Here is a 72089-nt window from a genome sequence, read left to right as displayed (position 1 = left end):
TAAATCGTGGTTGAAAAAATTGGTCCGACCTGCCAGATCTCTAGTCGGAAAGAAAACGGCAACCACGAAATTTTAGTGTCAAAAGATGTTGCTGCAATTTCAGATGTTGAGCTGGAAAAACGACTCACTGCTGCTGGGAAAACTCTATCCCAACCACCATCTTCACTTCATGAACTTCTTCGCCTACTTGATCAAATTGAGAATCTTCTATCGAAGGTGGAGCAGTCTCCTGCAAATTCAATGCTAACTGTTCTTTGACCATTAAGGGATGCGTTGATAGTAGAAAAATTTCTCAATCATTCAAATGATGATGTGTCTGCCTCAGTGAGATCACCGGAATGACTGCACCAGATGCTCCATATAATGATTACAAGATGAAGGTCTTCAAACTGATCATTTCATCCTTTGAGAAGTTGTCGGACGTCTGTAGTAAATCTTATCGGAAGAGAGTTTCCCTTATCGAGAGCATGGCTAAGCTCCGGTCATGTGTTATCATGTTGGATCTGGAATGCAATCAGTTTTTTTTTTAGATGTATCAACACTTCCTTAGATCTATGACTTGTGCTCACTTAGAGCGTGTTGTTGAATCCATGGAGGTAGTGATGTCTTGGTTCTGGAAGAAAGAGCGAAACCCATCACTTAATGATTCAGAAGATCGTTTGTTCAGAAGATCGTTTGTGCTCACAAATTCTATGACTTGTGCTCAACTCCATATTGGGTATCCTGAAAAGAGGAGGAGGTGCTGCCAATTTTAGGGAAATTGGTTCAGAAGATCGTTTGTTGTAGTGCCGAGCGAAACCCATCACTTAATGATATGAATCTAGAAGGCGCTCAAAGATTCATATTGTTCCAAGATTTGCTTCATGATTTACACTCAAGAATTGAAGGGTTTGGAATTCATGGCAATCAAGTTGGAGTACTTAAAGATCACTTTGAAGGATGCTACAATGTTATTGAAGTCCAAAGAAGTCAAGGAAGTGGAGAAAATGTCAAGAAGAACACAAAAATAGGTGACACATCCCGAGACGTATGCGCGCCCGCGCGCTGTCTAGCAATTTTGCAGTTTGACGGACAGAACTTCATGCGCGCCCGCGCCTCCCTGACGTGCGCCCGCGCCTGACGAACAGAACTTCATGCGCGCCCGCGCCTGCTCATGCGTGCCCGCGCCTTCGAATTTTACACACAGTTCGGCGTGTTGTGTGTGTGCGAGTCTTTTTGATATTTTTGGCATTATTTTCTTATTTTTGAGAGTTTTATTTCTATTAGGAAACTTTTAGGAGATATCTTTGATATCCTTAAATATATTTTGAATTATATCGCGATATCTTTTATTATTTTGTAGTTGTAATATAAATACAACAAACATTCATTATTTTAATGAGAATTAAGAATTCAGATTTTTGATATTGTTCAATTAAAATTCTCTCTAGAATTTTATCAAGCTTTTGCTTACCCAAAAATCAAACTTATCAAAGTTTTCAACTTTGTGGCGTTTGTCGATTGATTATCCTCGTGGGTTGTCAGAAACAGGTTTTCTGAAGGTCCCATTGTGATCAATTGTTTTTTTCTTCGTGATTGTTTGTTGCTAGTTTCAAGTAAACTAGAGGTGAATAATCCAAAATCTTTACTTGTTTCAAAGTCGGGACAAAACCTTTGAATTCTTTTGTTATTGGATTGAGGGTACGATTTTAATATAGTCGTGTTTGCCTTCCATACATTAAGAATTCATATCATTTGGTATCAAAGCTTAAGGTTTTGATTCAAGTAAGTCGTATCCTTCTTTAATCTATATTCTTTCTTCGTTCTTCGTTCATCTTTCCTTGTTCTTCGTTCTTCATCTCTCTCATCTCAAATTTCTGTGTCATTCTTTCAAACTTGTTATCCAAGTCTCGTGTCTTGTGCTACAAGTTATAAATTAAAAAAAAATGAAAAAAATTGAAAAAAAAAAAGTTCAAAAAAAAAAAAAGAGATTTGAAATCGGTCAAATAAAAAAAAAAGGAGAGACCGAAAAAGCTTAAAAAAAGGGAGAAGCAAAATAACTTGTGGCAAAGTCTTGTTTCTTGTGAGTATTTGGGTAAAAAAAATTATTTCAATCTTCATAAGTCTCTTGACTTGTTTTTGTGCAATCTACGTGGGTCGATTGGCAAGTGTTTACAAGTTTTGAACTTGTGAGTTTGATATTTAAAATCACAAAGCATAAGTTATTCCATATATTTTGAGTGAAAAAAAAAAGGAGTGATTGAGTGATTTTTTTTGGAGTGACTAGTGAGAATTTGGGTGAGGATATTTTATTACTAACCTTTTTTTTTTGCAGGTACAATGTTTCAAAGAAACTTTGATGAGTATAGGAAGAGTGAAAAAAGATTATATGGGTATGATAGTAGTAGGAGAGAGAGAAGAGATGATGATGGTTGTCGTGGAGAAAAATATTTTGAATATTATTTGGATAGGATTAAGAAAAATAAAATTCCATCGTTTGATGGTTATTCAGATTCGGAGTCGTATTTGAAGTGGGAGAAAAGGGTAGAGTTTTTATTTGAAGGTCGTGATTTTTCTGAAGCTAGGAAGTTTAAACTTGTTTTACAAGAGTTTACCGACTATGCTTGCACTTGGTGGGATAAAGTTGTGGTGAACAGGAAAAGACATGGAATGAATCCTATTTCTACATGGGATGAGATGAAGAGAGCTATGCGAAAACGTTTTGCTCCTAATCACTGTGAATATCCCAAACGTGAACATCAAGGTACATCTAAACTTTCAAATTCTAGTACCTTTGATATTGCATGCTTATGGTGTCGTAGAAAAGATATGCATGATATGAGCCAATGTTTTAAGGAGGCTATGATGAAAGTGTCGGATTCTTGTGTAGAGGTTGAATCTAAATGTGAAGTGGAAGTAGTTGAGAAAATTGAGGTTGATGATAATTCAACTATTGATGATATGAGTGTTGAAATATGTGCGGAGGAAGGTGAATGGCTTGATGAAAAATCTTCTATTGTACATGGTGCGGTTGATAGTGGTGTTAATGTTGGCAAATGTGAAGTGGTAGGTGAGTTTTTATGTGTTCAAGAGTCGTCTAATGTTCTTGTAGTAGATGAGAGTCTTTTTGATGTTCATAGTGAGGCTAGTAATTTGTTGTTGGACGAGTCTTGTAATTTTACTATTCCATTGAGTCCAAAAGAATTCCTTGAGAATCAATTGGAAATTGAAAATTTGAGTGATATGGCTGAAAAAAAGAGTGATGAAAAAAGTGAGATAGCCATAGAAAAAGAAAAAGAAAAAGAAAAAGAAAAAGAAAATTTAAAGGCCGAAAGAAAGAGAGTTCAAAAGAGTGAGATGGCCTTTGAGGTAAGAAAAGAGAGGAAAGAGACCAATAAAAAAAGAAAATATTATGGTCCAAAATAGTGAGGTTGAAAATTTTGTTCAAATGAATAAAATCCCTAAAGTACTTTTGTACAAAGAGGTTTTATCTCATTGTCATGATTTAGCCGGTTCAATCCCGAGCATTGTTTGTTCTTCTTTGCAGGATTTTGGTGATGCATTGATGAAGAAGCAAAGGAGAAGTCATACTAAAAGTCTTCACATGTTGGTTCCATATGAGGTTGGTCACGTCCTTAGAGAGGTTAGGGATTTGAGAGTTGTTCCATTCGAGAGGTATGATTTAACTTTAAATGTTGAATACCAATCAAATGTCTACTTTCAAAGGTATGATCTCAATTCTCAATTGTTGGGATTTAATGATTTTGTAGAGAGATTTGTGACTATGATATCTATGAAATATGCTTTAATTTCAAATTGTGATTTTAAGTCTCTTGAAATTTTGCATACTACAAGAGTGATTGATTTGGATCATATTGATGTGTTGAAGTCACTTTTTGATCTCAAGGTGTTTGAATCGTTGTATGTTATGAAATTGAGTGATTTGGCTTATGTTGTTGTGTGCGAGTGTTGCATAAATAGCATAGGTGGAAAGTCCTATTTGCTTGAGTGGCTAGTGTTAACTTTTGGGCTAGCTAATGTGCGTAATACTTTCATGGGATTGATGAGTTGTGTTTTTCATGCATCTATGGGTAACTTTGTTGTGATATACTTTGATTTTATCTTAGTATATAGCAAAATTTTTAGTGAAGCGTTGATCACGTACCAACGAGGTAAGGAAAATGTGGTAGTTACTACACTATTACCAAGGTATGAGTTCTTATCTCTTTTGGTTACATGGTTCTTATGGTTTGAAAAATACTTGTGCAATGTTCATGATAAATTTTATGTGAGCAAGTATTTGTTTAAAGAAAATAAGTTTTTTTCTATATGTTCATCATTGTATGATTTGCTTGATGAAAGGATATGTGTCTTGAGGTTAAAGTGTAATTTTGAGAGATCCAAAAGAATGAGTCTAATGGATGAATATTTGTTATGGTTACTTATGAAGAGATATATCGAATGGAATTGTGAGTGGCATATTACATGCAAATTGTTTCTTATTCCTAGAAAGCAATGGTTGTACTTAACTATGAACTTTGTGTTGGGGTTAACTAGGTCTAAAAAAGGGAGGAATTTGATCTTTATTTTGCTAAATAAAACTTTAATCATGTTTAAGCATGTGAGTGGTTATAAGGTATTTAGTTTAAGTGTAAGAAATTTAATGAGTCTTGATATAGTTTTGAGTGAGCAACGTATACTAGTAAATGTGGAAATTAGTCTTAAAGTTTCTAAATCTTGTTTGAATTTTGTAGGTAAGGGGCAAGATTTGAGGACAAATCTTTTTGAAGAAGGGGAGTCTGATATGAATCTAGAAGGCGCTCAAAGATTCATATTGTTCCAAGATTTGCTCCATGATTTACATTCAAGAGTTGAAGGGTTTGGAATTCATGGCAATCAAGTTGGAGTACTTGAAGATCACTTTGAAGGATGCTACAATGTTATTGAAGTCCAAAGAAGTCAAGGGAGTGGAGAAAATGTCAAGAAGAACACAAAAATAGGTGACGCATCCCGAGACGTATGCGCGCCCGCGCCTAGTCCACGCGCGCCCGCGCGCTGTCTAGCAATTTTGCAGTTTGACGGACAGAACTTCACGTGCGCCCGCGCCTGACGAACAGAACTTCATGCGCGCCCGCGCCTTCGAATTTTACACACAGTTCGGCGTGTTGTGTGTGTGCGAGTCTTTTTGATATTTTTGGCATTATTTTCTTATTTTTGAGAGTTTTATTTCTAGTAGGAAACTTTTAGGAGATATCTTTGATATCCTTAGATATATTTTGAATTATATCGCGATATCTTTTATTATTTTGTAGTTGTAATATAAATACAACAAACATTCATTATTTTAATGAGAATTAAGAATTCAGATTTTTGATATTGTTCAATTAAAATTCTCTCTAGAATTTTATCAAGCTTTTGCTTACCCAAAAATCAAACTTATCAAAGTTTTCAACTTTGTGGCGTTTGTCGATTGATTATCCTCGTGGGTTGTCAGAAACAGGTTTTCTGAAGGTCCCGTTGTGATCAATTGTTTTTCTCTTCGTGATTGTTTGTTGCTAGTTTCAAGTAAACTAGAGGTGAATAATCCAAAATCTTTACTTGTTTCAAAGTCGGGACAAAACCTTTGAATTCTTTTGTTATTGGATTGAGGGTACGATTTTAATATAGTCGTGTTTGCCTTCCATACATTAAGAATTCATATCACTTAACAAAGAAAAGAGAAGCGTGACAAACAAAATGCTGAAAAAGAGAAGACATTGTGGTGTGGTCCTGATCGTGGGGCAGTCGCTGCAGAGTGGGCCTTGAATTCGGCCTTTCCGATTCGGGACATAGGGAATCGGGTCGAAACTAATCCAAAAGAGGACCGAGAATTATCGAGATGTATATAGGCTAGTGATCATAGACAAACTTGGGCACAATGAAACGCTAAAGCCCATCAATTCGATGGGTAAAGCAACTTGCATCAATTTCCTTAGGCAAACAATGGAATACAACAACAGCATGATGAGGAGATGTCTCAGACCGAATGAGGATCAACCATGTTGAGGCCAGCAAAATTAATAGTGTTCGATGGAAGAGAGTCAATTGGATGGATCATGGAGGTTGCGCAACAACTAGAGATCAACGTCGCTGTTCTATCTGTAGTGGAGACAAAGACGGATTGTGTGGCCGCAAATTGTGTCTTCTAAGATTTGGGCAGCCCATGAAAGGACTTTGGGTGAAGAAACTTACATAGCTTTTCTATGTACTAGGCTCAGAGATGATAATGGGAGAATTATCAGAAACCATGACTCAACTACAATTCTCAGAGCTTGGAAGTTAGGCTTATACAAGTGCTAGAAATGCAACACAAGAGGAAAGTGGGGAACGACATCTTCCCATCTAGCTTCACAGTTGAGTTCTATCTTTACGGGTCGGGCTGATGGTTGGACAAGAAATTGGGTATCCTTATTCCTTTGGCAAAGCACCGTACTGCTCAACATTATCATTTAATGTTGTTTCACCTATAATTTATACAAAATTTCTGAAATCATAGCATTAATTGCTATGATTGCTGGAACCCCTACGTTGGTTTTAAAGGACGTGGTAAGTTCATATTATATTCATAAATTTGTATTGGACGAATAGGGGTTGCATATTGATGAAACGGACATGGATGGGGTATGGGATAGGTGATCTGAAAAATGGTTATGGTCTTGCTGTGGTATTCAATTTTGAGGCTGATGATCAAGCAACTGAGGAAATCTCGAGTCATATCATTCACAATTAAGTTTTAAGCACAACAGTTGAGGCTCAACAATTATGTTTGGTGGGGGGAAATGGGAAGGTTTTTTCGCTTTTGTCATTGCGAGTGAGGTCCTTGAAGCTAACATGAGATGGGAACTGCAACGTGACGGAATGGGGAAGAGCACAGAAAAGACTGCATATGGCAAATTTAAATTACTAGAGTGATGGTCTTGCAAAGGATCTAATTTGTGTTGGAGAAGAATTCATAACCATGGAAGATACGACGAACATGGAGTTGCAGGATTTCTGTAGAACCTTTATTGTCTTGAAAGCACGTTCGGGGAAGAATATGACTGTTTATTTGGACTTGATACCGCAAGAATTTAACTAAGCGGTCGACATGTCTGTGATAATTACATCATGCGCTGACAAATATGCTTTTAATTTTCTGCACTTTGGTGCGAATTATTCAACCATGGTTTTGTGTTAATTGTCACTGTTGGCTGGAAGGAAGCAAAATTCAGAAAAGATCAGGTTTCAAGACTCAAACTTGAGGACAAGGGTGATTTGAAGAGAGCGGTATTGTTATGGACTCAAATAAGATATTGGGCCTAACCAAATCATGCCCAAGAGTTATAAGATATAGAAAAGTCTAGATGCGGTGGAGGTAATAAGACATGGGAAAGAGGGTTGTGAGAATCATTCCGTACGGTACTTGTTTGGGTGTTAACTAGCTTGTGCTAGGGACAGGCTTTGGCTAGGGACAGAGATTATCTCTGGGTTCTTTTTGGTGTACTTTTGCCTTACTTTCACTCTGGTCTGGTTCATCTCCTTCTACTATATATAAATCGTGGTTGCAACAATTTGCTTACTACTATGGACTGCCATATATTTAAAACCTTAGTACAACAATAACTTTCCATAGCCTATGGCTGAGAGAATCTTGTAAATGGGCTTAAAGAAAAAAGAACTCATCCCGGTAACTAGATCCAATAAGAAATAAAGAATAACGTGTTTGATCACAAGACAAGAAATAAACACTGATTTCATGCATTCCAAAATATATGAGCAACCTAGTTCTCGTTAATAAGTAAAAGTAAATATAAGAGCATATCTTTAACCACCAACATATCCAAGTAATAATATTAACGATAGCGCAGATAGGGGGACAAGGGTTTACCATCTTTGTGAGCAATCCCCCAAGCTTTTCCATGCCGTCCGTCCTGTGAAACACCCAAAATCATTAAACAACGTTTAATACAAAAATAATCCATAATGAACCGATTACACAAAAGCCCGAACAAAGGTGAGAATTGATGAAAATAACTTGCATTTGAAATTTGAGTAACAAAAGAAGAAAAGGAAGAATCTTTACTTTGTAAAGATTGATCTTAGTGATCTCGTAAGAGACGCTCGTCCAATGGGTCTTGGCCATATGATACCCAACACCCCAGTTGGGCAAGAACTGAGCCACCTCGAAGAAGTTTTTCTTCTTCTTGCGCTTCGGTTTCTTGGAAGCGGCGCCAGCCGATTCCGCCGCCGCCGCGGCGTTTCCTGCCGGAGTGGTGGTGCTCCAATTTCTGAAGAAGCTAGACGAGAATTTGCAAAGGGCCGACGCCTTCTCTAGCGCAGAGTACCCTCTGAGAGCAATCGCCATTAGAGTCTACTCTCCAAATTTTCAGCTCTGCTTGTTTTCTCTCTTTGTTTTCTTTTTCTAACCCCATTTTCGTTTACTTTAAGATTTTTATTTTTAGGTTAACTTTTTCGTTGTTGCATAATTGAATTTAAAGACGATTTTAAACGTAAAAAATAATTGAAAATTATGGGGCAAATCTCTTATTGGTTCCTATAGTTTTAAACAAATTTCATTTTGATCCCTAATCTTTTAAAGCTCTCAAAATAATCAATCTCTTAAAAACTTTCCCAATTTAGTCCTACAAGCTAAAATATTTTCAAAAATTCCAAAATTTATCATGAAATATAAATAATTGATAAATATTGATAAATGCCATGAAAATGGTATCAGAGCCTAGATTTTTCTTTCAGATACTGCTATGTAACTTACTTTGTAGAGAAGGAGATTTCTCCTCAAATAATGGATCCGAACATATATTCGAAATTTTTTATTTTGAGGATTTATTCTAATATTTTATAAATTTTAAATAAGGAGATTTAACTAAAGTTAGATACTAGAAAGAATCGAAAGTTAATCAAGATACTAAGGTAAATTATTATTCAAATTCATAATTTCTTAGGGATTTCCAGTATCATGTTTCTGTTGAGAATATTTTCAGTACTATTTTTCGATGGGATTGTATGAACTATGATCCACCGTTGGTTTTAGGGCCGGTTGTATTCCGCCAGTTGGTTTGTTGCCTGGAGGTAGCGGTCACTGAGGTTGCAACAGTTCCGTGGGTTGTGTTGTTTCCAGTATCAAGTTTCTCTTGAGAATATTTTTAGTACTATTTTTCGATGGGGTTGTATAAACTATAATTCACTGTTGGTTTCAGGGCTGGTTGTATTCCGTCGGTTGGTTTGTTGTAAGACTTTATTTCTGTTGTGCTATTGATTATTGTGTTTTAAACTTATCCGCATGCTTAAGAATATTTAGTAGGTGATCTCGGAGCGGGTCATTACAACAGATGTCTATCCCAAGACTCGGATATTGGATCTGTTAGCCAATGAGGATAGTACATCAAGATCCACTATCATTCTGATGGTTTTCTGTGCTTATCAGTGTGACGTCCCATATTTTTAAACATTTACAAGAATGCAGATGCAAAAAAGTGTGGGGAATTTTTTTTCAAATATCAAAGTGCAGGGAATGCATCACTTTTGCAAGTTCAACGACTCGAGAATGAAATTAAAATCTAATGACTCTAACGTGCATAAAAATATTTGAACAAATGATGCAACCCTACAGTCGATCATCAGTTCCCATACGAACACGCCTAAAGTACTACTTACAAATAAAACCCGAAGCGACAATTAAAGTCTTTAGAAAAAACAGATGAAACATGAGTTTTGATAAAATAAACATTGTGCGGAAAAATACTTTAAATAAACATTCGTGAAACCAAACATAAACTTTCAAATGAAATAATCAACGTAAAAGGTTACAACTTAAAATCATTAAAATCTATCGACACAAGACCGTCTTTGAAAATCCTAATCTATAATTTTCTTAAAACTGATTTTTAAGAGATCATGCATAAATAATTTAATAATGACAGAACAATAAACATAAGAAAAATTCTTTCTTTAAAATGTCAGAGCTTCGAAAACTGTCGTGTCATGCAATATCTTCGCCTCTTGGACTCTTCAGTCTTTCCACCAAGCGTTTTAATTCATTATATATCAAATCTAACTGCACCAATCAAGTATAGTGAGTCTAAAGACTCAACAAGCATATACATACATATATCATATATGAAACATAAAACTTAATGCAATGGCATAACATAAAACTTGTCATTTAGGGGAGATGAGATATGTGTAATTGTGGCAACTATCATAAGAGCAAATCATTGGTTCTCATGATCATGGTCGTTGTACAACAAGCATATAGATTCCGCCCTTAAACTTTCATTCTTTGAAAAGGCCCCTCCGAAGCTCATCCCAGAGTACCAGTCCCGTATAATTCCATCCCTTGAGCCATAGTTTGAAAAGGCCCCTCCGGAGCCCATCTCGAAGTACCAGTCCCGTATTGCCACCACAAAAACACATACAACATCAAATTATCTTTCATGCATCATCATAAACTTCTTCATACTTTTTCATCGTAAACATCATCGTCATAAACTTCATGATTCTCTTCATAAAACATCTTAAAATTCATAAACTTTCATCATGAAACTTCTTATCGTTCATGAAACATACTTAAAAACCTCTTAAAATCATCATGAACCTTGAACATAAATTTAAAATCATCATATCATCATGAACTTTGAAAATAACTTGAAACTTAACATGTTATTCTCTTAAAAATCCTTTCACGCTTGAAAATCATGCGTGCTAATTAAAATAAATATGAATACGTCCATAAATCTTTCATAAAATTTCATGATTTCATAGAAAAATAGCTTTCATGAGAACATACTAGCATATAATACATTACATAACTAAACCGATCCACGTGAGTCGTTCTTTCCGTTCTTGACATCAATTCTTGAAACTTTTTGCATAGGACATCTTAAAAATACTTAATGTTGGAGAACGGCGATCAGATCAATCAGAATTGATACCCGTGCAGCGGAAGTTTAAAAATTTTATATGGAACGATTCCATAATGGGTATCAAAACTTTACGATTAAATTGTGTGTGTAAAAATTAAATAACAATTATAAATTTTTACCTCCAATCTCGAAGCGAGATTATGGACACCAACAGAATTTAGTCTGCTCTTGTTGTATATCCCAGGAACTGATGGACGAACTGTTCTTCAATCAGGTCCACGAACAGAGATTTAATCCCTCTGATAGATTGCACTAGAAAATCTATCAGAAGTTTCTACGAAGAGAATTAACGAATTTGATCCGTTAAACCAGACTGCAAATTCAGAATTCACAGACTGGATTTTCCCGAGCAGAGGGGAGGGGGGCGGCCACTTTTAGAGAGAAAAACTAGGGTTTTCGAAAATTGTGACCTCTCTTATGTGTAATTTCTGTACTGCAATAACTTATTTATAATGTGGGCTGCTAACAGCTTAGGGCCCATTAGTCATAAGTTCAAGCCTGACAAGCAAAGCCCGCATGTTCAGAAATTAATATAAAATTCATCGTGACTCAGATTGATAAACCAATTTCACCAATGTGCACAGAAACCATTTCTGCATCTTTTAAAGTCAAGATAAATTTTCTGAATCCGAATTCAGTGGTTTCCAAAAATGCCCATCCCTATGTCATTTTAGGAAATCTTACTCATCTACTCTTAAATAAGAAGTCTCACTTCTTTGTTCATTAAATTTAACTCTTTAAATTTAACTATCTCAACAGGGATTAAAAATCCATTACTCTGTGTGACCCTCAATGGTTCAGGGATACAGCTAGCCGTGGGCTCACAACTCCTTGTGACTCGGAATAACAATTTCCGACTTGCCCATCGAATCATGGTAAGAGCGCCTAGCAACATCGCCCCATGATTCCCTAGGTATCACTGATAGTGCCTGCAAGAACCAATAGATTTTGGTTAGCGTACAGTACGGTCCCTTCATCCATATATCCCGATCGAATCAACAACCATTGGTAAATCGAGAGTCGTTCGAGATTCGATAACTATGCAATGCATCTTGAAGATCAAATAGTGACATCGCATGTGCTACTAAGAAACCATTTCTTAAAACACATCATGTACTCTGGCCAGAGATTCGTCACACTAATATCTCCTCAGATTGCATAGGATATCCACACTAGCAAGTATGTGGTGAATCCTTGACAACAAAGCATCGACTCCTATATGTGTCGTAACTGTACCCAATCCCGACACCTGATGACCCCAATAGAGTCGGTAAATGAGTCAAAGTACAGTACTAGCATATAGAGTCTCAATGATGTTTCAAGTAGTAAGGACTAATGGTGTACAACCAAAACCACGGACTTTATCCACTCGATAAGTGATAACCACTTGGAAAGTCCGGATAGGGTAGTTCGATCATTCATCGTATGAATATCCATTTGCATGCTTTGAACATCTCTATGTTCCATACCAATGAAACATGGTACTCGGCATCGCAAATGCTAGTCTCAATCTCGAGCGATCCTTATCCTTATTAACGGACGGCTCAATCGACTAGGAACTGTTTAGAATATACAGTGCCTATAAGATGTGTTTCATGATAGTCATCCCCATGCACTACCACATCTTACATACACTATAGTATATTCAAGGTCTTTATCAAAACAACAATAGTATATCACAATATAACAATATGAAGAAAGATAAAGTCATTGCCATTAATAAAAGTGTATATTATATTAAACAAAAGATTGTTTATACAAAGAGTCATCAAAGCCCTTAGCCACAAGTTGGCTCACCGGGCACCCACTCTTTCAATCTCCCACTTGCCCTATAGCCAACTAGTCATACTACGCAGTCCCATTGCATCGCGATGTTTGTCAAATAATGGTCCTGGCAAGGGCTTAGTAAGTGGATCAGCGATATTGTCTGCAGAGGCCACTCTCTCGACAGTGATGTCTCCTCTTTCCACGATCTCCCGGATGATGTGGTATTTCCTCAGTACGTGTTTGGATCTTTGATGAGACCTTGGTTCCTTTGCCTGAGCAACGGCACCTGTGTTGTCACAGTACACCGGGACTGGACCAACAACTTCCGAAATAACTCCCAACTTTTGGACGAAATTCCTCATCCAAACGGCCTCTTTAGCAGCAGCTGATGCCGCAATGTATTCTGCCTCAGTGGTGTCCTGCTTGGAACTCTTCCAAGAGACAGCACCGCCATTGAGCATGAACACAAATCCAGAGGTTGACTTCGAGTCATCTACGTCACTTTGGAAGCTAGAGTCGGTATAGCCTTCCAATTTCATTTCTCTTCCTCCATATACCATGAACATATTCTTAGTCCTTCGTAAGTACTTAAGAATGTCCTTCACGGCTTTCCAATGCATTTGACCGGGATTAGCTTGATATCTGCTCGTGACACTCAGAGCAAATGCTACATCCGGTCTGGTAGATATCATCCCATACATGATACTACCAATGGCTGACGCATATGATACATGCGTCATTTTCTCTATCTCTTCATCAGTCTTGGGACACATAGACTTGGATAGAAAAACTCCATGACACATGGGTAGATGTCCTCTCTTGGACCCATCCATTGAAAACCTTTTCAATATGGTGTCGATGTAGGTTGCTTGAGTGAGTCCTATCATTCTCTTAGATCTATCTCTATAGATCTGTATCCCTAGAATATAGGATGCCTCACCCAAATCCTTCATCGAGAATCTACCTGATAACCATATCTTTGTTGACTGCAACATCCCTACGTCATTCCCAATGAGTAGGATGTCATCAACATAAAGTACTAAGAATGTTACAGCATCCTTAACTACTTTCTTGTACACGCACGGTTCCTCCGGGTTCTTGATGAAACCAAAATCCTTTATTGTTTCATCAAATTTCTGGTTCCAACTTCTTGATGCTTGTTTGAGACCATAGATTGATCTCTGAAGCTTGCATACCTTATGCTCGCTTCCCATGGATGTGTATCTCTCAGGCTGCGTCATATAGATCTCTTCCTTAATGTTTCCATTAAGAAATGCAGTCTTCACATCCATTTGCCATATCTCATAGTCATACCAAGCAGCTATGGCAATAAGGATTCTTATGGACTTGAACATTGCAACTAGTGAAAAGGTTTCATCATAGTCAACTCCTTGTCTTTGAGTATAACCTTTCGCCACCAATCGCGCCTTGTAGGTCAATACCTTACCATCAGGCCCAAGCTTTCTCTTGTAGATCCATTTACACCCTATTGGAACAATTCCATCGGGAGGATCTACCAAAGACCAAACTTGGTTTGTATGCATCGAATCTATTTCCGACTGCATAGCTTCAAGCCATAAATTTGAATCCGCATCAGAAATTGCTTCCTTGAAGTTTCTTGGATCACATCCAACGTCGGGTTCATCTTGATCCCCTTCAAGAAGAAGACCATATCGAATAGGAGGTCTAGAAGTCCTCTCGGATCTTCTAGGTATAGGCGTGTCTATCAATGGTTCCTGAGGTGTAGGATCATTATTTTGTATTTCGGGTTCTTCTCGAATTTCTTCGAGTTCCATCATCTCGCCTTTCTTATCCAATAAGAACTCCTTCTTCAAGAAGGTGACATTCCTTGAAACAAACACCTTTGTTTCAGCAGGATGATAGAAATAATATCCGATTGAATTCTTCGGATACCTTACAAAATAACATAAGGTGGATCGACTATCCAACTTATCTCCCACTGTCTGCTTCACGTAAGCAGGACATTCCCAAATCCTCAAGTACGAATACTTAGGAGCTTTGCCATTCCATAACTCGTATGGTGTTTTATCCACTGCTTTAGTGTGGACGTTGTTCAACAACAATACCGCCGTTTCAAGCGCATAGCCCCAAAACGAAGGTGGAAGCTCAGTGAAGCTCATCATGGATCGAACCATGTCCAACAAAGTTCGATTACGATGCTCCGATACACCATTCAGCTGAGGTGTCATAGGAGGAGTCCACTGAGAGAGAATCCCATTCTCTTTTAGATAGTCCAAAAACTCGGTACTCAAGTATTCTCCACCTCGATCCGATCAAAGTGCTTTAATACTTTTACCTAGCTTGTTTTCTACTTCAGCCTTGAATTCTTTGAACTTTTCAAATGCTTCAGACTTATATTTCATTAAATATAAATACCCATACCTAGAATAATCATCAGTAAAGGTAATGAAGTAGGTGTGGCCAAATTGAGTACTAATTCTAAATGGACCACAAACATCTGTATGGATCAAATCCAACAGATTTTGACTACGCTCAGGTTTCCCCTTAAAAGGAGATTTAGTCATTTTTCCTTTCAGGCAGGACTCACAAGTAGATAGAGAGTTAATATCAAACATATCAAACATGCCCTCTCCCACTAGCTTGTTCAATCTCCTTGAGGAAATATGACCTAGACTAGCATGCCAAAGGTTTGCCGGGTTTTGACTATCGATTTTCCTTTTGTTCGTTGTTACCGATTTATCAACATAATTTATTGGAACGTCTTTTAATTTTAAGTTATATAGATCGTTTTCAAGTTGTCCATTTCCAATCAAACATTCATTCTTGTAAATATTGCAAATCCCATTCACAAAATTGCAAGAAAAACCATCTCTATCAAGCATAGAAACAGAAATAATGTTTTTAATCAAATCTGGAACAAATAAAACGTCTCTCAAAAGTAACTTAAAATCGTTCTGCAAAATTAAATAAACGTCTCCTACAGCTTTAGCTTCAACTCTAGAACCATTTTCGAGCCTCAGCTGGGTCTCACCCGTTCTAAGCTTGCGACTTCTTGTCATCACCTGCAAATCATTGCAAATGTGAGATCCACATCCGGTATCCAATACTCAAGAAGTAGTATTAAGTGAAACATTTATTTCAATATAGAACATACCCTTCGCAGTTCGCAACTGCACTAGATATTCCTTGCAGTTACGTTTCCAATGACCGGGTTTCTTGCAGTGATGGCAAACATCCTTGGACTTTTCCATGTTTGAAGCCTTTGTCTTGTACTTCTTCTCGGGTTCGGTTTTCTTGGGTGGGGCAGAACGTTTCTTACCCTTTGTACTTGGCCCCTTCTTAGCAGAAGAAGAGGAGCCCACCAAGAAAGCCGGTTTATCCTTCTTTAAAGTGGATTCATATATTACAAGCATATTGACCATCTCTTCAAGGGAGGCCTCTATCTTGTTCATATTGAAATTCACCACAAATCCGTCAAACGAAGAAGGAAGAGAGAGAAGTAATAAGTCCACGTTGAGTTCATGCTCCAACACCAAATCAAGAGTTACCAACTTCTGTATGAGCCAAATCACTCGTACCCCATGATCACGGACCGAAGTTCCTTCACGCATGCGACACGTCATTAGCTCTTTTACAGTAGCGAACCTTTAAGCTCTCGATTGAGCCCCAAAAAGTTCCTTGAGTTATACGTGAATGTCAGCAGCATTCACGGTATCCTCAAATCGCCTCTGGAGTTCATCAGACATCGAGGCTTGCATATAGCATTTGGCCTTGATATCATGGTCCCACCATGTATCAAGTTTGGCCAACTCTTCCGGACTTATGTCAGCTGGTGCTTCCTTCGGAGGAGATTTTTCTAACACGTAGAGCATCTTCTCCGAAGTCAAGACAATCTTCAACTTACGGAACCATTCCGTATAGTTTGCGCCAGTCAGTTTATTTTGTTCGAGGATAGAGAATAGTGGATTGCGCGAATTCATCTTAATGAAATACTGAAAAGAAACAGACAATAATCAGTGATTGTTTAATTAATTTACTAAGACATAAAATAGGCAAAATTTATTTTATGAATCTCACTCCCACTATTTTAACGATTTCACTACCCTCTAGTGAAAACGGGAAACTGTTTTCCTTAGTGGGAACATGGAGTCCAATTGACAAACTATGGTCCCGAATAATATCAGCCAACCATAATTTTCAAAAGGTAGAGCCCAATTGCTTCCAAAGCAACCTCCATGTTTTTACCTCATGTCCAATAAGGGCCCAATAATATGACGCCGTTTATTGTGACATGTCAAGATGACCCATAAATATTAAGTTGTGATGGACGGTCGCCATGTGGATCCCCCAATAATATGAGCCGATCCCATGGGAGTTCCACCCAACTTACAACATGTGTCGATCCAATGTACAGCTTTCCGACGAACGGGCCCCCCCAATAATATGAGCCGGACTGTATCCGCGGGTAGCATCTCATACATTGATCGTTGATGGAAGGTAGGAACATTTAAACAATATTTAAATTTTCTTTATTTATCTTGATATCAATTTTAAATCGTATTTAAAATGAGGGATTTTAATTTTGAAAATTTGTCTCATCATTTTAAAATTTGTATGCTTGCGAGATTCATACAATTTTGTCTAAAACATGCATACAACTATAATATCATATATTATATAGGATGATCGATTCCATTTCTAATCGACCCGTGGTTGCCAATCACGAGTCTAAGTCCAATCCTAGGTAATATGCAGGTATGCAATGCAATCCTATTACATTGAGCTTCCAATTTACATTTTTTCAGTCTTTATTGTCTGCTGGGCCCACCTCCGTCTTCAAATCTTCATCTCCCACTAAGTCTAATGTATTTACAATAAATAACCATGACAAGTAGGGGATACATTTCAAGTGGTGGAAACGGGCCATAAACCAGGCCCACTTTTATTACATATGACAATTCATATTGGGCCATAAACCAGGCCCATTAATAAATCCAACAACAATAAAAACAAATGTAAATTCCTAACATACACCTACAAAATTGGTCATGGCAATCGATTATCCTTATCCAATAATATTTAATTCAAAATTAATTTATTGGATAACATGCAATGGCAATTTAAATTAAAAGGATAAAATCATATTCCATATATAAAATCTTATTTTACATACAAAATCATATTTTATCTTTTTATCAAATAAAATCATATTTTACATATAAAATCCAATTTTATACATAAAATCATATTTTACTCAATATTTCCATAAGATCATATCTTATCATCAATTGTACCAAAAATAATTAATTTCATAAAATCTGATTTAACGGATAAAATCTATAAATTTTCCAAAAATTCAAATTTATCCAAAAATCAATTTTAAAATTTTCGGAATCGAACAATTCGATCCGACGCCTCGTGGACCAATCAAAAAAAATTTTCGATCGGACCAAAAATAGAATTTTAACATATTAAAATTTTAATTTCAAAATTAAAAATTAATTTTTCGCGGGCCGCCCGGGACGCTCCCGGGCTGCCCGCGCCCCAAAAGGGCTCGGGCCGGGCAGCCCGTCGCTGCCCGTGTTTTGCCCAAAAAAAAAATAAATTTTATTTTAAAAAAATTATTTTGTTTCAAAAACCGAGGCTTAAAAAAATTTTTTGTACAATCGATTAATTTAATCGCTTGATCTGAGCAACCTGGCTCTGATACCACTGTTGGAGAACGGCGATCAGATCAATCAGAATTGATACCCGGTGCAGCGGAAGTTTAAAAATTTTATATGGAACGATTCCATAATGGGTATCAAAACTTTACGATTAAATTGTGTGTGTAAAAATTAAATAACAATTATAAATTTTTACCTCCAATCTCGAAGCGAGATTATGGACACCAACAGAATTTAATCTGCTCTTGTTGTATATCCCAGGAACTGATGGACGAACTGTTCTTCAATCAGGTCCACGAACAGAGATTTAATCCCTCTGATAGATTGCACTAGAAAATCTATCAGAAGTTTCTACGAAGAGAATTAACGAATTTGATCCGTTAAACCAGACTGCAAATTCAGAATTCACAGGCTGGATTTTCCTGAGCAGAGGGGAGGGGGGCGGCCACTTTTAGAGAGAAAAACTAGGGTTTTCGAAAATTGTGACCTCTCTTGTGTGTAATTTCTGTACTGCAATAACTTATTTATAATGTGGGCTGCTAACAGCTTAGGGCCCATTAGTCATAAGTTCAAGCATGACAAGCAAAGCCCGCATGTTCAGAAATTAATATAAAATTCATCGTGACTCAGATTGATAAACCAATTTCACCAATGTGCACAGAAACCATTTCTGCATCTTTTAAAGTCAAGATAAATTTTCTGAATCCGAATTCAGTGGTTTCCAAAAATGCCCATCCCTATGTCATTTTAGGAAATCTTACTCCTCTACTCTTAAATAAGAAGTCCCACTTCTTTGTTCATTAAATTTAACTCTTTAAATTTAACTATCTCAACGGAGATTAAAAATCCATTACTCTGTGTGACCCTCAATGGTTCAGGGATACAGCTAGCCGTGGGCTCACAACTCCTTGTGACTCGGAACAACAATTTCCGACTTGCCCATCGAATCATGGTAAGAGCGCCTAGCAACATCGCCCCATGATTCCCTAGGTATCACTGATAGTGCCTGCAAGAACTAATAGATTTTGGTTAGCGTACAGTACGGTCCCTTCATCCATATATCCCGATCGAATCAACAACCATTGGTAAATCGAGAGTCGTTCGAGATTCGATAACTATGCAATGCATCTTGAAGATCAAATAGTGACATCGCATGTGCTACTAAGAAACCATTTCTTAAAACACATCATGTACTCTGGCCAGAGATTCGTCACACTAATATCTCCTCAGATTGCATAGGATATCCACACTAGCAAGTATGTGGTGAATCCTTGACAACAAAGCATCGACTTCTATATGTGTCGTAACTGTACCCAATCCCGACACCTGATGACCCCAATAGAGTCGGTAAACGAGTCAAAGTACAGTACTAGCATATAGAGTCTCAATGATGTTTCAAGTAGTAAGGACTAATGGTGTACAACCAAAACCACGGACTTTATCCACTCGATAAGTGATAACCACTTGGAAAGTCCGGATAGGGTAGTTCGATCATTCATCGTATGAATATCCATTTGCATGCTTTGAACATCTCTATGTTCCATACCAATGAAACGTGGTACTCGGCATCGCAAATGCTAGTCTCAATCTCGAGCGATCCTTATCCTTATTAACGGACGGCTCAATCGACTAGGAACTATTTAGAATATACAGTGACTATAAGATGTGTTTCATGATAGTCATCCCCATGCACTACCACATCTTACATACACTATAGTATATTCAAGGTCTTTATCAAAACAACAATAGTATATCACAATATAACAATATGAAGAAAGATAAAGTCATTGCCATTAATAAAAGTGTATATTATATTAAACAAAAGATTGTTTATACAAAGAGTCATCAAAGCCCTTAGCCACAAGTTGGCTCACCGGGCACCCACTCTTTCAATCTCTCACTTGCCCTATAGCCAACTAGTCATACTACGCAGTCCCATTGCATCGCGATGTTTGTCAAATAATGGTCCTGGCAAGGGCTTAGTAAGTGGATCAGCGATATTGTCTGCAGAGGCCACTCTCTCGACAGTGATGTCTCCTCTTTCCACGATCTCCCGGATGATGTGGTATTTCCTCAGTACGTGTTTGGATCTTTGATGAGACCTTGGTTCCTTTGCCTGAGCAACGGCACCCGTGTTGTCACAGTACACCGGGACTGGACCAACAACTTCCGGAATAACGCCCAACTTTTGGACGAAATTCCTCATCCAAACGGCCTCTTTAGCAGCAGCTGATGCCGCAATGTATTCTGCCTCAGTGGTGGAATCCGTTGTGGTGTCCTGCTTGGAACTCTTCCAAGAGACAGCATCGTCATTGAGCATGAACACAAATCCAGAGGTTGACTTCGAGTCATCTACGTCACTTTGGAAGCTAGAGTCGGTATAGCCTTCCAATTTCAGTTCTCTTCCTCCATATACCATGAACATATTCTTAGTCCTTCGTAAGTACTTAAGAATGTCCTTCACGGCTTTCCAATGCATTTGACCGACACAAAAGTGGCGCAGGTGCGCTGGTGCCGCAGGCAGCCGCGCGCGCAGGGTGCGACTCTCGCATCTTGCTCTCTTTTCGGTCTTTTTCGAAGCTATTCACTCACTCATTGAAAATTATGATAAAAAACATGAAAAGCTTCAAAATCTCAAAAAGGATTCATCCGAAAAGAATCATCTTCGAAAGATATTCATCTAAACTTTTCATTCAAAATGCACACATCAAAATTCTCATATTCGCACAACTTTTCATCAAATCTTAAACATCTTTAAAGGAACCATGCAATCATCAAAACCTTGATTTTCCACATGAAAAATCTTAAAAACTTTAAAGGGTGCGATCAAAAATATCTCAACCTCAAAAGCTTTAAACCAAAAATACATGCATCAAAATTTCTCATATTCAAACATCTTTTCTAAAAAATATTTAACCATAACATCAAGAATGATTCACGTTTCACAGTTCTATATCATGCTCATCAAAACTCATATAATCCATGAAATATATACAACTTACACATCAACATACCTCTTTTTCATATAAAAATATTTATATTCTCGATTTGTGGTTTCAAAAGCATTTAAAACTTGTCTTTCTCTTGATTGGTATGAAAATTCGAACTTCGTGAACACGATCTTAGCCTTCTCACGATCAAACCATGCGAGAATACTTGAAAACTTGAGAGAGGATTTTGGAAAACCTAGGGGTGGGGAGGTGGCTATGGCGTGAAGGGGGAAGAAGAGAGAAGGAATTTTACGTATAATATTTACTGCGTTAAGTCCTAACTCCATCTTTTAAAAAAAAAACCCATGGGCCGGACTCTGGCCCATAGAATTAAAAATACTTTCTTTTTAAAATATTTCTTCCATGAACTTTTAAATTAAATATCATGTAATTTTTTTAAAATAAAATACTCATAAAATATATTGGATGTAAATTTTCTTAAACTTTGCTCATGGACTAGTCTCGTTTTTCTTTGTCACTGGAATTAGCCCATACCTGAAAAATATCAAAAGCTAACTTTTGCAACCGTTAAACATCAGATCAATAACATAATATTAAATCATTTAATACAAATTTTAAGCGTATATTTTAACACCTAAAATCTCAACTTTAAAATATAAAATCTCACGCAAAATAATTTGCATGAAATCTTTTAAACCTAACTTTTAAATCATTAACACATCACATAAAATTATTTGATTAAAAATAACCTTTAAATCATAAATAAATAAAATAAAATAACTTAAAATTAATTTAAAATTCCTTTAACACTCGAGAGTGGATATATGGATTTTTCGGGTATTACAATCTACCCTTCTTAAAAAGAATTTCGTCCTCGAAATTCGACTGATCAAACTAAAAAAAACGGAGGCTCTCATCAAGTTTAATCTATAAGAACCACATTTACACGTCTAGTTCCCAATTCAGTGTTCCAAAATTCATGTTTCCGCTGCGCACTCTGATAAAACAAAATGTTTTATTGTTCTCACTTGTCATTCTATTCTCAATCAAATATATCTCTATAAAATTTCGTCGCTAAACATAACTTATAGAGAATTTTTTATACTTACTTATGTCTCACTATAACCCAAATTTGAGATTTCTGCACAATTCTTAGTACTATAATGAAGATCCAACCACATGCTTACATCAACTTAAACATAAAATCCAAAGGTTAACTCTAATGCTCATTTCTCAAACATAACAATCGCATTATACCAAAACTTGACTAATTACAAATGCTTGTACAATCCACTTATCTATCCACGAACATCCGTAACGCAAACTTTATATTCCCAAATCCGTTTATTTAACCATAGCGATTAACATGTCAAATCCAATAACAAACTTAACTTAGTAGAACTTAATAGTGCAGACCCAAAAATATCATCACTATCAACTAAGTTCCTTGTCAAAACTAAATTCGCAACCATTTTTCCTATAGGTAAGAACAAAAAGTATAATAGAAAATCTTTATCAACCTACACATCCCATCAACCAAAGGCATGCAAGAGAACAATCAACCATCATACAACATTTCTTATGATGCAAGTGAATTATCAAAAAGAAAATAGTCTTACTCATGATACCCACAGATAAAATCTCACCAATCATTTTTTGTGCCAACACGAGACCTTTCAACCCAAACAATAGAATCCAAAGTATATTTACTTAAATCTAAAAATGATCACTCGGTTCAGTAAAACAAACCCCCCATTTTAACCCAAATAGGAGAATAATATCAATCTCAGTCAATACTTCCGAACAATAAATCATTCATTCCCGAGGATACTCTTAATCAGATCAAACCTAACATGGTCACAAATCCAAAATCCATTCCACAAAACAAAAATTTTTATTGTAATTCATACACGGTCATAACTATAAGCAAAATTTAAAATTTTAACATTAAAACATAAATCTTACAGTCATGGAGGCAAGAGCATTCGAGTCCTTGGCAAGATTGCATGCACGAACTATCTCTCAGAGCCAACCGCTTTGATACCAACTGTGACGTCCCGTATTTTTAAACATTTACAAGAATGTAGATACGAAAAAGTGTGGAGAAATTTTTTCAAATATCAAAGTGCAGGAAATGCATCACTTTTGCAAGTTCAACGACTCGGGAATGAAATTAAAATCTAATGACTTTAACGTGCATAAAAATATTTGAACAAAGGATGCAACCCTACAGTAGACCATCAGTTCCTATACGGACACGCCAAACTACTACTTACAAATAAAACCTGAAACGACAATTAAAGTCTTTAGGAAAAACATATGAAACATGAGTTTCGATAAAATAAACTTAGTGCGGAAAAATATTTTAAATAAAACATTCATTAAACCAAGCATAAACTTTCAAATTAAATAATCAACGTAAAAGGTTACAACTTAAAATCATTAAAATTTATCGACACAAGATCGTCTTTGAAAATACTAATCTAAACTTTTCTTAAAACTAATTTTTAAGAGGTCATGCATAAAATAATTTAATAACGACAGAACATTAAACATAAGAAAATTTCTTGCTTTAAAACATCAGAGCTTTGAAAACTGTCGTGTCATGCAATGTCTTCATCTCTTGGACTCTTCAGCCTTTCCACCAAGCGTTTTAATTCATTATATCTCAAATCCAATTGCACCAATCACGTATAGTGAGTCTAAAGACTCGACAAGCATATACATACATATATCATATATGAAACATAAAACTTAATGCAATGACATAACATAAACATAACATAAAACTTGTCATTTAGGGGTGATGAGATATGTGTAATTGTGGCAACCATCATAAGAGCACATCTTTGGTTTTCGTGATCACATTCATTGTACAACAAACATATGACTTTCGCTCTTAAACTTTTATTCTTTGGAAAGGCCCTTCCGAAATTCATCTTGGAGTACCAGTCCCGTATAATTTCATCACATGAGTCATAGTTTGGAAAGGCCCCTCCGAAGCTCATCACGGAGTACCAGTCCTGTATTGCCCCCACAAAAACACATACAACATCAAATTATCTTTCAAGCATCATCATATCATTCATTCATCATAAACTTTGTCATACTTTCTCATCATAAATATCATTGTCATAAACTTCATGATTCTCTTCATAAAACATCTTAAACTTCCTAAACTTCCATCATGAAACTTCTTATTGTTCATGAAACATACTTAAAAACCTCTTAAAATCATCATGAACCTTGAACATAGCTTTAAAATCATCATGTCATCATAAACTTTGAAAATAACTTGAAACTTAAAATGACATGCTCTTAAAAATCTTTTCATGCTTGAAAATCATGCGTGCTAATTAAAACTAAGATGAATACGTCCATAAATCTTTCATAACATTTCATGCTTTCATAGAGAAAATAGCTTTCGTGAGAACATACTAGAATATAATGTATTACATAACTAAACTGATCCACGTGAATCGTTCTTTCCGTTCTTGACATCAAAATTTGAAACTTTTTGCTTAGGACATCTTAAAAATACTTAAAACACCTTAAAATATCATAAATATAAATTTAAGAATTAAAAAAATGGCATCGTAAAATTTTCGGGCAACACGGCCAATGCAGTGGTGCCCTGCGCTAGTGCGGGTGCGCTGGTGCGGCTGCCTGCACGCGCAGCCAGTCGCGCGCGCAGGGCACGACTCTCGCATCTTTCTCTCTTTTCGGTCCTTTTTGAAGCTATTCACTTACTCATTGAAAATTATGATAAAACATGAAAAGTTTCAAAATCTTGAAAAGGAGTCATCCGAAAACAACCATCTTCAGAAGATTTTCATCTAAACTTTTTATTCAAAATACACACATCAAAATTCTCATATTCGCCCAACTTTTCGTCAAATTTTAAAAATCTTTAAACGAACCATTCAATCATCAAAACCTTGATTTTCCACATGAAAAATCTTAGAAACTTTAAAGGGTTTGATCAAAAATACCTCAACCTCAAAAGCTTTAAACCAAAAATACATACATCAAAATTTCTCATATTCAAACATATTTTCTAAAAAAATATTTAACCATAACATCAAGAACGATTCACGTTTCACAGTTCTATATCATGCTCATCAAAACTCATAGAATCCATGCAATATATATAACTTACACATCAACATATCTCTTTTTCATATCAAAATACATATATTCTCGATTGGTGGTTTTAAAAGCATTTAAAAGTTGTCTTTCTCTTGATTGGTATGTAAATCCGGACTCCAAGAACACGATCCTAGCATTTTCACGATCAAACCATGAGAGAATCCTTGAAAACATGAGAAAGAATTTTGGAAAACCTTTGGGTGGGGAGGCGTCTGTGGCATGAAGGGGGAAGAAGGGAGAAGAGATTTGACGTATAATATTTACTGCGTTAAGTCCAGACTCCATATTTTAAAAAGAAAAACCCATGGGCCGGACTCTGGACAATCGAATTAAAAATACTTTCTTCCCTGAACTTTTAAATTAAATATGATGCAATACTTTTAAAATAAAATACTCATAAAATATATTGGATGTAAATTTTCTTAAACTTTTCTCATGGACTAGTCTCGTTTCCCTTTATCATCATAATTAACCCATACTTGAAAAATATCAAAGCTAAATTTTGAAACCGTTAAACATCAGATAAAAAACATAATATTAAATCATTTAATACACAATTTTAAACATATATTTTAACACTAAAATCTCAATTTTAAAATATAAAATCTCACGTACGCAAAATAATTTGCATGAAATCTTTTAAACCTAACTTTTAAATTATTAACACATCACATAAAATAATTTAATTAAAAATAACCTTTAAATCATAAATAATAAAATAAAATAACTTAAAATTAGTTTAAAATTCCTTTAACACTCGAGAGTGAATATATGAATTTTCTGGATATTACAATCAGGCCATATTTTGTTACCCGGGGATGAAAATAAGGGAAGGGATATTTACTGTGCTCATCGAAGTGTTTGGTTTTTCAATAGGTCAAGAAAGAACACCGACATCTTAGAGGATTGTTTTAGAATTTATCGATTCTGGAATGGAAGTGGGATCATATCACGATGGATTTCGTGACTCAAATGTCATTGTTTAGTAACTGTGATGCTATCTTGGTGCTGGTAGATCGACTAACCAATTCATATAATTTTTTTCTGTATAAATGAGATTTTACTTTTGATTTTATGGCTCGCCTGTACATATAGGAGATTCTACGGTTGTATAGGATATTAGTGAGCATCTTAACGATAGCGATTCTTGGTTCACTTTGAGATTTTGGGGCATTTTTCAGCGTACCTTGGGTATGACTTTGAGTTTAAGTACAACATATCATCCAAAAAACTGAAAAGCACTATAAAAGAACGATTCGTACTATGGAGGACATGTTGTGAGCTTGTGTCATGGATTTTGGCCATCTTGACAGGATCATATACCTCTGATTGTGATTGATTTTTAGTACAACAACAGTTACCATCGTAGCATCGTAAGGCACCGTTTGAAGCATTATATGGACGACGATGTCGTACTCCGTTATTTTGGAAGGAATTTTGAGAGCGACGGGTACATGGACCATAGTTAGTCTAGCAAGCTATCAAAAAGTTTGATGTGATCAAGTAACGAATTAAGGTTGCACAGGACAAACATGCCAGCTATGCGAATACCCAGGGAAGACCCCTACAGTTCTACTCAGGGAAAAAGGTATTTCTGAGAGTATTGTAGTTTCGCAGGATTTTAAGATTTTTACTCAAGGGTAAGCTATATCAGAGATTTATTGGTCCATTCAAAATCTTGAAAAGCATTGGATATTTTTCTTACAGACTAGCTTTGCCATCGTATCTGTTCAGCATTCATGACATGTTTCACATCTCTTTGTTGAGAAAATATATGGCTGACAAAGTCCCAAAGCCTGCATCCCTCTGAAGTTCAGTTGGATTCTGATTTGTTCTATGTGGAGAGACTAGTTTTCATCTTAAGCTGAAAGGATAAAGTTATATGAAATAACACTATTTCTCTTGTCCAAGTCCAGTGGTCGCACATGAATACTGAAGAAGCCACTTGAGAACTTGAGAGCCGCATACGTGCAGAGCATCCAGATTTAATTTGAGATATTTTACAAAATTGATTGTATTTCAATTGCATTTCAAAGTTTTAAACATCAATTGAGATGTAATAAAAGATGTTATTTGGTTTCAGTTACTCTCTAGACCTAATTTCGAGGACGAAATCTTTTTAAGAAGGGGATAATGTAGTGACCTGAGTTCCTATTAGATGTTTAAAATGGAAAAACATATTCAAAGTGGTAGAACATGTTTAAGTAGTCATTATTTGTAAAAATAAAAAATAATAAATGAAAAATCAGCTCCGCAACATCCGAAAATAGTCAAGGGGATCTCGGAGGGCCCGAACAGTTCGGAAGGACCGAAACAAGTTTGGATCAACCAAACAAAAACATGATTGTGACTCCGTGACATGTCGATTAAGGTTTGACAAGTGTCAATTTGAATCTTCTGAACCCACCTATCCTAAAATCTGTCAAAATGCTAAAAAACATGGCAAACATGCATAGTTTAGATCTTCCAAACCCATATCAGACCTGGAATATAAATATGGGTGGAAATCTTCAATTTTTTTAAAATGAAAATTCAAGTTGTTTTCAACCCCTCCAGTCTATAGTTGAGCTTTTCTGACCATACTATCAAGGGTCAAGCATTAGCGATGTGCTACTGGAGCTGTAGCAGAGTTGTGCTCATGTGATGTGCTTTCGACACCAAAGGGCTATTGATAGACGAATGTATAGACTTAGATCACTATTAGTTATTGAGGGTAGTATTGGATTAGTTAAACATTTTTAGATTAGTATAGTGATATTGTGTTCACTTGATTTATAGGCTTGGATCCTAGACCTAGTGCTTCTCGGACTGCTTTGTAGAAGTACGAATGTCCTATCCGAGGTATCTTGGTTGAGTATGCATGTCCTATTTATTGCCTTTACATGACATATTTTTATGTGCATATTTTATGTTACGATGATTATGCTGCATAAATTTTTATGTTGAGCCTATGTCTCTGAGATAACATGTTAGTGAGGGACGCTCAGCCTCTTCTTTAGTGGATGGTAGACCCGTTAGTCGCCTTCTACGAATACAATGGTCAAGACACTAATATCCGTAGATTATATGGTTTGGGAGTCACCTCCTAGTGTGACGACATAGAATGTTGCATACCATAGTGCTACTTGTCTGATTAGAGTTTGATTGATCTTGATCATTGGTACTCCGTGCACATGCATACATGCACTATATAGAATCTAGATACTAATACTTTTGTACAAGACGTTTTTATCGCTCAATTTCTTTTTTTTTGGGACATGTAATTTCATGGGGCAGACCTTAGGTTTGATTGACCTGATGGGAGCGGACGTTGAGCTGGTAGGAGTGGCTGCAATGTCTGGAGTGACTTTCTTCCTAGTTCATGTTTTACCTGGGTTTTAGATACTATTTTCGATATAGTTGATAAACGTTTTGGTATTTATATGCTTTCTTTTGATGGAGTTGTAATAAGTTTAATTCGGTTGTTGACTCTTTATGCTTTAATTAAGGTAATTGCAAAAAAAAAAAGTTTTTATTGGTGGGTGATTCGAAATGGATCATTAGATTTACATTGCAGGACGGGTCAATTTTGGCACCTTTAGCTAGAAGTCAACCAAAAAAGTGTTGATAGAATGTATAATAAAGTCGTGAAATTACCGGCCATAATATATCTGGACTTATGTGGGTTTTTTTTATAAAAAAATTAAAAATAATTTAATAATATCATAAATAAATTTATTAAAATGATGGAATGTTAATTAGATTTTTTCGTTTTTTTTGAAGTTGTAAATTAAAATTTTAGTTTGCCACATTTGGCACACCATTTTATCAACAACGAGAAAGACCGTATTTTAAATCTTGATTAGTCTATAAAACTTGAGAGGTTTCCCATTTATCTACTAAAGACATTTAATTAATTAACTATATTAAATATCAGTGCTTTTTTGTATGTGATGTGAGCATACATATTTTCGTGTTAAATAATTTTTTAAATTCGAGATAAAATGTAAAACTTTAAAAATATTTTTTATATGTATTTTTTATGTAGATGTTTATTTAATTTAAAAATACAAAATATAAATAGAGATATAGAAAATTTTGTTAGAATATATGATAGAAGAAATATGCAAATTTACTAAAATAATTTTAAACATTAAATAAATTGAATATTTTGTAATTTGAATATATATATATATATATATACATATATATATTTATATATATATATATATATATATATATGCAAATTGCTCAAAAATCCCCAATCCAAACATGTTTTGCTCTGCACGCTCCCTAGCCATTTTTTTGTACCACATTTTTTGTTAATTTGTACCACATCTTGTATGGTTTTGTACCACATCTTGTATTGTTTTGTACCACATTTTATGACTAGGGACCCCAACGCATTTGAGGGTTTTTTTAGCAAATTGCCCTATATATCATGATATATGAGTATATATAGATTGAATTTTCAACCCATAAATTATTAAATATTTTAAAACTATTTTACATATTAATTAAACTTTACAAGATTTTTCTTTTATACGAAAAGCCGCTAGTTTAATTTGCTGTTCAAGATTTCTATCAATAATTGAAACTCACATAAATAGTGTGGATCCATTATTGTAAACCAAATGAGTTTGGTTTCCCGCTTCTCTATGCTAAAATAGCAACTCTAAATAAATAGTGATCCATATGATGGCCAAATTTGAGTAGATATGTAGAGAAATACTAAATTTTACCAAAACATAACATATAATTAATGCTTCCCACCTCCCCCCCTTCCTCCAAATTCAACAATATATGTAAAGTTGTCTGGAAATTTGGTAGTTGAGGTCACAACCACTATCAAATCAAGTAACACATTCTGCAGCCACAGAATAAAACATCATTCTTCATATTCCGCTTCTTCATCCTCATACCCATCTTCATCAGCTGTTGCGTCCTGATATTGTTGATACTCGGATACGAGATCATTCATGTTGCTCTCTGCCTCGGTGAACTCCATTTCATCCATCCCCTCCCCGGTGTACCAATGCAAGAAAGCTTTTCTCCTGAACATGGCAGTGAACTGCTCACTAACTCTGCGGAACATTTCTTGAATAGATGTCGAGTTCCCAATGAACGTTGAAGCCATCTTAAGCCCAGTTGGAGGGATGTCGCAAACTGTTGACTTCACGTTATTCGGGATCCACTCGACAAAGTAGGATGAGTTCTTGTTCTGCACATTCAGCATCTGCTCGTCTACTTCTTTAGTGCTCATCTTTCCACGGAACATAGCCGAGGCAGTCAAATAACGGCCATGACGAGGATCTGCAGCACACATCATGTTTTTGGAGTCCCACATTTGTTGAGTTAGTTCAGGGACAGTGAGAGCTCGGTACTGCTGAGAGCCACGAGAGGTGAGTGGAGCAAATCCCACCATGAAGAAGTGCAGACGTGGGAATGGGATGAGATTGACCGCAAGTTTACGGAGGTCAGAGTTGAGCTGACCGGGGAACCTGAGGCAACAGGTGACTCCGGACATAGTTGCGGATATCAAATGGTTCAAATCACCAACTGTTGTGGCACAAAAACAGAGCACAAAATGATTACATAGATTTAACAACTATATGACAGACGTTGAAATCCTTTGAACTCATCAATTTGCAATGAAAACAAATGACAGGAGCATTTGCAAATCAATTAATATATGTGCTATACACAATGGATGAAGCCGTATCATTTAGGCACACATTAATTAATTGACCTTTCAAATTAGATGAGAAATATCCATTTACTCGTTTAATAGATTCAAGAGACTTACAGCTTGGAGTAGTGAGCTTAAGAGTTCTGAAGCAAATGTCGTAAAGGGCCTCATTATCAAGAACCATGCACTCATCTGCATTTTCAACTAGCTGATGAACGGATAATGTGGCGTTGTAAGGTTCCACAACAGTATCTGATACCTTAGGAGAAGGGAACACCGAAAAGGTGAGCATCATCCTATCTGGATACTCCTCCCGTATCTTTGAAATCAAAAGGGTCCCCATTCCAGAACCTGTCCCTCCACCCAACGAATGGCAGACCTGAAACCCTGCGTCCCAGACACCACAGACCAGAGCATCAAATTACGGCATGTCTTTCCTTTTTTCAAGCATTTGCAATTGAAACAAACGAAAACCAGTGTACAAAAACAAGCAAAATGTTAATGCATTACCAAGGGCGTACATCAATTAAATATTATCAATGAAGAAAGATGGATGAAAACTATTCATTTATGTAAACAAGAATTGTTCACGAACAGAGGCATTTGTTCGAACGTATAGCAAACAAAAGGATATATGCCGCCAGAATCAACGAAGGAAATGGAAAAAAATTCAGGCTTTGAAGAGTGATTACACGAAGACCACCTACACATATCCACGAAATAATGAGGAAAAAAACTGAGAAGACATAATCGCAAATACCTTGTAAGCAATCACAATTCTCCGCTTCTTTCCTCACAACATCAAGAACCGAATCAATCAACTCAGCGCCCTCGGTATAATGACCTTTAGCCCAGTTATTCCCAGCCCCAGATTGCCCGAACACGAAGTTATCTGGCCTGAAAATCTGGCCATACGTGCCCGACCGAATGCTATCCATGGTCCCCGGCTCCAGATCCATGAGCACGGCACGAGGGACAAACCTGCCGCAACTGGCCTCATTGTAGTATACGTTGACCCTCTCTAGCTGCAGATCTGAATCTCCCTTGTAGTGCCCAGTCGAATCGATGCCATGCTCGGCGCAAACAACTTCCCAAAACTTGGCCCCAATCTGGTTGCCGCACTGACCACCCTGGATGTGAAGGATTTCACGCATTTTCACAGCAGAATGGGAGCAGAAACAGAGAGAGGCGAAGAGGGTTTGGTGGGAATAGCTAGAGAGGAAAATGGAAGATGGGAGAGAGATTTGTGTACGTATTTGTGGGTTGTATGTACGTATATGTAGAGCGAGAGAGGGGGGAAGAACCAACGGCTATTGTTTCAAGTTTGAATTTTGAATGCGATTAACGGAGTCCGAGGTTCATTGCTAACAGCTAGATTTATTAGATGACAGATTGTCATTTAATTTCAGATTCGGTCAAATATTAGTGGTAGACAAAATTTTGATTTCAACTTAAATTTTTGGGAAAAAGAATTTAGTTCACAAACTTCATTAAAATAATGGGATTAACTTTGAAAAAAAATTTACACCAAAATTATTATGAAACGGTTTAATGAGTTGATTTTGTGAAGAAAATTTCAACTTCATCCATAGTTTTATGTCAAAAAATTATTTTTACCCTATATATATAAACCCATAAAATAAATATAGATCTATGAGAACTTTCATTATAGAAATATTCTTAATGATTGGTTAATCCATCTAATTAATGCATCAAATTTTTTAAGAATAAAATTCATTTTTGTTAAATTTTAAATAAAAATAATCTCATTGGGGTGAAATATCATAAAACTCGACTTTGCCATAAGCCCATAAGCAGGCTCGGACCTATGGTGCAATCTACGAGGCAATTGTCTCAGGCTCAATAAATAATAATAATATGTTGGGTCTAGGGGAAATTGTCGTTAAATCCCCATTAGCAAACTCAAATTGTTCCTCAGTCTCTGTTTCGGCTCGTTCGATGCTACCACCGAAGGCACTGCCTTAATCCATTAATTGTTTGACATCTGTCATATTTTTTTGTTTTTCCTTTTTCAATTTTTTTTTAAATTTAAATCAACCATGGTTTGTGTTTTGGGCGGGTATATTTTTTGCCCATCAGATTTGTATGCTCATTTTGAATTCACATTTGGGACGGAAGGGATAAAAAACCTCTCTTTCCTCGTTCAAATGGCCGCACAAGAAGTTCCGTCACCGTCGCCCGTAGTTCCGCCGACGCCTCCATCGTTCCGTTGCTGCCATTGTATATTTCAAAATTGGAAAAAAAATACCACCGTGTTGTTGGTTCGACTACCGCCACTGCCCATGGAGTTTCTCTTCGCAGACAGTAGGCTTCTATTTTGTTATATTTTAATTTGTTGCTTGTTATTATTTCTCTGTTCTTATCGGTCTTTACTTTCTACTTGTTGCTGCCACCTCAACTTGTGAAAATATATTTGGTTTTTATTGTGCCAAGCAAGTCATATAATATTTATTTGTGTTTTTTTGCAATTGCATACCATAATCAACAACCAATCTTTCTTTTCGTTGCTGCCTGCTGACTTCGCATTAGGCATTTGAGACCATCAATAGAAAGAAGAGTAGGGCTAAGTTACAAACTTCATCAATGTTATTCTACATTATTATCATTGCAGTTTGCGTAAAACACTAGTAAATTTTGAGTTATATTCTATACCACCACCAAATGCTTGCTTTATGGTCCTTACTGGTTTCAGATCTGAAAGTTAAGTTTTTGTTCAATTTGTTCTTATGCTTTTATTTTTGTATGATTTCAGAAAATGGATTGATTTCTTGATTGAAAATGGAAGATTGTTACCATCACTTGAAGAGTTGACGTTGAAGAAGCTGAAATTGATCGGATTTCAAAGTGCAATATGGAGACTGTGATTTATTGATAGCGCTTAATCGTGTCACGCCCAAATTATCCGACTCAATCAGATAAACAAATAATGCAGTAGTGTGAGTAGGGATCGTTTCCACGAGGAAAGGTAAATTTAATGTGTTCTAAATAAATAAAAGGGGGTTTTGAAGTTTGAGATTAACTACTGAAAATTTTAAATAATTAAAATTCACTAACATGCAAGATTGAATAATAAACTTGGAGAAATCAATAAGAGACAAGACTTGGTATCGGTCGACTACACCCTTGATATTCATTCATTCAATCATCGATTCCCTAAAAATAATTAGTCCTATTAAATATTCGTCACTGAAAACTAAATTCCTGTTTCACCGTACTTTTAGTTAATTAAAAAATAGCATTCTAAATTAACCCTTACCAATGAATTAACCCGATAACAACAATCTAGATTTAAATCCACGGTAGCATTCAAACTAGTAAAACTGACGAACCTAGACAACACAAACACCAGCGATTGTATTTAGCCTAGTCAATAATTGATCCTACGATTTAATAAACTCAACATCAAAAAATATCAACGTAGTTGCTTCGCAAATTAGATTGTTCAAACAATTACGGATTTGAATTCTAATTTAGCTATCGTTCGCAATACAAAACTCTAAGATGGCCAATCCTAAAATCTCGCATACAAACATGAAATCAAACAGATCAAAGATTGATACTTAATAAAGATTAAACACTACGAATCGAATCTCATGAATAAAATATATCAAGGTTTCGTCTCCCTCAACCAAGTATTAAAAAGTTTAGCTACAACGATTCATCACCAAATCAATAAAAATTCAAAGAAAAGAAGAAAACTAGAGAAGAAATTGAGGAACAAAACCTAGCCTCCAAGAGAAAGTCTCGAAATCTGATAATAATCCTTAAAAACGGAATTAAGAGTCTAATAAACCTAAAGTCCAAAATAACAAAATTTCCAAAATTAAAAAATCATTCCCGAACAGGCCCGCGCACTCGATCGCATGGAGTACGTCCGATCGATCGCGTGAAAATATGTGTTTCTCTGTTTTCAACTTCTCGGCCCGCGCTCGATCCTGCTGAGTACATGCGATCGATCGCATGGAAAAAACCAATATTTTGCCTTCGTTTTCTTCATCTTGAAATCTCCTACACATTAAACCCGGGAGTATGTTATGAATATAAATGCATGCAAAAGAAAAAACTAAGATAAAACATGAACAAACATAATTAAATGCATGCAAACTACCAACAAAATAACAACAAAATATGCAAACAAAACACGACTATCAAATACCCCCACACTTAATCCTTACTCGCACTCGAGTAAGTCATGCAAAAACAAAATGAAACAGGACAAACACATAAGCAAAGAAGATTATGCATAAAATTTAGCCTCATAGAAAACCACTTTCATCCAAAAACAAGTTCATAGCTACTCTCAATCATCAATGATACACCTTCAGTCGAATGCGAATGTGTGTGTGTGCCATGTTACCCCAGTTACATGCAACTTCAAAAGAACAAAGTTTCAAGACTGTTTGCCGACCTAAAAACAATTCAGTGCAAGTCTCACAATCAAGAACTCTCCTCCCAACAATCCATCAACAAAACACAACTCTCTCAAGCTAACTAAGCACTAATTTGCGATTTCTTTTGCAGTCCCAATAATTACCCGCATACTTAGCTATGAAATAGTAAATAGGATTTCAAACACATTTCAAGCCCGGATGGAACTGATGCCTTACTAATTTATTTTTTTAAGGCTAAACCCCATTTTATTTTTTTCGCAGACTTAGCCACAAACAAGATGAGTAGGATTTCAAACATCTTGCTTGCAACCCGGATGGAGTTGATTACTTCATAAACATGCTATAAAAGCTGATTTTTTCTTTTCTACTTCTAAAAATACCCAAGAGAGTAAATGCTAAATCAACAGGATCATCAAGACTTAAGAACCATCAAGTTCCACAAACACCTATTGTCGTGCAATGGTCCAACAGACATCCACGATATCTAATACATCGCTACACTTCACTGGTTAAACATGCGTGCTTAAGAATATTCAACAATCAACCTATGGTTTCTTATGTCCAATCAAGAGTAAAATTTTTCAAAAATTTCATTTTTCAACTACCTCATCATAGGCTAACAACTCATCCTCAACTTATTCATTTGAACAACAAAAACGACAACACAACAATATGATGCATAACAACACAAGAAAAATGCAAAACAAAAGAAACAAAATGCAAAATGCATACAATGCACCCCCCCCCCCCCAAACACTTAACCTAAGCATTGTCCTCAATGCATTGCAAGACAAAACACAAAAAAACAACGAAACAATATGCTATGCGACAAATGAAAAGCAAAACTCCCCTGGTTCAATGGTCGGCGACATCTTCCTCTTCATGCTCGGGAGGTAGGACGGGATCGGCGCCTTGAAAGTCAGAAGGCTGTGGAAATGGGATAGCCGGGGGCAATGTGGTGGGGTCAATCCCGAGCCGCTCGGAAATGCCTCGACAAATAAAGTCCAAGGCCTGAAAATTTGAGGCCACCGCTGCATTGAAAGCATTCTGATATTGGGCTTGATTGGCTAATGCTCGAACCGTGACAGTAGTGGTTCGGCGTGGAAGCGGTGGAGGGCGTAGTGGGTCGGGCACCGGCACAAATTGATCGTCCACCATGAACTGGCTCCTTCAATATTCTCATTTGGCATCGACAGTCGCGCCGTCAATAGGACGCATGGGTTGTAACCATTCTTCGTCGGGTCGATGTGGCACCCCAGCGCGCAAGCACAGTTGCATGATAATCATCGGAAAGTAGAGACCCGCCGTCCTCGTAGTGATGGAATGCCTCATCTGACTGTGTATCACACGCCCCGCATTCACTGGTAATTGAAGATCAAGAGCGTAGAGTACGACGGCCCTCTCAACATGGACCTCGCTCGTGTGGGTAATGGGCATGAGGCGGCGGGCTACAAAGATGTACCAAGTTGCCGGATCCATCAGCAGATATTTCTCTTTAAAGCACTTGAATGTAATCGGATCCCTCCAAGCAGCCCCGGCCATGCATATTTGCTGAATGACTTCGTCCAAATCCGGGCTGGAAGCTATGCTCTGGTAGAAACTGTCATCGACGTCGGGCGTCTCCAAAAGGCTATTCAATTCTTGTGGTGCATATGAAACTAGAATACCCCAGACGAAGGCCTTATCATCTGTGCGCGCTGCTGCATTGGCATAGAATTCCCTCACAATAGGGACAAAAGCCGGGGATGGCTGTCGAGAAAATGGCCCCCACCCTCGGTTGACAACTTGGTTAGCCACATCGCTTTCGTAGTCCATTAGAGCAAAACCCCTCTCAGTAATAGGGGAGCGATGGGCTTTAGCATGATCGTATCGATCCCAAGCCGCTTGGTTGACGAATTGGCCGGCTGGGTGGATTGGGTCCTGGGTATTCCTAGCTCCTTGGCGAGACGATTCTCCACGCTCTCGAGTGCGTTTTGGGCCCATAATTGTGGTAACCTAGCAAGATACTTGACCGGGGCAATATATCAAACACTTGGCGTGCATTAAGAATTCCGGTGTTTCTTGGCAAAATCTGGCGCTGGAGATGTGGAGAAGAAAAGAAGAATGGAGAGTGCAATCCTTGGGATGATTCCTGCAATGTTTCAAGGGAAATTGGTAAGGATTAGTAAAATTAAAAAATTGGGGGTTTAGGGTTCTAGGAAAATCGAGCAAAAAAGGGGGGAAAGAAAAAGTTAAGGAAGAAAGAAAAATAATAATTAAGTAGGCGGCCACAGGAGAGCGCACTCGATCGCATTGAGTTCGCTCGATCGAGCGCGCTTCGTAAATCAGGGGCAGAGAACGGGGTTGAAACTGCGCGCTCGATCGCGTGAGTATGAAGCGATCGAGCGAGCCTCAAAACAATTTCGGACAGAGAATAGGGGTGAAATCGTGCGCTCGATCGCGTGAGTTCAATGCGATCGAGCGCACACAGCTAAAAAAATTATTTTTTGAAATTTTCCAAAATTTAACGAAAAACAAACAAAAACAATAAAAATCAACACTAAAACAAAGCAATAAAAGTAAGTTTATTTGAGATAATCAGAGATTGCAGAGTTTAAGAGCCGACTTAATTTTGATCAGGGTCCTTTTTGCGAATTTCGGAATTTTTAGGGACTAAAATGCAAAAATGGGTTTTGTTAGATATTTATAAGGGATTTGACTTGGTCTCCTCCATTCTCTCCTCCCATATCTCACCTTCTTCCTCCATTGTTGAGAGAAACGTGAGTTTCAAGCTTTGGAATTCTTCGTTTTTGTCGATCCGTCCGTTGAAATTTATTTCTGAAGGCAGATTAGCGATCACGGCTGCGAGAGCTTCGTTCTATAGTAAGTTTTTCTTCGATCAACTAGACTTCTATTTTCGGATGTGTTATAATCGATTGAGTTTGGAGTATGTTGATCTTGGCAGAGTTCTGATCGTTTATTCTCTGTCGGTTTTGAAATAGAGCGTCGTTCGGAATTGTTTTGATTTTTGGAAGATTATTCGAAAATGTGGTTTTTTAGATTTTTTGGAATTGAATTGGATTGAGTAAAGGATAATTGTTATGAGTTGTTTGGATTGATATTATGCTGTCTGCATTTTCGGTTTGATCAGATTATAGCCGTTATGCCACTAGTTTGAGTTTTGGATTGTCTATCGCTTCGAATTATTTGATTCAAGCCTTCGATTGAGTTGTATGTTAATCTCGAGCCTTATTACTTCTTGTACAGATTTATTTGAGGCAAGTGGAGTTGCGAGATTGCAGCTTTGTGCAACTTGGAGATTGTAGCCGGTATAGTATCGATTTCTTATTATCGATTGAGGTAGTTTGATTGAATCTTGATTGAATCGACGTTGTTGAAAAGAGGTATAAGATGACTTAGATTGGAATGGAACGTGTGACTCAAATCCGACTTGATTCGAGTGTTCCGAAGAATCACATACTTGCATGTTATTTGCTTTTACTTGAATTTAGTTGATCGAGTTATGTTTGCATTGCATTCATCTTGAGCCAAGAATCATTGATTTGAGCATCGGGCAGGACGACCCTTTTATGATAGACATTTTGGGGATTATATTGTGAGTGGCCTGGGTGTAGCCATTTCACCTAGTGATAGCATACTCCTTATAGTTGCACCAAAGTCTAGAGGATGGAGATACGTAGCACCACCTCGATCGGGAGAGTCGGTGAGTTGTTTACGTGATTTCGTCCTCGGGATCCCAAAAGCAAAAGCAGCAACTCTTTTGATTATCCGACTTGATAATCCCAGATTTTAAAGACATGCATTGCATTTTATGCATTTGAATTGAGTTTAGACACGCTCTTGGAATTGCATGGTTGATATTTGAATAATTGGAAGTTGACGTATTTCGTTTGAAATGCTTATCTGATATTGCATGTTTGTCTCTTTTACTGGGAATATTATTCTCACCGGTTTATCCGGCTGTTGTCTTGTCTTTGTATGTGTTCTTGGCAACAGGTGGGGCAGAATCGAGTCAGAGACGACAGGGATAGAACGAGAATGAAGAATAGAAGTGGGACTTCGAGTTAGAATTGGAAATGCATGTCAATCTAGTTTATGTTTTGAAAGCATGTTTAGAACTCGAGCGTTGTTGAATATTAGAATTGATTATGAATGATGAATATTGAAGTTTGGATGTTGATTACATGTTGTTGGATTCGAAATTGAGCATGTTAGATTGATATTAGATTGAGTTGAATTGTTGATTTGAGATTTGAAACATGTTCAGTTTTTCTGGAAAAATTCTGATCCCAGGGTGCACTCGATCCTACGATTTTCTGAGATCGAGCGCGGCCCCTAATTATTTTGAGGCAGTAACTTTGATCAAATGGTGCGCTCGATCCTGAATTTTTATAGGATCGAGCGCGGTACTTTTATTTTTTCTTAGCAGAGAGCTCAGGAATATGGTGCGCTCGATCCTGGAATTTTCTAGGATCGAGCGCGACACTATTCCTTCAAAAAAAAATATTTTTTTCTTTCCTTTTCTTTTAGGCTTTGATTAATGATGTTTAATTATGGTTTATTTGTTATTAGCCGATTAGAATCGAGGTCTCACATTAAGTGGTATCAGAGAGATAAGATCTTGGACTGAATTTAGAAGTGAGCGGGGTAGATCGAGTCCGCATGAATTGAATTCTCGCATGTGTTTGAATTATTTAATTGAGTTATTAAATACCATGCGAGCATGCTTTATTGATTGAGAATTAATTGAATTACATGGTTATGTGATTACATTCTAAAGCATGATTTACTTGAGATATGAATTGCTTGGATTTCTGGTTCGAATTTGAATTTTCTCGGGATGGTTGAATTATTCGAGAAAGAGGTTTTGGACACCGAATGTTGGAAGATCGAGGTAATTGTGTTCTAACTCGCTTGAGTATGAGATATATGTTCTTGACGTATATTGAACAGGAATCGAACTGCATAGAATCCAGACAGGATAGAGTTATAGTGCGACTGATCAGAGGGATATCTATTCGGCATTGATTGAAGAGTTATTGATGAGATTTCAGTCGTTTTAATCACCGACTCTGAAGAGTAATGAGAATACCACGGGATGTGAAAGTTGGTTAGTAGAGATCGATCAAATTTGGGATTCTCTGGACTACACTTTTGACTGATGGATTTTGGGTGAGTTCCCTTATTTCTTTTGAGAAATCTAGATGATGAATTCCCTTCTTGTTGAGCTTTTGGGTTCTTTAGTCGCAACTCTGGATTTTGATTGGGAATAAGATTGAACTAGGCAGTATAGTACTTAGGCTTTTGGATTTGGATTTTTATTATCCGTTGAATTGTTCCTCTGGTAAGAATTTTGATTTAAGGATTTATTTTATATTATTCTATAGATGAACCGTTTATTTCAGAATTGTACAGAGGAATTCTCTTTGTTTGTAGTTGATGTTATAATCTAGCCCGAATTGGCTGATAAACCAGTGGTTGAAGAGTTTTCTGACGTATTCTAGATAAGATTTCTGGATTTCCTCCGAGTTATGAGGTTAGTTTCAGCAACGACTTGAGATCGGGATTGTTCTTATCATTGAATTTTTATTTTTTGAAATGAGAATTGTACTGATCATTCAGAGCTTTTGAGGATCGTATAGCAGATTTTGTGCTGAACAGTGTTATGTTATTCTTCGATGTCTGAATGCTGTTTGGATCGAGTTGTCTTCCTCGATTTTATGATCTAGATCGACGTCCTTATCCGAGATTGGAAAATTTATGAATTCTATCCCTGATTCTTCGAGGGATTCTTATCGTGGGTGAAGCCGATTACTTCGCAGAGTATGTTCTTCTGTTTGGACTTCATCTTATGATACTAGTTCTTATTGATTGCAGAAGAGATTGAACAGCGCTTTAGGAATTCTTACTTCCTTCTGGACTGATGATTTTCAGTGCCTGGAACTTCTTCTTATTGAGATTTTGGTATGCTATTGTTCACAAGAATCATTTATTTGCTTGAGCATCGAGACAGCTGAAGACTCTCGAGACTCAATGTCTGAATCTGGACTTTGGGCTCGCAGCGATCTTATTGATCAGAAGATCTATTATCTATTGTCTTATGAGAAATTTTCTTGATCTGTTCTAATCTTAGGAATTGGAGTAATTGTTTTCGCAGACGGAACTGATTTGGAGATAGAGAAGAGGATTAGATAATATGAGATTCTGACTGCGAATCTTTCCTGAGGAATTTTATGCAACAGCTGATGCTCTGAGCCGAAAGATATGTTCTTATTTTATCTACTATCGATATTTTCTTTGATCGACGATTGTTATACTTCTGATTAGAGTTTGAAACTGATAGAAGGCCTATCAAGAATTTTTCTTTTGAGCCGAATCAGAATGGGATAGAGATTACGTTCGAGAGATATGTCGCGAGACTTCTGTGATCTGTTTGAGTTGAGTTTCCATCCGTGTATGATTGATGATTATTAATCTGCTATTGTATTCCCTATGGATTGGTTCTCAGACAGGATCAGATGATGGATATTTTGTTAGAATTTTGTCAGATTGTTTTGACTGCCGGATTTGGTCATTTCAGACAAAGATCTTTGTTATACCGTTTCCTCTGGATTAGTCTCCGAAGAGGTTTTGTTATTCCAGTTCATCTGAGTTCAGTTGATATCCTCAGAACGACGGACGGCCAGATCAGAAAAGTTGAACTTTAGACGTTATGCCTTGAGTTGGAACCAGAAATGATTCGATTGTGACTGAGCAGAGGAAGATTATGCTGACGAGAATGAGCCGACTTTGGATTGACGGACTTGGAGGAATAAGTCGAGAGACACAGTTCGTGCTGGAACCATGTTTGATTTCGAGGACGAAATCTCTTCTTAGAGGGGGAGAATTGTAACGCCTCGATTTTATCTTAATTGACTTTATTTGAGATAATCAGAGATTGCAGAGTTCAAGAGCCGAATTAATTTTGATCAGGGTCCTTTTTGCAAATTTCGGAATTTTTAGGGACTAAAATGCAAAAATGGGTTTTGTTAGATATTTATAAGGGATTTGACTTGGTCTCCTCCATTCTCTCCTCCCCCATCTCGCCTTCTTCCTCCATTGTTGAGAGAAACGTGAGTTTCAAGCTTTGGAATTCTTCGTTTTTGTCGATCCGTCCGTTGGAATTTATTTCTGAAGGCAGATTAGCGATCACGGCTGCGAGAGCTTCGTTCTATAGTAAGTTTTTCTTTGATCAACTAGACTTCTATTTTCGGATGTGTTAGAATTGATTGAGTTTGGAGTATGTTGATCTTGGCAGAGTTCTGATCGTTTATTCTCTGTCGGTTTTGAAATAGAGCGTCGTTCGGAATTGTTTTGATTTTTGGAAGATTATTCGAAAATGTGGTTTTTTAGATTTTTTGGAATTGAATTGGATTGAGTAAAGGATGATTGTTATGAGTTGTTTGGATTGATATTATGCTGTCTGCATTTCTGGTTTGATCAGATTATAGGCGTTATGCCGCCGGTTTGAGTTTTGGATTGTCTATCGGTTCGAATTGTTTGAGTCAAGCCTTCGATTGAGTTGTATGTTAATCTCGAACCTTATTACTTCTTGTACAGATTGATTTGAGGCAAGTGGTGTTGCGAGATTGCAGCTTTGTGCAACTTGGAGATTGTAGCCGGTATAGTATCGATTTCTTATTATCGATTGAAGTAGTTTGATTGAATCTTGATTGAGGAATCGTTGTTGTTTCTAGGTTTGGAGCATCGACGTTGTTGAAAAGAGGTATAAGGTGACTTAGATTGGAATGGAACGTGTGACTCGAATCCGATTTGATTCGAGTGTTCCGAAGAATCACATACTTGCATGTTATTTGATTTTACTTGAATTTATTTGATTGAGTTATGTTTGCATTGCATTCATCTTGAGCTAAGAATCATTGATTTGAGAAGCGGGCAGGACGACCCTTTTATGATAGACGTTTTGGGGATTATATTGTGAGTGGCATGGGTGTAGCCATTTCACCTAGTGCTAGCATACTCCTTATAGTCGCACCAAAGTCTAGAGGATGGAGATACATAGCACCACCTCGATCGGGAGAGTCGGTGAGTTGTTTACGTGATCTCGTCCTCGGGATCCCAAAAGTAAAAGCAGCAACTCTTTTGATTATCCGACTTGATAATCCCAGATTTTAAAGACATGCATTGCATTTTATGCATTTGAATTGAGTTTAGACACGTTCTTGGAATTGCATGGTTGATATTTGAATAATTGGAAGTTGATGTATTTCGTTTGAAATGCTTATCTGATATTGCATGTTTGTCTCTTTTACTGGGAATATTATTCTCACCGGTTTATCCGGCTGTTGTCTTGTCTTTGTATGTGTGCTTGGTAACAGGTGGGGCAGAATCGAGTCAGAGACGACAGGGATAGAACGAGAATGAAGAATAAAAGTGGGACTTCGAGTTAGAATTGGAAATGCATGTCAATCTAGTTTATGTTTTGAAAGCATGTTTAGAACTCGAGCGTTGTTGAATATTAGAATTGATTATGAATGATGAATATTGAAGTTTGTATGTTGATTACATGTTGTTGGATTCGGAATTGAGCATATTAGATTGATATTAGATTGAGTTGAATTGTTGATTTGAGATTTGAAACATGTTCAGTTTTTATGGAAAAATTCTGATCCCAGGGTGCGCTCGATCCTACGATTTTCTGATATCGAGCGCGGCCCCTAATTATTTTAAGGCAGTAACTTTGATCAGATGGTGCGCTCCATCCTGAATTTATATAGGATCGAGCGCGACACTTTTTTTTTCTCGGCAGAGAGCTCAGGAATATGGTGCGCTCGATCCTGGAATTTTCTAGGATCGAGCGCGACACTATTCATTCAAATTTTTTTTTTCTTTCCTTTTCTTTTAGGATTTTATTAATGATGTTTAATTATGGATTATTTGTTATTAGCCGATTAGAATCGAGGTCTCACATACTCTAACCATCTGAAATCCTCAGACTGATTGCGATCGATCTTGATCCAAATCTCGCCATCGTAGATAGTATCTATTCGATCGCATTAGTCATCCTGCCACGGATAACAACCAAATCTTGACAATTCCTGGCATCATAACACGTATCTTCAGTACTTACCCTGCCTGATGCTGACGGATGTTCCCAAGAACACCAACTAAGTAAACAGATGACAAAATCTTTTTCTACTAACCCCAATTGTGACAAAATCATTGTACACAATTTTTTGTCTTAATGCACTCTTCAAGGTCATCGCCTTGAAATATACTACCATCCTGCTGAAACTCTTGGATGGACTAACACCGTCCTCAGCATTAGTAGTCTATATCGAACGCTTACCTCCATCTCTTCACTAGAGATAGTATCGACGAAAATGATTTCAGTTATCTTGTCCTAGATAACGAAAAACCCTTGACTCGCTAACTGAAATAACCAAACTGGTTCACCTTGATCCCACACAGAATCTATCAATACTAGCGGCAATCCCGCTATCTCAACCTCTCAATGACACAGCATAACATAACGGACTGGGATATCAGCGACAATACTCATGTCAGACTTAGAAACACAAGTCTCAGCTGTTGTCTCATCCCATGAAGCAAATAATGCTAATCTGCAAATGCTCATTGAAATCCATAAGCACTTGTTGAATCGTCCCTCAAGAACAATTCTTGAGAACTATGCTGGAAGCACCCAAGAAAAACACTCCAACTAACAGTTCCCAAAATTTTGTCCGCAGACAATCCTGGGACAATCACTAAATCATATTTCCGCAAACTGGATCAATCGTTGCTAACACCAAGCTATGCTCAGATCAAAATCCGCCCATGGTAATCTCAGCAACGCTATCAACAAACTATGATCACAAGAGTCAACCTAAGACCACTATCGTGATTTGCAGAATCCAAAAGCCCCGATTCCCGCATTCATGGGGATTCCTACGACTGAAGAATTCCCTAAATGCACCTGAATCGCTGTATCTATGCATATCATACTTCTAGTACTATCCCAAGTATTTCCTGATTCACTATATCCCAATCTACACCAATTGGAATAATCTGATTGATTCCAGTCGATCTACTGTAGCTCTCGTTCCGCCTGACGATATCAATCATAATCAGACAATTACTTATCAATGACGAACTCTCAGGGCTCGATCAGTATTGATGAACTCACTGCCATACGTCCGCAAATCCTGAATACTTGAAATCAAAAGAATCACCCTTGATTCAATCCTCTATCTCTGACAGAGTCAAACAACAGCTACACGTAGTCACTAGTGCCAAGCCTGCACCCGTCTAAACATACTATCCACTATCTATATTCATTCAAAATGACTATTAGGACTTGCTAAACTCAGGATGCAATACAAGTTCGAAAGATTTCAACTATCGTTGAACACGCTCCTGATAGTTATATCCCTCGCTAAGACCGAAACAAATCAAGACTGAGGTAACCTACCACGATGTCCCACCTGGAATCACCACCAAGTGTACACTGTCATAAGTCACGCTTCCCTCACGTCTCAAATATTCATGTACAATCCTTAGCATCAGATATAACTCATTACCGAAGGAAACCATCATTGTTGGAAAATAATTTCCCCGGGTCAACGTTTCAGACAATTTTACAAAACCATATCCTGGATAACTCCTACCACAAGAGAATCCAATCATCGACTAGATCCACTAGTCTCGCAGTATCCCATTGACTAAAACTATCTGCTCAGAATACACGCTCGTCAAGGAAATCCCTCCAGGACTAGTCCTTACGGCAGAAATCCAAACCAATATCTCCGACGACAGTCAGACAATATCTGAACCACTGATACCTAACTAGGCACCAATCCAAGGTCATATCCCGTCGTGACTGTTACCAAGACTCTATACTGAGAAGCCTTCCCACCACCGATCCTGAAGCACAAGGGCTTCCAGACAATCTTTGAAGTACAAATACTCCCAAAGTAACACTGGAATAGGGTCGCGCCCCATCACATCTAGTCATGGTCATAGTCCACAAATTGGCATATACTCGACCTGGTTCCTGATGAAATCCCATCATCGCAATTCCCAACCTAACGAAGGTCAAACAGACTACCGTTCTGAGGAAACAACCTAGAACAAAGCCCAAAGTTCCTATCCGAACAATATTTACATACTTCCAGATGAATCACCTCAGTCATTCACAAATTCCTGGATAATTAATACATGTATCATTACTTCAAGTTATGTACAACTTTTTTATTACAATCCCATGTAATACATACAGTATTCAAAATACAACGAAATGTACAACCAATAACTTGAAATGATACAACCGGATTCTGATGATGCATTACAACTGAAATACTGTTTACAATTATAACAATACAGTATTTAAAATCATCGTACTCGTCTTCGTTTCTTGATCATGAAGCCTCTAATCGACACACGCATCGATACAAGCATACTCCCGTCCAAGTCTCTCTACATGTCCTCCTGCGAAGAACTCTAGAGAAATGGCACGTGATAGCTAACCAACCATGCTCTGCGTCAGTGCATGTCAGTCGACCACCTCTGCTCACGATCTACCATCAGCGTTCTTCTTGTATCCATATCATGCTTTTGAACATGAAGTTTCCCATTTGCCTACTGAAAGCATCGATACAAGCATACCGGCAAAACCATGTTCCGCATGAGTTTAATGACCTTACACTCAAAACCCGTCATGCCTTAAGCACTCGAGGCATTTCCTGGTGAAGGTTTATATGACAGTCTCTCCAACTATGAGTGGAGAATCTCTTCGAACTGAAACCACATGGGTTATTACACATCATTCGTTCCAAAAAGCCCTCAAAGATATCTGACACGATATACTCGTTTTTCTCTTCCAGTATTTTTCGGCTGGAATCCATATGTTCTTTGATCAGCATCCCAATGCATCGAATGATGATCCGTACACAGCAGTCAATCTATCTATCGATATGCTACTACTGGTGTTCTCATCACTATTGCATTCCTTATAGTAAAGACTTCTGCCGCAAACCTCGGCAATGAAAAACCAAATCTTCTTTCGTTAGGTCTCCTCAATCCTACAAGGATAATCCAACGTCTCAGTACTATTTCCCAAGTATCTTGCATGCAGCTCTGATACCATAAATGTAGCAACCCATACCGGATCCGCTACCTAATCAGAGATAAGAGCATAATTAAGCATGCATTAAATAAATCGCTGTGAAAGACTTAAATACAAGAAGACTGGAAGAATGCAACCGGCTAAACAAACTCGATTATACAACCCAATCGAATTACTTAAAATAAACCTACAGCTAATCTAGCTGTACTTCAAGGGCTACTGGCCTCTCCAAGCTCCTAGTGCTCAATCCCGCACCTAAACCTGCCCCGTAGAATCGGGTGTCCAGATACACAGAAAAGACTGCACGTGAGCACTAAGCTCAATACGAAAGCACGGATAAACATACAAATATGATGCATGCAAATGACAGGGTATCCATATCTGGGATAACTGTATACAAACTGCTCAGACTGGCGCCTGGAGTATGAGCTCGTCACATCGGGGTAGCTAACCACTGTGTATGACCACTCACTCCCGAATCTCGGATGCGGACCACGGAGTCCTCTAGGTATCAGTACCTAAGGGTACTCAATATCAAACGTCCAAACAGGGCTGAGTAACCCTAACTGTCTCATATCAAAAGATGTACAGACGTACAGGCACAAGATGATATGTACATGCCATATATCAATAACAATAACATGCAAACACATAAATACAATATATAAGCATGCATATCCGCTGTCAATCTCAGTTAGTACTTACGTACCTTTCTACAGGCAGTCCTAGCAGTCCAACTCTAGGTTCCAAGCCTATCATCAACTCTACAATGCAAATACCCATGCATCATTCATTAAGCTCTAAAAGCCTTAACTAAGTTATTGCATACTCCTAAATAATTTAAGGAGACTATAGCTATACCTGCGTCCGTCGTCAGCCCACTGATGGCGACTATCCCGCAACTAGGCGCACACCCCTGCTGCAGCTCCACAGCCTCGAGCACTGCTTCGCTACTATGTCAGACACTGTCTGACTATACTAAAATATGTTCCCTACTCCAACTCTAAAATAAGAGTACCCAAAGCCCTAAAATAGAGTCACGTGAGCGAAGGAGAGTAACTCGGAATTCGCACCAAATGAAGAGCTCGGACCTCATATTTATAGAGCACATTTGGATCGTCCGAACTGCTTCGGGCCATCCGATTGCCTCATCGGATCTTCCGATCTCCGCCACAAGTCCAACCAATCGCATGCAACCATACACCTGTCCAATACACTGTTCGGGCCGACCGAATCGGCTCTTCGGATCTTCCAAACATCTCCCCGATGACATCACCAATGATGTATTATTTTGGGACGCTGGCCGCATGAGTTCGGATCGTCCGAACCCACTTCGGACCATCCGAAGTCTTCAGAGCCTCCAAAGCCTGGCTCCTTCCATGTTCGGATCCTCTGAACTCAAGTTCGGAGCGCCCGAACCTGCCGAACCATACCCATCATTTTTGAGTGTTCTGGATCCATTTCTGGACTCCGTTAATCCATTTGAAATTTCCTTAATCATGTTTTACTTAATCCGAACATGATCCTTCAATTAACTACTCATTAATTGTTAGTTTTGGATACGGGCTAATACATTATCATAATCTGCACAATTATTTTATGATAAATCGTGTGTAATAATGGAATTGAGAAATCAAACCCCTGAAACAAGAAGATCCATCTTCTACCCAGGAAAGTTCACTTACGAAAAAAAAAGAAAACAAGAATTTGGTACGAACAGCGAAAAAGGGAAAAGGGAAGCCAACTTTATGCAAAGGAGTTCTAAACCATGAATGGAGACTCTCGAACAGAAGGCAACGACACAACGACGGCGGAGGTTCAAACCAACAAAGAGACTGATTTTTTCTCGGCGTCCAAAAGAGAACGAGCGTTCAAATATGTATAAGATTAAAAAAAAAACAAAAACAAAAGCCTGCCCAACCCAAGTCAAACCAGGGTTTGTTTAACTTTTTTAAAATAAGAGAAATTTGACGGGACATGTGTCGAATAGTTAATGGATTAAGGCAGTGCCTTCGGTGGTAGCATCGAACGAGCCCTCTGTTTCAGAGTTTATATATTTTCACTCCCTGACAAAAGTCTGACATGTGTTTGAACTTCCTAATTGAGGCTAAATTACGAAATTTCCCTCAACTTTAAATGAAACCCAATAATACCCATTTGAACAATAAATCTATATTTAATAATAGTTATTTTCTCTTTCAATCCAATGTTTCCTCAATCTTTTTTCTCCTTGAACTCTTACGGATAAATCAACGATGATCTACACATTTGTGTCGACATTTGGTGCAACAAATTGAGACGAAAGGAGTTTAAAGCCAAGAAGCATTAGATTTCGAATTCTTTGCGAAAAAACAGCATCGAACCAACAAGTTTTTGGTATAATATTTTCTGAAAAATTAAGAAATTTTTTATATCAAATTATGTCTTGATGATTGGGTTTTTTTTTCTTTTCCAATTGAGTTATTCTTTGAGGGTTGTCTACTTGTGTATGTTGTGTTATGGTTATTTGAAGTTCCATACATCGCATGAATTATACAAATTTGATGGATAATATTTAAGTTTTTTTTATATGAGCGGGTCTGTGTTCATTTCAACCAATTGTGGATTGATTATTTGAAATTCGTAATTGTTCTCAATTATAACAATTTTATTGTCAATTTTTTATATTTTAGTACTAGATTATAAATATTATATGAATGATCCTTATAATATTCAAATCTGCTGCCTAAAAGTGTGATTTTTGTTGTTGTTGTGGGTAATCATTTTTATGTATTGTGTGCAGTTATTTTTAATTATGATTTATTAGACCTTTTGTGGTTAGAAGTTATTGTGTAGTTAAAAATGATATCAAATGCTGAAGTAATATATTATGTGAATTTTGTACATGTTTTTTTTTTCAATTGAGGTTGTAGTATTGATTTATAGAATGGTTTTGAGTGTAACACATGTATGAAATATTTTAATTTGTTTCAAAAAAATCTTTTTATTGCTTCATTTATGAAAAAATTGATATGCATGAATATACATTATCATAATATTATTCAAATAGAGAATTTATTATAAATTTAAAAAAATTTATGTACTATTTGGTATTAAGTTGGTAATAATTGGTATTAATTGGGTACTAACTGATGAGAATTCAGCACTAATTAGTAGTCTTTTTTATCCCAATAAATAAAATAATTTACGATGAATTAGACCGTATATGTACTTTTATTGTTGATGCGTTGTGATAAATTCAATGATCATGTATACACTTTTAATAACAGAGTTAAAATATAAGTATCTTATTACAAATTGAGCTAATTGATGCCTAAATATCATATTCAATAATTTTTGAAGTTTTTAATTACATTTACTTATACAATTATAGACATTTGACAATTAATGATATCACAACATGTGATTTCATTCAACAATGAGCAATGCATTTCTCTTTTACATTTGTCAAAATAGTGCACATGATATTCGATGACCAGCATTAATGTAATAGGGAGACAGTTTATACGACAATGAAACTCATCATAAGTATAATAATGTGTGGTATGCACTAAATCATAATATCTTTATGTGTGTGCAGATAATGAGTCTCTCTCATACTAAATTACTTCTCTATTTTTGTTGCAAATGTTAGAGATTGTTCCATATTAATATGGAATGGTTCCGAATCCCAAACAATTTGAACCTAATTATTTTTACTTGGAAATGTTGATCTTAGTGGCCTGAAATTTTATCCCGATAATTAGAAAATTTATGCTAAATTAAACCGCATATGTACTCTTGTTCTTCATGTATTGTGTCATACCCCAGGATCACGCATGTTCTTTTAATAGTGAAATTCAAATACAAGAGTTACTAGTTAGGCTAATCAATGTCTACATATCATATTTAACAAAATTTAAAGTTTATAATTATATCTAATACACAATTGTAAATATTGGGCAATGAATGGTATCATTGCGTGTGATCTCTTCAATAATGAACAATGCATGCATATTCTATTTGAAAGTAGTGAATAATTCAAACTTTCAAACTCATAATTTGTTGAATCTGAGTTTTTATCATTTATTACATCAATTTGTAAGACGACACATGTATTCCAACTCTACTAATCTCAAAGAATATGAGACTACGAGATCCAGCACAACGTGTACGCATTAATAGGATACATTAGCCTTAATCGAGCATAAATTGTTCCAACTTGAAGGACAATCATTTGGGCCATCAAGAACACTTTTTCCTAGAGTCCAAGATTTCGGCTCTAAATGTCAGGTATTTGGAATAATCCCAGCAATATCAGGGATAATACTCTTAATTTTCGGCACGATAGGACATGTCATTGTGAACTTGAGATTCATCGTTTGCACATTTACCAAGATGCTACAATATATCTCATAACAAACTTTATGATGAGTTTTCAATACCTTAAGATTGGTAGAACAATTATCCAAGTGTTTGTCATGTAATTTTTTGTGCACTACTTTGTCTAAGGTATAGGAGGAACACAATTATCATTACTCAATGAGATCACATTTGTTGATGTCAATTGTCTCCCAATAACTAAAATTGGATAATAATTCAAACTTTCAAACTCATAAGTTGTTGAATCTGATTTTTTATCATCTATTACATCAATTCGTAAGACGACACATGTATTCCAACTCCACTAATCCCAAATAATATGAGACTACGATCCGGCACAACATGCACACATTAATAGAATACATTAGCCTTAATAGAGTATAATTGTTCCAAATGGAAGGACAATCATTTGGGCTATCAAGATCACTCTTTCCTAACGTCCAAGATTTCGGCTCTAAATGTCATGTATTTGGACCAATCTCAGCAATATCAGGGATAATACTCTTGATTTCCTGCACAATAGGACATGTCATTGTGAAATTGATATTCATCGTTTGCAAATGCACCAAGATGCTATAATATGTCTGATAACAAACATTATGAGAAGTTTTCAATACCTCAAGATCGATAGAACAATTACCCAAGTGTTTTTCATGTAATATTTTGTGCATTACTTTGTCTAATATATAGGAGGAATACAATGATAATTACTCAATGAGATCACATTTGTTTATGTCAATTGTCTCTCAATCGCTACAATTGGGTAATAATTCAAACTTTGGAACTCATAAGTTGTTGAAACTGAGTTTTTATCATCTATTACATCAATTTATAAGACGACACATGTATTTCAACTCCACTAATCCCAAAGAATATGAGACTACGAGATCCGGCACAACACATACACATTAATATAATTCATTAGCCTTAATCGAACATAAATTGTTCCAACTTCAAGGACAATCATTTGGGCCATCAAGATCACTCTTTCATAGCGGATAAGATTTCGGCTTTAAATGAGAGGTATTTGGAACACTCTCAGAAATATTAGGGATAATACGCTTGATTTCCGGCACAAGACGACAGTGACCAATATGCTTGAAATTACTCTTTTGACCTTTACAATAATACAAAAATTAATAGCTTTATGACAATGACCAATCAAAGGCTTTTACTACAATATACCTCTTATTATTGAGTCTGTTGATACAATACATCTATCATTTACTCGTTTCTTCAAGTTTTACCTTGTAAAAAAATTATTTTGCATAATGAAATTGAAGATTGCACCACAATGTCTCTGCGGCACAACACATGAGCTAGAAAGTACAAATGTGTCTCAATTGAGCACATAACGTTCTACTTCTCAGAATTTTGGGTCACTATGACCAACCTTCCCAAGTGATAGTAAATTAATTTCAATTGTCTTTGATTCGAGATAATTTCAAATATATTTAGAACAACACAAGAGAACACAATACATAAGAGTACACTACAATCAGAACTTAAGTAATATAAAACAACCGTGTGTTCCACATAATCATAAAATCAAGCGTAAACCAACAATGCTTCCACTGGAACATATATATCTCCTCGAAGGTCTGTGCTCGAACCAACTTCCATAACCGCTTTCTCCTGTGCAAGTGTAAAGATGGAGCATACGTTGCATTCTTGATTATGAAAGCCCAATATTTTTTGTTATGTCGACGGTAACTTATCAACATCTAAATAAAAACAAAATAATTTATATTGAGGTTAGAAAGATAAAATTGTGTATGAAAATTTTAATAAAATTAGAGAATAATAAATGATTTAATATTATTATTTTCACAAAATTATCTACTAAATTTTACAAACAATAACATGATGACTCCCCATAAATAGTCGTTAAACTGCCTTGATAATCTCAGGATGTCTGTCCGAGAAAAAGTGAACTCGTCGAATAGAGTGCATTGATATGAAAGTAGAATACTTCTCAGATGATAGTAGAGATACATATCGAATAATCATGGTTTCTAATGAAATTTATGCACATTGTTCTCAGGCTTGCAAAAATATCTATCAAGCTACATCCAATGAAGATTGAAATCACAAAAATATGTTTCTTTTACTTGTAGCAACCCAAAAAAAAAAATATTTCAAGAATCACTTATAGATTTCATTATCAAACTATTAAAAAAACTACATTAAATACAATAATATCTAAATTGAAATTCATACAATATTCATCCATATAACACATGACACACAAAAAAACATTGCATAGTAACAAATTCAAGCAGTCCATTTTTATTTTAATGATAAAAAATTGTCAATATCTAAGTCATAATGTAGCACTAAAACCATTATGATTCGGAATTAAATCGTTATAATCGAGAACAACAAGATATTTTAGCTACTCTATCTCAAAATTGCAGTAAATGAGATTCAGTCACACTCACAGACGGGAAAACCAGAGATTGACCAAAAATATGTACAATTCACATGATGATACAAAAATTTAATACAATCACTAAAACCATAACAAATCTCAAGAAATCGCTAAAACATATTCCACAAAAACAACAACAATAAGATAAACAATGAAGATCATGACTTATTCATAACATATTCCACAACAACAACAAAAATCATAAAATCACACTTTTAGGCAGAAGATTTAAATACTATAAGGATCATTCATATAATATTTATAATCTAGTTCTAAAATATAAAGATTGATAATAAAATCTTTATAATCGAGAACAATTACGAATTTCAAATAATTAATTCACAATTGGTTGAAATGAACACAGACCCACTCATATACATAAAACTTAAAAATTGTCCATCAAATCTGTATAATTCATGCGATGTATGGAACTTCAACAGAAGCACAACACAACACACACAAGTAGAAAACCCTCAAAGAATAACTCAATTGGAAAATAAATAAAAACCCCAATCATCAAGACGGAATTTGATATAAAAATTTCTTAATTTTTCAGAAAAAATTATACCTTAAACTTGTTGGTTCAATGCTGTTTTTTCGCAAAGAATTCGAAATCTAATGCTTCTTGGCTTTAAACTCCTTTCGCCTCAATTTGTTGCACCAAATGTCAACACAAATGTGTAGATCGTCATTGATTTATCCGTAAGGGTTCAAGGAGAAACAAGATTGGGGAAACGTTGGATTGAAAATAGAAAATAACTATTATTAAATATAGATTTATTGTTCAAATGAGTATTGTTGGGTTTCATTTAATGTTGAGGGCAGTTTCGTAGTTTAACCTCAATTAGGGAGTTCAAACACATGTCAGGCTTTTGTCAAGGAGTGGAAATATATAAACTCTGAAACAGGGACTAAGGAACAATTTGAGTTTGTTAATGGGGATTTAACGACAATTTTGCCTTAGGTCTATGTAGTGACCCTGCATTGAATCACTTACTAATTGGAAACTATGACATGCATTAATCTTAATTAATATCAAAAGCAATTAACAGAGTAAAACTTGCGGAAACATAACCCATAATTTACATAAGAAACTTAGTACAATAGTTCAAAGCTTTTTCTCAGTAGTGATACAACCATATCAAAAAGACTTTAAATAAAACTGTCTAAAACATTATACAGCTATATCGAATTCTGCTGTATAAAATGTCCACTGAAAGCTCCTGCTCTCTAGTCCTGCCTCGAACTACCAGCTCCGTCCATCCTGCGACCTGGCCCTTGGAATGGGGTGTCCAAGATAATAACTTGGACGTGAGCGACTAAAGCTCAGTACATAAACATGAGTAAACATATATATATGATGCATGCGCTCGATGATGACGGGTAATAAGTCATCTGAAAGTCATGCTAATAACCGGCGCCAATGAGTGCTGTGACCGCTCGGATAAAACCACTGGGTACAACCACACTCGCCTAGAACCCCCCACTATAACGGTACATCCTGTTCTAGAATATCTCCTAGAACCCCCCGCTATAATGGTACATACGGCTCTAGAATAAATATAGGTATAACAAAGGAATAGGATCAACATGTATGCGTACATGATATATGAATATGAAAATCAGTAAATCATACATCATGTCACATAATAATGCCACAGAAATGCAACATATAAACATGTATACTCGCTGACAATCTCAGTCAATGTGTATGTACCTCTAAGCTAGTTCGAGTTTTAGTAGGACCTAGGTTCCAAGCCTATAATCAAAAGTTCACCGTATCACTACACAAGTTTTAAAAGTCTTAACTAAGCTAACATATACTCCCAAATATTAATAAGATTCCCAGACCATACCTTCGTCTGTAGTTAGTCCTTTGGAGTTTCTTGTTCTGGAGGACTATAACAACACCTTTGTTATTCAAGAACTTCTCTATTAACCGATAGGGCCCTCAAGTGAAACTTACACTATATATAATTGAAGAAGGAAACTCGAGAATTCGTATTCAAAAAATAATCTGAAGACCCCTATTTATAGGCAAAATATCGGCCACGATCATTGCGTCCGTTCTGTGCATGTTTGAAACTTGTCAATACTCATGGCTTAGTCATCAAGCCACCTCATGCTTGGCTGTCCCTAAGAGATCGTTGCATCCGTTCTCAGATCATTGCGTCCGTTCTGGTTTGGACGCCCCGATCAGCTTCGGTCCTTCCGAACTCGTTTGACTGTTTTTGGACTGTCTAAGACCCCCGGAACCCTTACTACTATTTTTGGACGTTGTGGAACTTATTTTCAACTTATTTTCACCAAATAATGATTCCTTAAACATGTTTTGACACTTATAAATTATATGTCACTTTATAACATGTTTTACATCACTTAATCCTGTAAAATGGAACCGGGCTACTACATTCTCCCTCACTTAATATATTTCGTCCACGAAATAAACTCTAAAGTAATGATCAAGATAATAATCATATGAACCATAAAACCATGTTTTATTACAACAAACTGTAATTACACTGATACATGATAATCAATAGTACAAAGCAAACAACTCAGGATATTCTGCTTGCATACGACTTTCCGTCTCCCAAGTTGCTTCTTCAACTCCTCGGCGCTGCCACTGTACCATCACAAGTGGTATAGTTTTATTACGAAGTACTTTCTCCTTCCTGTCGAGAATCCAAAGTGTTCGTTCAACATATGACAGATCTAGTTCAAGCTGAATGTCAGTAGGCTGGATAATATGTGACTCATCAGCTATATACTATCGAAGTAACGACACGTGAAAAACATCATGTATACTGGAAATATATGACGGTAATGCCAACCGATAAGCAACATCACCGACCTTCTCTAGTATCTGGAAAGACCCAATAAAACGAGGTGATAACTTGTCTTTCAAACCAAACCTCATCACCTTTCTAAAAGGTGACACTCGAAAAAATACATATTCACCAGGCTTGTACTGAAGTGTCCTGCGGTGAATATTCGCATAACTGGCTTGCCAATCTTGAGCAGCTTTGATTCTTTGCTTGATCAAATATACCTTGTCTACAATTTGTTGTACCAATTCTGGACCCTCCACCTTTCGTTCTCTTACCTCATCCCAAAATAATAGAGTACGACATCGTTGTCCATATAATGCCTCGAAGGGTGCCATATCAATACTGCGACGATAATTGTTATTGTAGGCAAATTCAATCAAAGGTAATTGATCCTGCCAATTAAGCCAAAATCCATCGTAGAAGCACGCAACATATCTTCAAGTGTACGTATCGTCCGTTCCGACTGGCCATCAGTCTCCGGATGATATGCATTGCTCAAACTCAGAGTGGTACCCAACGCCTACTGAAAACTACCCCAGAAACATGAGGTAAACTGCGGATCTCTGTAACTGACTATGCTCACCGAAATCCCATGTAATCGCAATATCTCCTGGATGTATAAGCATGTCATGCAATCGTAAGAATACTCCCTATTTTAAGGAATGAAGTGTGCTGATTTAGTCAAACGGTCAATAATGACCTAGATAGCATCACACATACGTGCAGTCATAGGCAAGTGGTTGACAAAATACATAGTCACACGCTCCTACTTCCATTTGGGAATTTCAAGATTATGCAGTAATCCACCTGGTCATCGATGTTCGGCCTTGACCTGTTGACAAACAATACATATAGAAACAAATGTATATACACTCCGCTTCATCCATTTCTACTAGAATCTGGTTCGCAAGTCCTTGTACATTTTCATGCTTCCAGGATGAACTGACAATCGACTCCTCTGATCTTGAGATAGAATATCATTCCTGAGCTCCGCATCATTAGGTACAACCACACGATTCGATAAACATAATAAACCATCTGCCTGATAATGGAATCCAGATGTATTAACTCCATTGGATAGACGTGCCAAACGCTGAGTCTTAACATCAGATATCTGAGCTTATATGATCCTAGAGTACAATGCTGGCTTAGACAGAATAGTATATAAACGAATTACATTTTTTCCTTTCTTGTGCTTGAGTGTGAAACTTAATGAACATCATTCCTGAATCATATGAGATAAATAACTAGTCTGAAGTGCAGAAAGTCTAACCTTCCGACTCAGGGAATCAACAGTAAGATTGGCAGAACTTGGTGTTGGAGAACGGTGTTCAGATCAATCAGAATTGATACCCGGTGCAGCGGAAGTTTTAAAATTTTATATGGAACGATTCCATATCATGGGTATCAAAACTTTACGATTAAATTGTGCGTGTAAAAATTAAATAACAATTAAATTTTTACCTTGAATCTCGAAACGAGATTATGGACACCAACAGATAACTCTGCTCTTGTTGTATATCCCAGGAACTGATGGACGAACAATTCTTCAATCAGGTCCACGAACAGAAGTTTAATCCCTCTGATAGATTGCACTAGAAAATCTATCAGAAGTTTCTACGAAGAGAATTAACGAATTTGATCCGTTAAACCAGACTGCAAATTCGAAATTCACAGGCTGGAATTTTTGAACAGAGAGAGGAGAGGGGGCGGCCACACCTAGAGAGAACAGCTAGGGTTTTCGAAAATTTTGTGACCTCTGTTGTGTAATTTCTATACTGCAATAACTTATTTATAATGTGGGCTGCTAACAGCTTAGGGCCCATTAGTCATAAGTTCAAGCCTGACAAGCAAAGCCCGCATGTTCAGAAATTAATATAAAATTCATCATGACTCCGATTGATAAACCGATTTCACCAATGTGCACAGAAACCATTTCTGCACCTTTTAAAGTCAAGATAAATTTTCTGAATCCGAATTCAGTGGTTTCCAAATATGCCCATCCCTATGTCATTTTAGGAAATCTTACTCCCTCTACTCTTAAATAAGAAGTCCCACTTCTTTATTCACTAAATTTAACTCTTTAAATTTAATTATCTCAACGGGGATTAAAAATCCATTACTTGTGTGACCCTCAATGGTTCAGGGATACAGCTAGCCGTGGGCTCACAACTCCTTGTGACTCGGAACAACAATTTCCGACTTGCCCATCGAATTATGGTAAGAGCGCCTAGCAACATCGCCCCATGATTCCCTAGGTATCACTGATAGTGCCTGCAAGAACCAATATATTTTGGTTAGCGTACAGTACGGTCCCTTCATCCATATATCCCGATCGAATCAACAACTATTGGTAAATCGAGAGTCGTTCGAGATTCGATAACTATGCAATGCATCTTGAAGTCAAATAGTGACATCGCATGTGCTACTAAGAAACCATTTCTTAAAACACATCATGTACTCTGGCCAGAGATTCGTCACACTAATATCTCCTCAGATTGCATAGGATATCCACACTAGCAAGTATGTGGTGAATCCTTGACAACAAAGCATCGACTCCTATATGTGTCGTAACTGTACCCAATCCCGACACCTGATGACCCCAATAGAGTCGGTAAACGAGTCAAAGTACAATACTAGCATATAGAGTCTCAATGATGTTTCAAGTAGTAAGGACTAATGGTGTACAACCAAAACCACGGACTTTATCCACTCGATAAGTAATAACCACTTGGAAAGTTCGGATAGGGTAGTTCGATCATTCATCGTATGAATATCCATTTGCATGCTTTGAACATCTCTATGTTCCATACCAATGAAACGTGGTACTCGGCATCGCAAATGCTAGTCTCAATCTCAAGCGATCCTTATCCTTATTAACGGACGGCTCAATCGACTAGGAACTGTTTAGAATATACAGTGACTATAAGATGTGTTTCATGATAGCCATCCCCATGTGCCACCACATCTTACATACACTATAGTATATTCAAGGTCTTCATCTAAACATCTTATAGTATGTCACAACATAATAATATGATAAAAGATAAAGTAAATGCCATTCTAAAAGTGTAAATTATATTAAAAAAAAGATTGTTTATACATAGTCATAAAAGCCCTTAGCCACAAGTTGGCTCACCGGACACCCACTCTTTCAATCTCCAACTTGCCCTATAGCCAACTAGTCATACTACGCAGTCCCATTGCTTCGCGATGTTTGTGAAATAATGGTCCTGGCAAGGGCTTAGTAAGTGGATCAGCGATATTGTCTGCAGAGGCCACTCTCTCGACAGTGATGTCTCCTCTTTTCACGATCTCCCGGATGATGTGGTATTTCCTTAGTACGTGTTTGGATCTTTGATGAGACCTTGGTTCCTTTGCCTGAGCAACGGCACCCGTGTTGTCACAGTACACCAGGACTGGACCAACAACTTCAGGAATAACGCCCAACTCTTGGACAAAATTCCTCATCCAAACGGCCTTTTTAGAAGCAGCTGATGCCGCAATGTATTCTGCCTCAGTGGTGGAATCCGCTGTGGTGTCCTGCTTGGAACTCTTCCAAGAGACAGCACTGCCATTGAGCATGAATACAAATCCAGAGGTTGACTTCGAGTCATCCACGTCACTTTGGAAGCTAGAGTCGGTATAGCCTTCCAATTTCAGTTCTCTTCCTCCATATACCATGAACATATTCTTAGTCCTTTGTAAGTACTTAAGAATGTCCTTCACGGCTTTCCAATGCATTTGACCGGGATTGGCTTGATATCTGCTCGTGACACTCAGATCAAATGCTACATCCGGTCTGGTAGATATCATCCCATACATGATACTACCTATGGCTGACGCATATGGTACATGTGTCATTTTCTCTATCTCTTCATCAGTCTTGGGACACATGGACTTGGATAGAGAAACTCCATGACACATAGGTAGATGTCCTCTCTTGGACCCATCCATTGAAAACCTTTTCAATATTGTGTCGATGTAGGTTGCTTGAGTGAGTCCTATCATTCTCTTAGATCTATCTCTATAGATCTGTATCCCTAGAATATAGGATGCCTCACCCAAATCCTTCATCGAGAATCTACCTGATAACCATATCTTTGTTGACTGCAACATCCCTACGTCATTCCCAATGAGTAGGATGTCATCAATATAAAGTACTAAGAATGTCACAGCATTCTTAACTACTTTCTTGTACACGCATGGTTCCTCCGGGTTCTTGATGAAACCAAAATCCTTTATTGTTTCATCAAATTTCTGGTTCCAACTTCTTGATGCTTGTTTGAGACCATAGATCGATCTCTGAAGCTTGCATACCTTATGCTCGCTTCCCATGGATGTGTATCCCTCAGGCTGCGTCATATAGATCTCTTCCTTAATGTTTTCATTAAGAAATGCAGTCTTCACATCCATTTGCCATATCTCATAGTCATACTATGCTGCTATGGCAATAAGGATTCTTATGGACTTGAACATTGCGACTGGTGAAAAAGTTTCATCATAGTCAACTCCTTGTCTTTGAGTATAACCTTTCGCCACCAATCGTGCCTTGTAGGTCAATACCTTACCATCAGGCCCAAGCTTTCTCTTGTAGATCCATTTACACCCTATTGGAACAATTCCATCGGGAGGATCTACTAAAGACCAAACTTGGTTTGTATGCATCGAATCTATTTCCGACTGCATAGCTTCAAGCCATAAATTTGAATCCGCATCAGAAATTGCTTCCTTGAAGTTTCTTGGATCACATCCAACGTCGGGTTCATCTTGATCCCCTTCAAGAAGAAGACCATATCGAATAGGAGGTCTAGATGTCCTCTCGGATCTTCTAGGTATAGGCGTGTCCTCTTAAGATTTTTGAGGTATGTGATCATTATTTTGTATTTCGGGTTCTTCTCGAATTTCTTCGAGTTCCATCATCTTGCCTTTCTTATCCAATAAGAACTCCTTCTCCAAGAAGGTGGCATTCCTTGAAACAAACACTTTTGTTTCAGTAGGATGATAGAAATTATATCCGATTGAATTCTTCGGATACCCTACAAAATAACATAAGATGGATCGACCATCCAACTTATCTTCCACTGTCTGCTTCATGTAAGCTGGACATCCCCAAATCCTCAAGTACGAATACTTAGGAGTTTTGCCATTCCATAACTCGTATGGTGTTTTATCCACTGCTTTGGTGTGGACGTTGTTCAACAACAACACCGCTGTTTCAAGCGCGTAGCCCCAAAACGAAGGTGGAAGCTCAGTGAAGCTCATCATGGATCGAACCATGTCCAACAAAGTTCGATTACGACGCTCCGATACACCATTCAGCTGAGGTGTCATAGGAGGAGTCCACTGAGAGAGAATCCCATTCTCTTTCAGATAGTCCAAAAACTCGGTACTTAAGTATTCTCCACCTCGATCCGATCGAAGTGCTTTAATACTTTTACCTAGCTTATTTTCAACTTCAGCCTTGAATTCTTTGAACTTTTCAAATGCTTCAGACTTATATTTCATTAAATATAAATACCCATATCTTGAATAATCATCAGTAAAGGTAATGAAGTAGGTGTGGCCAAATTGAGTACCAATTCTAAATGGACCACAAACATCTGTATGGATCAAATCCAACAGATTTTGACTATGCTCAGGTTTCCCCTTAAAAGGAGATTTAGTCATTTTTCCTTTCAGGCAGGACTCACAAGTAGGTAGAGAGTTAATATCAGACATATCAAACATGCCCTCTCCCACTAGCTTGTTCATCCTCCTTGAGGAAATATGACCTAGCCTAGCATGCCAAAGGTTTGCCGGGTTTTGACTATCGATTTTCCTTTTGTTCGTTGTCACCGGTTTATCAACATAATTTATTGGAACGTCTTTTAATTTTAAGTTATATAGATCGTTTTCAAGTTGTCCATTTCCAATCAAACATTCATTCTTGTAAATATTGCAAATCACATTCACAAAATTACAAGAGAAACCATCTCTATCAAGCATAGAAATAGAAATAATGTTTTTAATCAAGTCTGGAACAAATAAAACATCTCTCAAAAGTAACTTAAAATTGTTCTGCAAAATTAAATAAACGTCTCCCACAGCTTTGGCTTCAACTCTAGAACCATTTCCGAGCCTCAGCTGGGTCTCACCCATTCTAAGCTTGCGACTTCTTGTCATCACCTGCAAATCATTGCAAATGTGAGATCCACATCCGGTATCCAATACCCAAGAAGTAGTATTAAGTGAAACATTTATTTCAATATAAAACATACCCTTTGCAGTTCGCAACTGCTCGAGGTATTCCTTGCAGTTACGTTTCCAATGACCGGGTTTCTTGCAGTGATGACAAACATCCTTGGACTTTTCCATTTTTGAAGCCTTTGTCTTGTTCTTCTTCTCGGGTCCGGTTTTCTTGGATGGGGCAGAACGTTTCTTACCCTTTGTACTTGGCCCCTTCTTAGCAGAAGAAGAGGAGCCCACCAAGAGAACCGATTTATCCTTCTTTAAAGTGGCTTCATAAGTTACAAGCATATTGACCATCTCTTCAAGGGAGGCCTCTATCTTGTTCATATTGAAATTCACCACAAAACCGTCAAACGATGAAGGAAGAGAGAGAAGTAATAAGTCCACATTGAGTTCATGCTCCAATACCAAATCAAGCGTTACCAACTTCTGAATGAGCCAAATCACGCGTATCCCATGATCACGGACCGAAGTCCCTTCACGCATGCGACACGTCATTAACTCTTTTACAGTAGCGAACCTTTCAGCTCTCGATTGAGCCCCAAAAAGTTCCTTGAGTTGTACGTGAATGTCAGCAGCATTCACGGTATCCTCAAATTGCCTCTGGAGTTCATCAGACATCGAAGCTTGCATATAGCATTTGGCCTTGATATCATGGTCCCACCATTTATCAAGTTTGGCCAACTCTTCCGGACTTATATCAGCTGGTGCTTCCTTCGGAGGAGATTTTTCTAACACGTAGAACATCTTCTCCGAGTTCAAGACAATCTTCAACTTACGGAAACATTCCGTATAGTTTGCGCCAGTCAGTTTATTTTGTTCGAGAATAGAGAATAGTGGATTGCGCGAATTCATCTTAATGAAATACTGAAAAGAAACAGACAATAATCAGTGATTGTTTAATTAATTTACTAAGACATAAAATAGGCGAAATTTATTTTATGAATCTCACTCTCACTATTTTAACGATTTCACTACCCTCTAGTGAAAAACGGAAAACTGTTTTTCTTAGTGGGAACATGGAGTCCAATTGACAAACTATGGTCCCGAATAATTTCAGCCAACCATAATTTTCAAAAGGTAGAGCCCAATTGCTTCCAAAGCAACCCCATGTATTTACCTCATGTCCAATAAGGGCCCAATAATATGACGCCGTATATTGTAACATGTCAAGATGACCCATCAATATTAAGTTGTGATAGACGGTCGCCATGTGGATCCCCCAATAATATGAGCCGATTCCATGGGAGTTCCACCCAACTTACAACATGTGTCGATCCAATGTACAACTTTCCGACAAACGGGCCCCCCCAATAATATGAGCCGGACCGTATCCGCGGGTAGCATCTCATACATTGATCGTTGATGGAAGGTAGGAACATTTAAACAATATTTAAATTTCCTTTATTTATCTTGATATCAATTTTAAATCATATTTAAAATGAGGGATTTTAATTTTTAAAATTTGTCTCATCATTTAAAATTTGTATGCTTGCGGGATTCATACAATTTAGTCTAAACATGCATACAACGATAATATCATATATTATATTTTAGGATGATCGATTCCATTACTAATCGACCCGTGGTTGCCAATCACGAGTCTATGTCCAATCCTAGGTAATATGCAGGTATGCAATGCAATCCTATTACATTGAGCTTCCAATTTACATTTCTTCAGTCTTCATTGTCTGCTGGGCCCACCATTTCTTCAAATCTTTGTCTCCCACTAAGTCTAATGTATTTACAATAAATAACTATGAAAAGTAGGGGATACATTTTAAGGGGTGGGAACGGGCCATAAACCAGGCCCACTTTTATTACATATGACAATTCATATTGGGCCATAAACCAGGCCCATTAATAAATCCAACAACAATAAAAACAAATGTAAATTCCCTAACATACACCTACAAAATTGGTCATGGCAATCGATCATCCTTATCCAATAATATTTAATTCAAAATTAATTTATTGGATAACATGCAATGAAAATTAAATTAAAAAGGATAAAATCATATTCCATATATAAAATCTTATTTTACATACAAAATCATATTTTATCTTTTTATCAAATAAAATCATATTTTACATATAAAATTCAATTTTATACATAAAATCATATTTTACTCAATATTTCTATAAGATCATATCTTATCATCAATTGTACCAAAAATAATTAATTTCATAAAATCTGATTTAACGGATAAAATCTATAAATTTTCTAAAAATTCAAATTTATCCAAAAATCAATTTTAAAATTTTCGGACTCGAACAATTCGATCCGACGCCTCGTGGACCAATCAAAAACAATTTTCGATCGGACCAAAAATAGAATTTTAACATATTAAAATTTTAATTAAAAATAAAAAATTAATTTTCCCGGGCCGCCCGGGACGATCCCGGGCAGCCCGCGCCCCAAAAGGGGCTCGGGCCGGGCAGCGATCCAATCGCTACCCGTGTTTGCCCATTAATTTTAAATTTTTTAAATTTTTTTGTTTCAAAAACCAAGGCTTAAAAAAATTTTGTACAATCGATTAATTTAATCGCTTGATCTGAGCAACCTGACTCTGATACCACTGTTGGAGAACGGTGTTCAGATCAATCAGAATTGATACCCGGTGCGGCGGAAGTTTTAAAATTTTATATGGAACGATTTCATATCATGGGTATCAAAACTTTACGATTAAATTGTGCGTGTAAAAATTAAATAACAATTAAATTTTTACCTTGAATCTCGAAATGAGATTATGGACACCAACAGATAACTCTGCTCTTGTTGTATATCCCAGGAACTGATGGACGAACAATTCTTCAATCAGGTCCACGAACAGAAGTTTAATCCCTCTGATAGATTGCACTAGAAAATCTATCAGAAGTTTCTACGAAGAGAATTAACGAATTTGATCCGTTAAACCAGACTGCGAATTCGAAATTCACAGGCTGGAATTTTCGAACAGAGAGAGGAGAGGGGGCGGCCACACCTAGAGAGAACAGCTAGGGTTTTCGAAAATTTTGTGACCTCTGTTGTATAATTTCTGTACTGCAATAACTTATTTATAATGTGGGCTGCTAACAGCTTAGGGCCCATTAGTCATAAGTTCAAGCCTGACAAGCAAAGCCCGCATGTTCAGAAATTAATATAAAATTCATCATGACTCCGATTGATAAACCGATTTCACCAATGTGCACAAAAACCATTTCTGCACCTTTTAAAGTCAAGATAAATTTTCTGAATCCGAATTCAGTGGTTTCCAAAAATGCCCATCCCTATGTCATTTTAGGAAATCTTACTCCCTCTACTCTTAAATAAGAAGTCCCACTTCTTTATTCACTAAATTTAACTCTTTAAATTTAATTATCTCAACGGGGATTAAAAATCCATTACTTGTGTGACCCTCAATGGTTCAGGGATACAGCTAGCCGAGAGCTCACAACTCCTTGTGACTCGGAACAACAATTTCCGACTTGCCCATCGAATCATGGTAAGAGCGCCTAACAACATCGCCCCATGATTCCCTAGGTATCACTGATAGTGCCTGCAAGAACCAATAGATTTTGGTTAGCGTACAGTACGGTCCCTTCATCCATATATCCCGATCGAATCAACAACTATTGGTAAATCAAGAGTCGTTCGAGATTCGATAACTATGCAATGCATCTTGAAGATCAAATAATGACATCGCATGTGCTACTAAGAAACCATTTCTTAAAACACATCATGTACTCTGGCCAGAGATTCGTCACACTAATATCTCCTCAGATTGCATAGGATATCCACACTAGCAAGTATGTGGTGAATCCTTGACAACAAAGCATCGACTCCTATATGTGTCGTAACTGTACCCAATCCCGACACCTGATGACCCCAATAGAGTCGGTAAACAAGTCAAAGTACAATACTAGCATATAGAGTCTCAATGATGTTTCAAGTAGTAAGGACTAATGGTGTACAACCAAAACCACGGACTTTATCCACTCGATAAGTAATAACCACTTGGAAAGTCCGGATAGGGTAGTTCGATCATTCATCGTATGAATATCCATTTGCATGCTTTGAACATCTCTATGTTCCATACCAATGAAACGTGGTACTCGGCATCGCAAATGCTAGTCTCAATCTCAAGCGATCCTTATCCTTATTAACGGACGGCTCAATCGACTAGGAACTGTTTAGAATATACAGTGACTATAAGATGTGTTTCATGATAGCCATCCCCATGTGCCACCACATCTTACATACACTATAGTATATTCAAGGTCTTCATCTAAACATCTTATATTATGTCACAACATAATAATATGATAAAAGATAAAGTAAATGCCATTCTAAAAGTGTAAATTATATTAAACAAAAGATTGTTTATACATAGAGTCATAAAAGCCCTTAGCCACAAGTTGGCTCACCGGGCACCCACTCTTTCACTTGGATGATACTTAATCTCGCAGTCATAATCTTTCAGTAAGTACATCCAGCGTCTCTGTCACATATTCAACTCCGCCAGAGTGAATAAATATTTCAGACTCTTGTGATCCGTAAATATCTCAAACTTCTCGTCATACAAATAATGTCTCCAAATCTTGAACGCAAATACAATGGCGGCCAACTCGAGATCATGCACTGGATAATTCGTCTCATGCATCTTCAGCTGCCGAGAAGCATAGGCAATAACATGTTCACGCTGTGTCAAAACACATCCTAGCCCCTGACCAGAAACATCAGTGTAAACAATATAACCTCCTGATCCAGAAGGCAGAGCTAGCACAGGTGCAGTAATAAGACGTCTTCGAAGCTCGCAAAATGACTTCTCACATTCAAATGACCAAGTGAAGGAAACATCCTTCCGTGTAAGCTGTGTCAAAGGTTTGGCCAACTGTGCAAAATTCTCGATGAACCGATGGTAATAACCAGCTAGACCCAAGAAACTTCGGATCTCAGCAACTGTCATCGGACGAGAGTTCAGCACTGCCTCGATCTTGCTTGGATCCACATATATTCCTTCACTAGAAATCACATGATCGAGAAACACTACTCGATCAAGCCAAAACTCGTACTTTCTCAACTTCACATACAGCTGCTTCTCGTAACATCTGTAAAACAATTCTCAGATGTTGTGCATGCTCATTTCTGTCGTGAGAATAAATAAGGATATCATCAATGAAGACGATTGAAAAATCTATCCAGGTATTCTCGAAATACTTGATTCATCAAATTCATAAAGACTGCCGGTGCATTCGTCAAACTAAATGGCATCACAAAAAATTCATAATGCCCGTATCTGGTTCTAAAAGCAGTATTTAAAATATCCGAGTCTCGTACCCTCATCTGGTGGTATCCGATCTCAGATCTATCTTCGAATAAATAGAAGTACCCTGTAATTGATCGAACAGATCATCAATGCGTGACAACGGATACTTATTCTTGATGGTGACATGGTTCAGCTGCCTGTAATCAATACACAACCGCATCGATCAATCCTTCTTTTTGACAAATAAAACAGGTGCTCCCCATGGAGAAACACTCGGGCGAATATATCCCTTATCCATTAGATCCTGCAACTACTGCTTTAATTCCTTCATCTCTGACGGAGCTAGACCTTAAGGTGCTTGGGATATAGGTGTTGTTCCTGGTACTAGATCAATACCAAATTCAACCTCTCTAACTGGAGGAAAACCAGGAATCTCATCAAGGAATACATCAGGGAACTCATTGACCACAGATAACTGATCAATACCCTGACTACTTATGGACATATCAACTACATATATAGATGAGGTAGCCCTCCCCACCTGACTATAAGACATGACATGCCTTCAGAGCTGACACAAGTGGCATTGGATGTCGTGCTCCCTCACCATAGAAGTACCAGCTATCACCCTCATCCGGATGAAACTGTACCAGATGCTGATAACAATCCATAGTAGCGTGATATAAAGTCAGAAAATCTATTCCCAAAATACAATCAAAATCTTCCATCGCTAGGATAATCAGATTAGCAGACAACACATGACCCACAAACTCCAAAAGGAAACCCATCACTAGACGCTTAGTTACTATCTCCTTCTTCAGTGGAGTAGATACAACTATATCCAGGTCTAATGATACATAAGGTAATCTATGTATCTTAACAAAACAGCTAGAAATAAAGGAATGCGATGCTCCAGTATCAATTAAAACAAGTGCAGGAATACCACATAACAGAAAGATACCTGCCAACATGCAATCGCTTCCCTCTGTAGCCTGCTTCTGAGAAAGAGAAAATATCTGCCCCTGAGTACGTGGGCGAAAACTGGAAGAACTAGGTGGTGCTGGCGGCTGACGTGCATGAGTAGAAGCCTGAGATCCAACCTATGATTGCAATCCACTAGAAGCTCCCATACGAGTAGGACAATCCCTTCGCAGATGCCCTTGCTTGCCGCAGATAAAACAAGAACCAGATGCCTTCTGACATGCTGTTGTAGGATGCTTCACACCACAGTGATTACAACGGTCATTCTTCTTCTTCTTCCCAAAATGGAACATACCTCAAGATCTAGAATAAGTAGTAGTAGAAGAAGACGTAGAACCTGATTGCACAAAAGATTGAGCCCTAGGCCCAAGTAATCCACTAGGATGTCCTGACATCATCAGCTGTGCCTGCCTGTTGTTGTTATCTACTTGACGGCACCGATCAACAAGAGTCTCATATGATATTGGATCATCACAAACAACCACCTGTGAATAAATATCCTGATTGAGTCCTTGCAGAAATATATCATACTTGGACGCATCACTCTCATTGATATGGGGACAATAAGGTAGCAGATCAATGAATCGCTGCTTGTGAGGACCTCGATTCTAATCATCTAATCTCGAATAGTAAAACAATTATCGATAAATAAATGAGCCAAGACAATCATTTTTTTAAATCAAGAACAGTGCTTCGCTCAAGCAGTAATTTCTCGCCGCTCGAGCGAGAAATTTATGCTCGAAAAATGAATAAACACTCGCTCGAGCGGTAGAAAAAAATTCGGCTCAAGCGAGACCATCTCTGGCTCAACTATAAAAATAAATTTTAAACTCGGTCTTTGACATACATCAATTCTAAGAATAATCGAGGTATAAAATACATAGAATACAATAAATTCGACAATAAAATTATTCTTCAAAATATAACCGAGTTCTAAAAGTTATTCGACCCTAAATCAACGCCTCACATATATCATTTGATCCCAAGCTAACCATATCGACTCTGATTAGCTTCTGCACCACCTGTAGTCAAGTGCACATACAAAACAAGACAACGACCGGATAACTCTGGTGAGAATAAAATCCCAGTATAAACGACGTAACAAGAAATATCAAATAATATATCAAAATCATGATATCACAAGAATATTTTCAATGAAAATTAATATGCAATGCATGTGTTTAAAAATCGGGATTATCAAATCGGATAATCAAAGGTGACTCGATACTTCGATTGGGATACCAAGAACAAGATATCGTATCAACTCACCTATGCTCCCGATCGAGGTGGCAATACATTTCTCAATCCTCTAGATTTTGGCGCAATTATAATGAGTATTTGGGCTCTGGGTGTAACGTCCCAATTTCTCTATCGGAGCGTTACTCAAACATATATACTTGAAGATAAAAATTTGACGAAAAATAAACTTTGCGGAAGCATCATCTTCTTTATTAAATAAGCTTATTAAAAGTTCATAATAAAAAAAATAAACATTTAAAATGTTTTGCCAAACATGGCCATCTACTTAAAATTCAAACTTTGTTTTCCCATCAAAACATAATTTTTTTTTTTACAAAACTCATTCATAAGTCTCGCACTCATGCATTGCCTGCTGGACCGACCCTCGGCTCCTCTTCATGCCCGCCCACATAGTCATTAATGAATGCATCTACATCATCGTTACCTGCGCCATTCAAGTATAGTGAGTGTAAAGACTCAGCAAGAAATGCATAAAAACTTTTCATAAAAACTTGAAATTCAAACTTTATAACATAACATAAATACACAGTAAAACTTAGCATCTTAAGTGATGCAATACATGCATCTGTGGCAACAATCGTGTGAGCACATATTTTGGGAAGGCACTTTCGGAGCTCATCCCAAAAATCCAAAACCCAGCATTGAGCACATATTTGGGAAGGCACTCCCGGAGCTCAACCCGGAAATCCAAAACCCTATATCTTTGAGCACGTATTTTGGGAAGGCACTTTCGGAGATCATCTCGAAAATCCAAAACCCTGTATCTTCCGTCTTGTTTTGCCACCACAAATTCACATACAACATCAAATCATTTTCATGCAACATAACATTCATCTTATCATATCATAACGTTTCATATCATCATAAAATCATGCTCGTAAAACTTCTCGTGATCTTAACATGCTTAAAAATTTCAAACCATTTCATGAGAATTTAAGTTTCATAAGAAAGTCACATAACATGCAACACATAACTTGACCGATCCACGTGAGGCATTCCGTCCATCCCGAACATCGAAAACTTGAAAATATTTCCACAAAAATTCTTAAAAATAATTAAAATACATTAAGATATCCAAAACATGA

At 37.1% G+C, this 72089-nt stretch overlaps 2 protein-coding genes across 3 annotated transcripts in view; both read right to left on the bottom strand.

The window, feature by feature from the left end:
- LOC140876023 (uncharacterized) overlaps positions 1-8428 on the bottom strand; it is an 11847-nt gene extending 3419 nt beyond the window's left edge. Inside the window, exons 1-3 of one of the 2 annotated variants that reach the window (XM_073279866.1) lie at positions 8081-8428; positions 7886-7928; positions 1694-1901 (exon numbers count right to left, since the gene is read on the bottom strand). In XM_073279866.1, the coding sequence (XP_073135967.1) occupies positions 1879-1901; positions 7886-7928; positions 8081-8362 (348 nt within the window). In that variant the 5' untranslated portion in view covers positions 8363-8428 and the 3' untranslated portion in view covers positions 1694-1878. Of the gene's footprint in view, positions 1-1693; positions 1902-7885; positions 7929-8080 lie in introns of those variants that run through there. The other variant, XM_073279865.1, reaches the window with a different exon arrangement.
- Positions 8429-30079: 21651 nt separating this feature from the next.
- LOC140870931 (tubulin beta-2 chain-like) lies at positions 30080-32431 on the bottom strand. The gene is made up of 3 exons (XM_073273383.1): positions 31884-32431; positions 31241-31510; positions 30080-30993 (listed from the first exon to the last, which is right to left on the bottom strand). Exons 1-3 carry the CDS (start codon positions 32275-32277, stop codon positions 30323-30325), a joined length of 1335 nt encoding a protein of 444 aa, XP_073129484.1. The 5' UTR covers positions 32278-32431; the 3' UTR covers positions 30080-30322.
- Between the last annotated feature and the right edge of the window lie 39658 nt (positions 32432-72089).

This window comes from Henckelia pumila, chromosome 1, assembly GCF_033568475.1.
Source record: "Henckelia pumila isolate YLH828 chromosome 1, ASM3356847v2, whole genome shotgun sequence".
Lineage (NCBI taxonomy): Eukaryota > Viridiplantae > Streptophyta > Magnoliopsida > Lamiales > Gesneriaceae > Henckelia > Henckelia pumila.
This window is presented reverse-complemented; position numbering and strand designations above follow the sequence as displayed.

Bases quoted from the DNA above. Each gene is read 5' to 3' on its own strand.
- LOC140870931 (XM_073273383.1), bottom strand. From the start codon at position 32,277: ATGCGTGAAATCCTTCACATCCAGGGTGGTCAGTGCGGCAACCAGATT. The intron at 31,511-31,883 runs GTATTTGCGATT...TCTGGGACGCAG, and splicing joins GAATTGTGATTGCTTACAAG to GGTTTCAGGTCTGCCATTCG. The intron at 30,994-31,240 runs GTAAGTCTCTTG...GTGCCACAACAG, and splicing joins TAAGCTCACTACTCCAAGCT to TTGGTGATTTGAACCATTTG.